This window comes from Apium graveolens, chromosome 2 (genome assembly GCF_009905375.1).
Source record: "Apium graveolens cultivar Ventura chromosome 2, ASM990537v1, whole genome shotgun sequence".
Taxonomy (NCBI): Eukaryota; Viridiplantae; Streptophyta; class Magnoliopsida; order Apiales; family Apiaceae; genus Apium; species Apium graveolens.
In genome coordinates, this window is record NC_133648.1 from 290,499,172 (window position 1) to 290,571,260 (window position 72,089).

The window sequence follows — 72,089 nt, forward strand, 5'->3', positions numbered from 1 at the left end:
ATCAACTTCATGAGGGCAGTGGTTGTGAAGATTGACAATTACTTGGAGAAAAGAATTATTGTGAACATCAATGATTGGGGAATTGACAGATGTCTACAGGTGTCTCTTCCAAATCTTAAAACTTTAAGAGCATCTGAGCCAGATGTAATGATTAAGAGAGTAAATCCAGTTATTCCAGAGGACACCCAACTACTGAAAGAGCTAAAAAATGCACAATTTACAGCCTTTTCTAAAGCCTATCTATATCCAAATAAAGGGGTGGCCTACATCTGTCCAAGAACCAAGGAGTGCAAACAATTCATTGTTCCAAGAAATTATGTAAGATCAAATATGAGGCTGATCATGACTCTTCAGTCTGATCTCAAGCACAAAAGAGCAAGAAGGCTGAGGATGTTTAGATGATAAGAATTCTTCAAAGATTTGTCATGAATCCTGAAACCATGTTGCCAAATCAAAAGTTCAACAACTCAAAAGATGACAAGGATGATGATGAGCAGAAGCATGGTGAGCAAAAACCTTCTAGCTCAAATTAAAGTCAATCTTCAAAGGAAACTGGCAGCAATGCCAAGAAGCAAGAAGAGAAGAAAGGTGATAACAAGAAAAAAGGAGAAGAAAGGAGAAACAAGAAAAGACAAGATGGCTCAGAACCACAACAACAAACCCTGAAAATCCAAATTAACCAAACTCAATCCTCTAAGCCAACAAACTCAAACACTAAACCACCTCAAACCTCAAAGCCTAAATACTTGTACAAATAAACTGCTAACCTCTTTCTGAAAATACCAATCACATCAAATCAAACATTTCTCAGGAAAATATCAAACCCACATTCTGTTAAGCCATCAACCAAAATTCACTACAAGTCTGTTGGGAGAAAACCTAAGAAAATACAAGTTACTGAGAGGGCCATTTGGAATTGCTATAATCAAAGTGATTTTCTACCTCTAAACTGGTGCATCTCAGATGAAGACTACTTTCAACAATTAGCTGAAGAAATGTCAGAGTTTGGGTTGTAACACTAAGGGAAGTAAAAATCTACTATCAGGATGGGTCCTTCACATTTATTGGTAGCAACTAAATGGACACCTTCTCTCCCACAAAAATCAAGAGAGTGATAAGTTTACTGAAGGATAAGGATACTGCAACTAAGTCATTGAGATCTGTTTTGGATGAATGGTTGGTAGAAAGGGAAGAGAGAAGAGCCAAAAACAAGTCTGAAAATGAGGAGAGGAAGAGAAATTATGATCAGGAGATAGAGATGTACATTCAAAAATCTAAAGATCTCAAGGCAAAGGGGATGGGCAGAGTTACCAAGGATGGAAAATTTCTGAATATCAAAGTTGGCACATTCTCAATATTTAGGATTGATTTACTGAGTAGTTATTCAATACATGACAAACTCAAACTTGTGGAAGCTTTAAGAGGGACAACAATCATAGAGGAACTGGAAATTCTTGTATACTTAAAGGACCTCATTATAGAAGAAATAGGAGATGAGACATTTGTCTGATGTATGTATCTATTAAACTCAAGGAATCACCTAATGCATGAATGTTATATTTTTGTCAATTTGTATGTAAAGTTTATTTGTTCATTGTAGCTTGGGGTTAGTCTTGTTAACATGCATGAATTTGTGATAAAAAATCTTCTCACAAATTAAGGGAGATTTTTGTACAAGACATGCTTGTGCTATAACAAGACTAAGTCAAATTGATAACCCTAAGTAAGTTGTATGATAATCTAAGTTTGTATTTTATGTTGTAACACTAAGTCTGTAAAAGTGTAATTAGATTAGACTAGAGTATTATTCTACAAACAGTCTCAAGTCTAAGAATAAAACTCTGGAAGAAGATTATGAAGATCATGCCTCAGAGAAAGTGTGAAGAAGCTTGTACTTGAATAAATCTGTTTTGGGAAAAACATTCTAAGTCAAGAAATCTACAAGTCGCAGATTAAGTGTTATAGAGAAATCATTCGAGAACTCCAGAATGACTTATCGAGAAGTCGAGGAAAGATTATAGTGAAGTCTCAGAGATATCGACAAGTCAAATTGAAGACATGAAGATTGGAGATATCGATAAGTCATTTCCTTACTAGAGAACTCTGAGATATCGATAAGGCAAAACATAACTAGAGAACTCAGAGATATCGATAAGTTAATTCTACATGCAAAGAAATGGAGATCTCGATAAGTCAAGTTCATTCGAGGACTCAGAGATCTCGATAAGTCAAGATTATACTCGAGAACTCAGAGATCTCAACATGTCAATTTCACATTCGAGAACTCAGAGATTTCGATAAGTCATAACAATTAGAAACTAATGAGAGATCTCGATAAGTCATTACACTTATCGAGATGTCGAGTTTTCTATATACCAAACTGGAGATCTCGAGGTAAAATTAAAAGTACAAAGTGCAGACCAGTTAAATATCCAAGATTATCAATCAACAAACAAATCAATCACTGATTTGAAAAGTCTACAAAAGCAGCTTGAAGAGTACAAGATCAAAGGGCCAAGATTAACTAGAAAAGTAAAGTCACAGACATGCACTATTTGCAAAGATACACTAAGCCAGAAATAGAAAGATTTAGTTATCCAAAAGTAGGGTTTAGTACATGTTATTGCATGCTATGCAAAAACTAGTGTTTACTGTTCTATAAAGTAAACACTGGATGTTGTGTTTTAGTTAAGAAGAAAAAAATAGATCTAAAAATCTTGTAACTCTCAAGAGAGAAGCTGAGTTCTTAACATAACAAGAACCCAAAAATTTGTAGCAAAATACATACTTGATTTTAATATAAAATTAAGTGAGTTTTGAAAGATAGTGTGTTCCTGTGCATGTATTATTATTATTATTATTTCTGTTGAAACATATTATCTCTACAAATTAGATTACTTTGTTCACCATCCAAAAACAGTTCATAAAGATTAAAATTGTCCAAAACACATTCACCCCCCCCCCCCTCTGATAAGACTTAGTCAAATAAGAGTCCTGGTCTTTAGTATTGTTTGTTAGTGGAGATAGTCCAGTAGTTTGTTTCCTTTATTTTAGTCGTAGTGGTTGTAGTGGTTCCTAAATTCTAGTTGTTTTCTCTCTATTTATGTACTGTACTTCAGAAGGAATAAACAAGTCATTCCCAGAGTTATTATTTGCTATTTGTTAACTCCTGTTGCACTTAACATCAGGTATCAGAGCGAGTGACGTGAGAGATTTGAAAAGTGAGGAAACACTTGAGAGATGGGTTTAGAAGCAAACTTTGTAGCAGCCTCCATTCCGAAGTTTGATGGCGACTACGATCACTGGAGCATGGTCATGCAGAATCTTCTTCGCTCCAAAGAGTACTGGGTTGCTGTGGAATCAGGCTACACAGAGCTGAAGAGTAGGGAAGGGATGACGGCAGCGCAAATAACGAGCCTGGAGGAGATGAAGCTAAAGGATTTGAAGGCTAAGAATCACTTGTTTCGGTCACTTAACAAGTCAATTCTGAAGACGATCACACAGAAGGAGACATCCAAACAACTATGGGATTCCATGAAGTTGAAGTGTCAAGGCAATGCTCGAGTAAAGAGGGCTCAACTTAATCGTATGCGCCGTGATTTTGAGGTCTTTGCAATGAAGCAGGGAGAATCGATCACTGATTAGTTCGGTCGAGTAATGACGTTTGTAAATGACATGAGGAATATGGGGAAGATGTGGGTGATGTTAAGATCGTCGAGAAGATTTTAAGGACACTTACTGATAAGTGGAATTATATTGTTTATTCCATTGAGGAAGCCAAGGATATAGATCAGCTATATGTGGATGCCTTGCAAAGTTCTCTGCTGGTTCATGAGAAAAAATTCAAAACAGGTGGAGAAGATGAACATGCCTTGAAGATAACTCATGAAGGGAACTATGGTGGAAGAGGACAGAGAAGAGCTGCTTTTCGAGGAGGTCGAGGACAAGGCAGAGGCAGGGGTCGTCAACCTTGGAGTAAAGAAACAGTAGAGTGTTACAAGTGTCATAAGCTTGGACACTTTCAATATGAGTGTTAAGCAAATTATGCTGGTTTAGAGGAATCCAAAGAGATGGTACTAATGGCGTATATGGACACGCGTGGAAGCGACCGGGATGTTGCATAGTATATTGACTCTGGATGTAGCAATCACATGTGTGGTGATTCTTCACTTTTTTGTGAGTTGGAAGAAGGGTTTAACAAGGTGGTTAGATTGGGGAATTATGCAAGTATGAATGTTGTTGGAAAAGGAAGTGTTCGATTGACTATCAATGGAGTGAATCATCTTGTACGGGATGTGTATTATGTGCCCGATTTGAAGAATAATCTTCTTAGTGTTGGAAAGCTGCAAGAAAAGGGTTTGGCTGTACTAATGCAGTCAAATGAGTGTCGGATTTATCAACACATAAAGGGTTTGGTATTTCAGACCAAAATGACGGCGAATCGAATGTTTGTGTTGGTCTTATAAACTCAATCAATCAAAGAAGAAAACAAGGAAGAGTGTATCCAAACAACCACTGAAGACGCGGCTCATCTCTGGCACCGAAGATTCGGTCATCTCAGTTACAAAGGGTTGAAGACTTTGCAAACAAAAGGCATGGTGATAGGTTTGCCCAATTTCTCTGAGGGTGAAATTGTGTGCACTGATTGTTTGAAAGGGAAGCAGCATCGAGATATAATCCCAAAAAGAAGTACATGGAGAGCGTCGACAAAGTTGGAACTGGTTCATGCTGATATTTGCGGCCCAATTTCTCCATCTTTAGAAGGCAACAAGAGGTATTTCATTTGTTTCATTGATGACTATAGTAGGAAGGCGTGGGTGTATTTTCTTGCTTATAAGTTAGATACTTTCACTATATTCAAGCTGTTTAAAGCTCTTGTTGAAAAAGAAAAGAACTTGCCTATTAAATGTCTAAGAACAGACTGTGGAGGTGAATTTACATCAGATGAGTTCAAGGAATATTGTGAAATGAATGGGATCAAGAGAAAGTTAACTACTGCATACACACCGCAGCAGAACGGAGTTGCTGAGTGGAAGAATAGAACTGTAATGAATATGGTGAGGAGCTTATTGATTGAAAAAAATGTTCCAAGAAAGTTCTGGGCATAAGCGGTAAACTGGGTAATCTATATTCTTAATAGATGTCCTACATCATCAATGAAAGAAATGACGCCAGAAGAAGCTTGGTGTGGGGTGAAGCCTTCGGTCGAGCGCTTGAGATTCTTTGGCTGTTTAGCACATGCTCATGTACCAGATGCCCGACGGACAAAGCTTGAAGCAAAGAGTCTTTGTTGTGCCTTTTTTGGTGCAAGTGAAGAGACAAAGGCACACCGACTATATGATCCCACCTCCAAGAAGATTATTATCAGTCAGGATATTGTCTTTGAAGAAGATGGGCAATGGAATTGGGAAAAGAGCTCTAAAGAAGATAACATGTTTGATTTGGACTGGGAAGATGAGAAAAGTGAAGAGATGGATAATTCCAGTAATGGCACAAGAGAGGAAAATGCAGATGGTGGTAATGAAGAAACTTCTCCGGTAATAGAACCCCGAAATAGAAGAGCACCAAGGTGGATGAATGATTATATTCCCGGTGAAGGTCTGTCTGATGAAGAGGAAGAGGAACAAACTCACTTAGTCTTGTTTGCTCATGTTGTTCATTCTGATCCCACTTCATTTGACGAAGTAGTAACAGAAGAGAAATGGAGGGCAACCATGGATGTAGAAATGAGATCAATTGAGAAGAATAGAACGTGGGATCTCATGGAATTGCCGAAAGGAGCGAAAAAAATAGGAGTCAAATGGGTGTACAAAACTAAACTGAATGAGCTTGGAGAAGTAGAAAAATATAAGGCTCGTCTGGTCGCCAAAGGGTATGCTCAGGAATACGGAATTGATTACAAAGAAGTATATTCTCCTGTAGCTCGTATGGACACGGTTTAAATTATTTTGGCACTTGCTGCACAAAGAGGTTGGTCAGTATTTCAGTTGGACGTGAAGTCGGCCTTTCTTCATGGAAAGTTAGCTGAGAGTGTGTATGTAGAGCATCCAAGGGGTTACGAAATAAAGAATGAGGAGCATAAGGTATATAAGCTTAACAAAGCTTTGTACGGACTCAAACAGGCGCCGCGGGCATGGTTCAGCCGAATTGAATCATACTCCAGAAAGGAAGGCTTTGAGAAGGAGGACAGTGAGCAAACTTTATTTACCAAAGTCGAACAAGGTAAATACTTGATAATTAGTTTGTATGTTGATGATTTGATATTTACCGAAAATGATGAAAAAATGATGGCTAAATTCAAAGAGTCTATGATGAAGGAATTTGATATGTCAGACTTGGGTAAGATGAGGTACTTTCTTGGAATTGAGGTAGTTCAGCTTAATGGTGGTATATTCATTAGTCAAACAAAGTATGTGATGGAAGTATTGAGAAGATTTGGGATGGAGTATAGCAATTCTGTTGAAAATCTAATGGTTCCAGGCTTTAAAATCTCTAAAGATGAAAATGGTGTTGAGATGGATGGCTCATTTTTCTAGCAGCTGATTGGAAGCTTAATGTACCTGACTATTACGAGGCCGAACATTATGTATGCGGTTAGCTTATTGAGCAGGTATATCTCAAGACCTACAGGAGTTCATTACTCAGCGGCAAAGAGAATTTTACGCTACTTGCAAGGTACATCAAAGTTTGGTATTTTCTATAAGGAAAAAGGAAATAGTGAATTATTTGGTTTTACTGATAGTGATTATGCTGGATCGGTGGAGGACAGAAGAAGTAAGTCAGGTTATGTTTTTATATTAAGTGGGGCTGCAGTAGCTTGGTCATCTCAGAAATAACCAATAGTAACTTTGAGCATGACGGAAGCCGAATTTGTAGCAGCTGCAGGAAGTAGTTGTCAGGCAATATGGATGCAAAGGGTGCTGAGAAAGTTAGGCTACAGGGGCAGTAAAACTACTATCATATTTTATGACAATAGCTCAATAATTAAGTTGTCGAAGAACCCAGTGATGCATGGCAGGAGCAAACACATTGATGTGCGCTACCATTTCTTAAGGGAGCTTGTTAATGATGGAATTGTGTAGCTTCAGTTTTGTGGTACAAGGCATCAGTTAGCAGACATCCTAACCAAACCGCTAAAATTGGAGTCATTTCGGGAGCTGAGAAAGAAGCTTGGAGTTTGTGATCTTTCGGAAATTAACTAGCTGCAAATGCAGTCTAGTTCAAGGGAGGGAATGATAAGACTTAGTCAAATAAGAGTCCTGGTCTTTAGTATTGTTTGTTAGTGGAGATAGTCCAGTAGTTTGTTTCTCTTATTTTAGTTGTAGTGGTTGTAGTGGTTCCTAAATTCTAGTTGTTTTATCTATATTTATGTACTGTACTTCAGAAGGAATAAACAAGTCATTCCTAGATTTATTATTTGCTATTTGTTAACTCCTGTTACACTTAACACCCTCTGTGTTGTATTCATTACCTACCAGTTGCCGATGTTTATGCTCCACACGGCCATTTTGAGCTGGTGTCCCAACACAAGACGCTTGATGGGTAATACCCTTGTCAACCAAAAAGGAATTCATAGCAGCATTGAAAAACTCATTGCCATGATCACTACGAATTTGATGTAACTTAGTGTGAAACTGATTGTCAACTACAAGCAAAAAGGCTCTAATTTGACTGAAGATAAATTGCTTATTAGGCATTATAAAAGTCCAAACTGATCGTGTATGATCATCCACCACAGTAAGGAAATAACGGCTACCTTGATGAGATTCGTGAGAATACGGTCCTCATAGATCAAATGAATCAATTGGAAAACATGCTCTACACGGTTGTGACTCAAAGAAAAAGGCAATTTGGTTTGTTTTGAAAGTGGACAAATAGGACAACTTTTATTGCTATTATCCAAAATATTGCTTTTGAGTTCATATATTTAATGCAATACATCATTGGAGGCATGACCTACCCGTAAATGCCAGAGAGCACTAAGCTTGTGTTTGGTTGTCACACTACTCACCAATTGTACATCGACCTTGTCAAAACCAGTTCTCAAAGAACAATCCAAATGATAAAGACCATCAACGAGTTTACTAGATATTAAAGGAATTATGAATTTGTTGTTATGAAACTCGGAATGTTCAGGCAAAAACATGACACTTCCTTGTGAATCAGACAATCATATGGAGACAGAGAACACATTATATCCAAAGGTAGGTACAAACAAAATATTATGCAACTCAATGTGATATAGTAAAAGTACATGTTTGATGAACCAGAATAGTGGTACCATTAGGAAAAGCTAAGTTGATAGGAGTTGATAGATTTTGCACATTTTGCAACAAATCAAATGAGCAACAGATATGATTTGTGGCTCCTGTATGAGGAATTTGAGATAACCAGACTAGCTCTTGAAGTAACCGTACCAGCCAAATGATCTTCTGGACTCTCTGTACCTTTTGGATTCCCCATAAAGAAACTCATCATTTGGCTTATCTGATTAATTTGATTATGCATCTGACTAATATGATCAGGAGATGATCCAGTTTATGTAGAATTGACTTGAGACTGTTGTTAGGAAAACTCCTGAACTGAGATGGAGGAAGATGTGAAGCTGAACCGAGCTCTTTCTTCTTTTTCCAATTTGGTGGATAATCAATGATTTTGAAGCAATTCTCTTTAGTAAGTCCATTGTAATTGCAATAGGAACACTTGATAATAGGTTTCACTGCACTATAAACAAAAGGCTTCTTGGAATTACTAGTACCACTAACAACATCTATATTTGCTATTAAGGAATTAGCAAGAGGATTGAGCAGTGCCTGATGTCCCTGACGTGTCCTTTCATCCTGTTTTACAAATGCATAAGCCTGTGAAACTGTAGGCAATGAATTCATCATGAGAATCTGACCTCGAATAGTTGAATTACTCTAATGAAGACCCATCAGGAACTGCAGTAACTTCCTCTTCTGATCTCGTTCAATCTGAACCTTATGAGCTCCACAAACACATGCCACAGTAGGTTGAAGAACATCATACTCATCCCACAAGCCTTTCAATTTGTGAAAATAAATCTCAACATATTTATTCCCTTGTTCACCACTATGAATGTCTTTAAGCAGCTGAAACACTCTATGTCCACTAACGCCAGAGAAATGTTCTCTCAATTCATTCCACACTTCTGGGGCAGTGGTGACATAATTCAATCCTTCTGATATGTCATTTGGTACGAAATTAAGAATCCAGGTAATGACTAAATCATTAACTATCTCCCATTGTGCACACAGTGGAGAGTTAATACCTGGTTTTGGATACGAACCATTAACCAAAACATATTTGTTTCGTGCATTGAGAGTGATCTGCATCGATCGACTCCAAGGTGCATAGTTACCTGGACCGACGAGTTTCTTAGCAAGTAAAAACAAGCCTGGATGATCCGTGTTATGGATGAACAACAGATGTGCATTACTGTCTACTGCTATATTACCGTACGATTGAAACTCAATCTGTTCGCGATCTTTATCAGCATCAGTATTATCATCTAAATGACTACTCGAAGCTGTGTCGTTAACACTTTTGTTTAAATTGTTGTTCGACATGACTGAATCAGCATGTTTTTGAGAAATAATTTGTCAATTTGTTATACAAAACAAGTCTAAAAGATTATAGTTTGAGAAATAATTTTACGATCGATCTAATCAAAACGATTATAGTTTCAAATACTAATCGATGAATTAGTTAACAATTCTGTAAGTAAAACTAGGGTTAGATGCGTTAAAAATTGACGGCTTAATTACTTCGTCAATGGAGATCGGAAATGTTGCAGCTAATCAGTGCAGAATAGAAAGCAAAACGAAGAACACGCAGTTGCGATAAGATCGTAAACAGTTGTGTCATAACTTTGATACCATAATATATTTAGTAACAAATGTTATGTAAATATGTATATAAAATGAAGAAGAAGGAGAATATATTTCAATCAAGTTTGAGTTCTAAAAATCACAATATTGGAGTATTTACAGATAAGTACAAATGTTAACACTTTCTAACAAACTAACAGAATGACTATAGCGGACAATTAATCACTAGTTCCAAACAGGAGTGTCCAACTCTTTGCTAATTTGAGACTTAATAGCATGACCCATAGCAACCTAGGTCGAGGTTTCAAGTTAACCAACACAGACATGTGGCTTGATATTTTGCTACATGTATCAGATTGATTTTAGTTATATTAAAAAAATTGGAAGATAAGAAAATAGTAAAAGTATTTTTGGTAATTTCTTAAGTAGCACTATGCAATAAATAAATGCATATTGATCCAATTTCGCAACTTGATTACCAAGGATGCTGATGCATTTTGTTCTTCTGTTGCTTGCTGCATTAATCTATGCATCCACTCAACCCCGACTCGTTAATTCGCACGAAGAAAAAGGTGAGTGGAGCTGCGACTCACGCTCTGATGTCCGAGTCAATGCCGAGTTGAGGCCTGGAATCGTCACTCTCGATGGCCATGCTCATGATTGGAAAAATATTCATGGCTTTGAATTTCCCCTCCTTATTGCTGTGGACCCAGATCCTGAAAGTGAATATAATGGTGGAAAAATGACTGTTAAGGTTAATCTTTTCGTATTCTGTTTTTAAAAGATTTTATTACTTTTAAGATTGTTATGATGTTAGTATTATATTGTGAAAATTAATGTGATTAGGGTATTTTTGGTTTAAATATTCTCGAAAATTTAGTCTTGATAAAATGATACTACGTGGTAATAATTGACTGATTGGTTTTGTAAAAGCTTGTTTCTTGGTTTAAGTTTAGAAGTTGTATATTGATAAAGTTTATGTTTTTTTTCTTGTTTGCAAGGCTTTGCATGATGGTCATGATGTATTCTTTTTGTTGCAAGTAGATGGCGAATATGCATATTCTAAAGGGTATGTTTTATTTCTTTTTCGTAATTGTTTGTTAGAAGTTGTTTGCATTATCTATGTTCGGATGCAATGCTAGTCCTTAATTATATATAAGATTACTTGAATTATAACTATTTTTATGTGTACATCCCCTTTTGGTCAAGCTGCATTTTCGTGGATGATGATAAAAGCAGTTTTATTTCACACAAGGACAGTAGATTCATACTAGTTCTTATTTATTTTTTTCAACTTACTGCAGGAAAAACACTGAATGCCCGTCCGTAGCTCTTATGTTTCAAATCGGTGAAAATGCATCTTACCATAGAGTGAGTTGTTCAATACAACAATATAATCTCTGACCTGAAGCTGTTGTAAAACCAAATAATTCATTATTTCCTTTTTCCTTGTAGAAAATACCAAACTTTAATGTACCTTGCAAGTAGCTTAAAATTCTCTTTGCCGCTGAGTAATAAACTCCTGTAGGTCTTGAGATATACCTGTTCAATAAGCTAACCGCATACATAATGTCCGGCCTCGTAATAGTCAGGTACATTAAGCTTCCAATCAGCTATTAGAAAAATGAGCCATCCATCTCAACACCATTTTCATCTTTAGAGATTTTTTTGTGAGTTGAGTTCAAATTTGATAAAGCCTTATGACTCGAATTTAATACATATATATCATCAAAGATATTAGAAATTGAGTTTAATAGTTTTGTGCTGAGTTTTCTACTGGGTTCAAAATAAGTATATTTTAAAATTTTGAGTGGTTTGAACTCGAGTTGTTCTCAACTCAGATTCGATAAGTTATAAAATCAAAAAGAAAAAGTTCGGACTACGTAACCAAAGATTTTCACTCTACTTGGTATGAATAACACCCTAAAACAAATATAAGGTGAAACCAACCAATTTAATTTATACATCTATTTAAGTAATTTATAATATTTCTTTTTATCATCAGATGTAATTAAAGTTATTTGCCGATAATTATTGGGGCCTAAATTTTATTGTTATTTTAAACCTTTTTAGTGTAAAAAAGGGATTTTAAAATTCTCAGTAGGGGCTATGCCCCAATCGGCTTTACATAGGTCCTCTTCACGTGTTTGTGCGTGCATGCACACTCATGTATGTGTTTTTTGTGTACATGGTTTCATATTGCAGTGTCGACATGTGCTCGTTTATGCAATGTATTCTATATCTCCAAACCTGATCAACTGATTGTAGTTCAGTGTGATTCAATATCTCCATCATACAGATATTGAGGTTTTGAAAAATCTATCCATTTAAAGAAACATATTTGACAAGAGTTACAGAGTCACTATCTTAATTTTTTGACTATCACGGAACGGTCCTTGTATATTTCCTCCACTCCTCTGCACATGTTTATGGCATACCTGGCATCTTAATTGTTTAAAGACTAACTTCAAGGTTTCTAAATCTCAATGATCTTTCCCATCTAATATGCTTACTTTAAATCAGGAAACAGTTCTAGTGGACAGAATGACTGGAGAGGGGCATGGTGGCATATTAGCTTCACTGTTCATTCAGGTAGCCTTTTATTTTATGTTTCTCAATGCCTCAGCTGGTACACTAATATATACTCCCACCGTCCCATAATACATGACTTCCTTTTGAAAAAATTACGCATATTAAGAAAAATGTTAGTTGGATAAGGTTTTTTATCGAATACACTTATTTAATGCATTGAAAAATGTGAATTGAGCTAAATTTTAAAAAGTCAAATCTTGGGAACAATAAATATAGAAATAGTTTTAAAAAATTACCCTTAAATTTGTATTGAAACAAGAGATGGACAAATAATTTGGGACAAATATTTTTTACAACATCTATATTGGGACCGGGACGGAGGGAGTAGAATAGAATTAATATGTTAAATCCTTTAAGATGCTAGGAAGAACAGATACTCTCTATTTTCCCCAACTCCTTGTCATGTCAAAGGTTGTCTTCTCCAGAGTAGTTTATTTATAGATACCTTTAATACTAATTCATAGAAATATATATTTTGTAATGTATCAATAAAAAGTAAGTCAGCTGTTTCTGATGGTGATGGATCAGTTATAATCATTTACTCCCTCTTTCTAATTAAATTCTCTACCTCACTTTTTGGCACGCTTTTTAATGTTTAAATATCATATAGTTGCATAATATTTTTTTTGAAATTTTTTTTTCCTGAATAAAAATTTAAACATTAAACTTTTATTCAGAAAAAAAAAATTTCAAAAAACTATTATGTAACTATACGATATTTGAATATTGAAATACGTGCAAAAAGCAAACGTAGATATCTCAATGGGACGGAGGGAGTATTAATTTGCTTCATTTCTTTTGTTACAATCATTGAGCTATGATAGTGTAATTGTAATTGTATCTGAAGTCATCGGAGAGATGTGATATGTTCTTGAATTATATAACCAGTGTTGATGCGTACATATAAAAAACTGCCACCCTAGCTTTTATATCGAATCTGTAGTTATTTAAGATATAAAGGCATTTCCTATCATAATAGATATGACTCGTCTATGGGTAATTAAATGTTAGGGGTTCGAGTCTCATTGGAGGCATGCGCGTGCAGTGGCGGATACAGGATTCTAGAGATGCTGTCACACTATCACCCATTTAGTATAAATACATTGTAGAAATTTGCACAATTCAACAATAATTCTTTGTGAAATTCGCACAAACACCTTCTAACCTTAATGTTCCTGTTACTAGATTAATGGATTTGATAACTAGAAATGAAGATGGAGATCGGAGAATCTCTTGACCTGGAGGTTGTATTCTCACAATTTAGAATTTAAAAATGAAAAAGTGGAGTTGGGACAATATGGAGAAGTCAAGAGGAGATACTGAGACCTGAGGGCTGAGAGGGCAGATCAACAAAGTCTTTGTTAGTACGTAGATAAAATTTCAAAAAACAATAAAAAGAACTAATGGTGTATCACTTGACACACCATGCTTGTGTTGAGAATCTCACTAACAAGTATAGCAACATAGAGGCAAGTGTATAAAGAATTTAACAAGTTTAGGCCAAGACCACAGTTAACAAAACAAAACATGCAGGTAAACAAAATCAGTAACTGAAATAACGTAGAGAGAAAGAAAGATGTACCCAAAACCATAGCTTTCAACAGTGACTGAAATAAAGGTTTACAGATACAAAACGCCAAGAAAATGATTACAGCTGAGTCACCAGGCCTTGCTCGAAGTCCTGGCTGCTCTTGAAGAGATTATTGCCCCCTACCTGCTGCGTTTGGGATGTGCGCAATATCTTCACCAGGATAAAACAGCTCGGAGTTTATGTTAACAGCAGCAACAAAACCTCCACTTCAACCAGCACCTCAGTCGCCGGAAAAATATCAGCACTTCAGTTCTTGTGGGGAGAAATGCAGAGAGGTTGAAGAGAAGAGATGAGAATGTAGTGTGTTGTATATTTATTCATTCAGTTTAGCCTCTATTTATAGGAGAGGAAAAATGAAACTGTCAACACACTTAATGTCTGAATTAAACTGCTTCATTAATAAAAAATAAAAACTGATCAGATTTTGAATTCATTAATGAAAAAATCAAAACTGATCAGCTTTTGAATTTAAATTATTTGTAACAGCTTTTCACATTAACACCCACATTATTATCAGAACTTAAGTTAAGTTCTTATTTAACTCCTCAGTACTTAAGTTCTGATTCGACTCATCAGTACTTAAGTTCTGATTCTGATATCAGAACTTGTTAAGTTCTGATTTTATTCATCAGTTCTTAAGTTCTGATTCTAATATCAGAACTTGTTACAGATCAGATTATTTGCAGGTTCAATATATTTAGACTACTTAGCCTATTTCAGAACCCAGCCCAATAATCCAATCACCGATAAATAAATTCGAATTAAAATAATTCTCAAATAAATAAAATCCTCGCCCAGGTCGCCTCGCGTACGCGAGACGCCGAGACATTCGCCCAAATCGCCCTTCGACCCGACCCGGTCCGATCCGGTGCGGTGCGTGGCGGGGCGGGCGCGCGTGTGTGTGTGTGTGTGCGTGAAGCACACAACAACACAATGGACCATCACACACCTTAGTAGTTGTATACTACTCATGTGGGTAATACCATATAAAGCACACAACCCCCTTTATTTATTTCAATGTGGGACAAACATTCTCAAATTTTCCAAGCTTTTCCAAGCTACTTTCAACTCTCATTTCATATGGATTTCATTTAAGAAAATTCTTAAAATCATACATGAAAATTTAAGTTCAAATATCATTGAACAATTTCCAATCATTAGATTTTAGGATTAACATCAAGAACATAATTAAATTAAGCTCTAAAATCCTAATTTTCTAACAATCCCCCACAAATCCATACAGAAATGTGATCAATTTCCCATCATGACTTGTTTTTCAGAGTCGGTACCCTTCCGGGTTTGAACCCTCCTAATTCCTCTACTTCAATGGCTATCAGACTCAGATGGAATGTTTCACCTTGAATCTTAATCCGTTTAGTATAACCATATTCCATAGACGACGACAAGTCAAAGGTTATGGTGCCAATCTATGGCTTTGAAACATTAATGGTCATGTCTCGATCCTGTTCGTCGAATGCTTCAAGGATTAACCCTATCCTCTAATTGCGACCACACAATTACATTCGCTTAGCTGGGCATCTTCAGAGATATACTGCCTCTATCTCGTCAAATGACTTGATCCCATTCAGAGTTTTAACACTCTTGCTTTTCTGGCAGTGTCAGTACCTTCTAGGTTTACAGGGGATAGACTCAGATACTATAGTATCATCTATGTAGCAAAGGTACTACCAACTCATCCTTACAGCTTGTTATTACCCATTGAATACACTTCGAGGGATCTCCTCTCATGTGTATTGGGTTCCCACTGTTGATGAATTATGATGGGTTGACAATCCCATCCCCAACCTTGACTTAAGGACCACTGCAGGTTCCAGTCCTTTAGTAAGAGGATGAGCTATATTATTCTGAGTTCCTATGAACTCTATAGCTATGATCCTATCAGTCACTAAACCCCTTATAGACTTGAGTCTAACTTGGATGTGTCTCTTAGTTTTAGCATTATGCTTTTTACTGCTAATCTTGTCGATAGTTGTTCGACTATCACAGTGAATAGCAATAGCAGGGAGCGGTCTGCTTACTACAGGTATTGCAGACATAAGTCCGTGTAACCATTCAGCCTCCGTCCCTGTGGCATCAAGTGCACACAACTCAGCCTCAAAAGTAGACCGAGTAACAATAGTCTGTCTGTTAGACTTCCAGGATATTGCTCCACCAGCCAAGGTGAACACGTATCCAGTCACTCCATTGGAACCAGACTTCTTAGCTATCCAACTTACATCACTGTACCCTTCAAGCACACCAGGAAATCTCCTGTAGTGTAAACTAAGGTACATTGTGCCTTTTAGATATCTAAGTATTCTATCAAGAGCATCCCAATAAGTTCTGTTTGGACAGCTTGTATATCTCGCCAATTTAGACACAGAATATGAAATATCTGGTCTAGTACAGTTAGCAAGATACTGCAAGCTCCCAATAATCTGAGAATACCTTAACTGAGACACAGGCACTCCTGAAGTATTCTTGACAAGGGCAACTTTCGAATCATAAGGTGTACTAGCGATTCTACACTATGAATAACCATATTTCTCAAGTATAGATTTCTCTATATAATGAGATTGAGTCAAGGTTATTCCTTCAGTGGACTGAATCAATTTGATTCCAAGAATCACACTTGCCTCACCCATATCCTTCATTTCAAAATGCCTTTTCAAGAATTCTTTAGTCTCGTTAATAATCTCAATATTGGTTCCAAACAATAAAATATCATCCACATATAGGCACAAGATAACACACTCATTACCTTTAACTTTAGTGTAGACACACTTATCACTTTCATTAATCTTATAACTGAAAGGCAATATAGTTTCATCAAACTTTTTATGCCAATCTCTGGGAGCTTGTTTCAAGCCATAGATGGACTTGATCAACTTACATACTTTCCTTTCATTGCCTGATGCAACAAATCCATCAGGCTGATCCATATAAATCTCTTCCTCAAGTTCACCATGAAGAAAAGCCGTCTTTACATCCATCTGATGAATGATAAGACCATGGACTGAAGCCAATGCTATAAGCATTCGGATTGTTACCATTCTTGCAACCGGAGAGTATGTATCAAAATAATCAATTCCTTCCTTTTGCTTAAAACCCTTAGCTACCAGTCTAGCTTTGTACTTATCTATTGAGCCGTCAGGGTTCAACTTCCTTTTAAAGACCCATTTGCACCCAATAGTAGAACACCCAGGAGGGAGATCAACCAACTCCCATGTTCCATTGGAAACAATAGAGTCAATTTCACTCTTGACAGCGCCCTTCCAGTGCCTTGACTCAGAAGAATCCATAGCTTGCCGGAAAGTTAAAGGTTTGTCCTCGATATTGTAAGTGATGAAATCACCTCCAAAATCCTTGACTATTTTTGCACGCTTACTTCTCCTTGGTTCCTCTAATTCCTTAGGAATAGAGCTACTACTAGGTTCCGCCCCCACATTTGTCATCTTTTCCACATGATCAGGAATAGAACTTGATGTGTGAGTAGGATCTTCCTCAGAAGTCGTTTCAGGTATTCCAGTCTTCATAGGGTAGACATCCTCAAAGAATGTCGCATCTCGAAATTCAACTATCGTGTTTGCCACTATACCATCTATGTCAGATTTTAACACTAAAAATCTCATAGCTGTAGTGGTTTCAAGATAGCCCAGAAAGATACAGTCAACAGTCTTTGGACCTAGTTTCTTTCTCTTGTGTTCAGGAACAAGCACCTTAGCAAGGCACCCCCACACACGAAGATACTTAAGACTAGTCATCCTGCCTTTCCATAACTCCAAGGGTGTTTTATCCATGTGTTTCAGAGGGACTCTATTCAAAATATGGCAAGCCGTATTTAGAGCCTCTCCCCACATGTATTTAGGCAACCCAGAGTTAATAAGCATACTATTAATCATATCTTTAAATGTTCTGTTCTTTCGCTCAGCAACCCCATTAGACTCAGGTGTGTATGGTGGAGTAACTTCATGAACTATACCATTGTTTGCACAAAATTCATTAAAAGCATTACTCGTATACTCACCACCTCTATCAGATCTCAATCTTTTAAGTAACTTACTAGTTTGTTTTTCTACTTCAGTTTTATATATAATGAATTTACTAAGTGCTTCATCCTTATGTCTAAGTAAATAAACATAACAATATCTACTACTATCATCTATAAAAGTAATGAAGTATCTAAACTGGTCCTTGGTCAACACACCACCAAATTCACAAATATCAGTGTGTACTAAATCTAACAAGTCTGAATCCCTAACAACGTTATGAAAAGGTTTCCTTATCTGTTTAGAAGACACACATACTTGACATTTAGAATTTTTTTCTATGGTATATTTTGGAATCAACTCTAAGTTCATCATGTTCTTAAGAGCACCAAAGTTTAAATGACCTAGTCTAGCATGCCATATATTTGAGGATTCAATACAATTAACAGTAGGAATAACATTATTATTCAAACTTCCCAAAATGGGATCCGCATTAATAACAAATAAACCATTTGACAAGTAACCCTTGCCAAAGAATGTACCAGTGTGAATAAGAACTACTTTATTACACTTGAACGAAATTTCAAAACCACTAGAAACTAAACAGCTTCCACTTATTATATTTCTACGCATGTCGGGAACATGATGCACTCTCGTCAGAGATAGAATACGTCCTGAAGGGAACTTCAGATCCACGTTTCCAACTCCATGTACTTGAGCAACACTAGCATTCCCCATCTTCACAGTCAGGCTATGACTCTATTGATAAGATACAAATAAACTAATATCAGCACAAATATGTACATTAGCTCCAGTATCTATCAACCATTCATTTGACAGATAGGTAGAAAATATCACAGGGTTGTAGGATACATACCGGTCAACATTGGTTTCAGAAGCCGTAGCCTCACCAACAACCATGTTCACTACAGGCCCACTTGCGGTTCCAAGCACAACATTTGCTTGTGCTACCTCGGTTTTCTTCGCTTTCTTCGTAGGGCAGTCCTTACTCCAGTGCCCAACCTGCCCACAAGACCAGCATGGTTTGTTTGCCTTGGGTTTCTTGGCCTTGTCCTTGTCACTCTTAGGTTTATTACTATTAGCTTTCTTAGCAAAAGCCTTCCTCTTTTGTCCTACAGTTGCTATGTTTACCTTCGAGGTACCGTGTTCAGTTGGCATCACATGTCCCTGTTTGGACTTGTGTTGTTCTTGTACCGAGATGTCCAGCATAAGGTTGGTCCAGGTGATCTCTCCTTTCTGTCTTTTCAGGGAGAGAGAGAACTCTTCCCAAGACTTCGGGAGTTTTTCAATCACACTCATCACCTTGAACTTCTCCGGGAGATTCATTCCAGACTCCTTCAAAGCATGCACTATCATCTCGAACTCATGCACCTGCTCAGTCATGGACTTATTGTCCACCAGCTTGAACTCGAGGAACCTTGCCACAGAATACTTTTCTAGACCTTGTGAGTCAGTATTATGTGTCTGGTCCAGCTTCTCCCATAAGAGTTTTGCAGAGTAGGCATCAGAAGAATAGACATCAAACAAAGTGTTTGTTAGTGCCGCAAGAATGGCCGCTCTAGCCACTCCATCCTTCTCAGCCCACTTCGCAAAAGCCTTAACTGTGTCAGCCTTCTCTTGATCCACTACTGGTTTCTCATATTCCACAACCGGCCACAGACCCTTTATAGTCAACCACAGCTTCATCCTTTTCTGCCAGCGAGAAAAGCCAATGCCACCGTTGAATTTCTCCGGTAAACCGGTTAGTTCAACAGCCTGTGGGAAACTATAGGCGGTCCAATCAATGGCCCCAACAGTTACACCCGAACTGCTACCACCACCAACGATAACCTCACTTTCGTTAACCATTATGCTAAATTCTAAATAACCAATAATCTCTTCAAGAATGTTGAGAATCTCACTAACAAGTATAGCAACATAGAGGCAAGTGTATAAAGAATTTAACAAGTTTAGGCCAAGACCACAGTTAACAAAACAAAACATGCAGGTAAACAAAATCAGTAACTGAAATAACGTAGAGAGAAAGAAAGATGTACCCAAAACCATAGCTTTCAACAGTGACTGAAATAAAGGTTTACAGATACAAAACGCCAAGAAAATGATTACAGCTGAGTCACCAGGCCTTGCTCGAAGTCCTGGCTGCTCTTGAAGAGATTATTGCCCCCTACCTGCTGCGTTTGGGATGTGCGCAATATCTCCACCAGGATAAAATAGCTCGGAGTTTATGTTAACAGCAGCAACAAAACCTCCACTTCAACCAGCACCTCAGTCGCCGGAAAAATATCAGCACTTCAGTTCTTGTGGGAGAGAAATGCAGAGAGGTTGAAGAGAAGAGATGAGAATGTAGTGTGTTGTATATTTATTCATTCAGTTTAGCCTCTATTTATAGGAGAGGAAAAATGAAACTGTCAACACACTTAATGTCTGAATTAAACTGCTTCATTAATAAAAAATAAAAACTGATCAGATTTTGAATTCATTAATGAAAAAATCAAAACTGATCAGCTTTTGAATTTAAATTATTTGTAACAGCTTTTCACATTAACACCCACATTATTATCAGAACTTAAGTTAAGTTCTGATTTAACTCCTCAGTACTTAAGTTCTGATTCGACTCATCAGTACTTAAGTTCTGATTCTGATATCAGAACTTGTTAAGTTCTGATTTTATTCATCAGTTCTTAAGTTCTGATTCTAATATCAGAACTTGTTACAGATCAGATTATTTGCAGGTTCAATATATTTAGACTACTTAGCCTATTTCAGAACCCAGCCCAATAATCCAATCACCGATAAATAAATTCGAATTAAAATAATTCTCAAATAAATAAAATCCTCGCCCAGGTCGCCTCGCGTACGCGAGACGCCGAGACATTCGCCCAAATCGCCCTTCGACCCGACCCGGTCCGGTCCGGTGCGGTGCGTGGCGGGGCGGGCGCGCGTGTGTGTGTGTGTGTACGTGAAGCACACAACAACACAATGGACCATCACACACCTTAGTAGTTGTATACTACTCATGTGGGTAATACCATATAAAGCACACAACCCCCTTTATTTATTTCAATGTGGGACAAACATTCTCAAATTTTCCAAGTTTTTCCAAGCTACTTTCAACTCTCATTTCATATGGATTTCATTTAAGAAAATTCTTAAAACCATACATGAAAATTTAAGTTCAAATATCATTGAACAATTTCCAATCATTAGATTTTAGGATTAACATCAAGAACATAATTAAATTAAGCTCTAAAATCCTAATTTTCTAACAGCTTGTACATACATCCGCCGTTGTGCGCGTGTGTGATAATCAGGGTAAGGGCCCTGCCAAACTGCTGCTTGCCTATCAATACAAAAACAGATATTCTCTTATAATGATATGTGCCAACTGCTTAGTGTCTTAAACTGTTTCTTTGACTTGCTTGTCTGTTTTCTCTCCTCCTCTTTCATACTCCTTGTATTTTTTTGGGGTCACACTTCCACTCCTTTCAGCTTATATGTGGTGTCTAGCAGGTTTTGTGGAGGAAGACAGCCCATATGCAGATGCAAACAAAAAGGGCACATATTATTTTGAGTTTTCAAGGCCTCTGAGAACAATGGATCACCTTCAACAGGTCGAAATTTACTCTTTATTTGTTGAAGTTACCCTGGCATCTTCATTTCATGAGAACCTATGCCTTGTGTTTGTCTTTTGTGCATTCTAGAATTGTACTCTTATATATACATGAAGGCCTAAGGTGAAATTTATTTGAGGCCTTCAATCTTAAAGATAAGATATACTTAGCATTAACAGATTAAGAAAACTTTACTTAAATTTTTATGGTAATTTTCTTTTTGTAATATATTTTTCTCTTTCTGGTGTCATTATGGATCGTAAATACATTTTGCCATCTAGTTCAAATTTTATTCCTGATGAAGCAATACCTGATGCTTTTGCATTATTCCATATGTTATGGATGTGTTTGATAAAAGACGAATCTTTTAAAACAGTTTGATGTATACTTGCATTATGTAAATTTTAATAGTATGATAAGTTTTTCCGTAATTTACTCAAGTAATTTGTTATATCTTATTTTTGTATCTGTATTTAATTGTTATGAGTTCAATCAAACATATTAACTTATACATTTTAATAAAAAAAATCAGTAAACAAATTTTAAATTTTAAAAACCTTAATATCTTTTTAACATAATATATTAGAATAAAACACAACTACTTATTTGTTAGAAGTACTTAACAATTGACCAATGACCTATTAATCTAGTGTATCCTCAAAGCGAACCATAAAAATTCCTGTTAATTGATTAGTCCAATTAGTGTCATGAAAATTGCTAATTGGACTAAATCAGTTGAGATACTGATCAAGAATTAATCGGGAGATGGGGATTAATCGGAACGACTAACCGACCATTGATCGGGTGTAATTATAATTTCATAAAAAATAATACAATTATCAAAATATTCAGATAAAATTTTCATTCGAAAAAATTAGAAATAACTAAATGACATTTAATATATTTTTATTGAGCTTCCTTACAACTTTATAATACAGCATGGTTATTAATATGATAGATAAATTCACATACATTATCCATTAAAATTGTTTAGGTCCATGTATTGATTACATAAACAAAGAAATGCAAGTGGGTTTTAGGTCCTGATAGGGTACAAGATACCCGGATAGGCGTCGACCTGGACTAAAGGGAGACATGTTCAACCGATCTGCTAAGGCCCCCCTCTCCCAGGCCAATCAAGCATAGGAGCCCAGGCCCGGGTCTATCCTACCTCCCGGATCCGGATCCGCCTGCCTACCCGGATCCGGATCGGGGCCAAAACCACAGTTAGGGTGGTCCCAGCAAGCACATGCACATCCCACATCCCACTACAAGAAATTTGCAATCACACAACACCTATGAAACAACGGTCGACCAAAAAACCGTTGCCCCAAATTAGGAGACGACGGGGAATTTTTTTTTTCAGCGAATAACTGTTGTTAGACAACATGTAGAACAACGGTTATAGCAGTTTTTCGAAAGACTTGTCTCTGTGGCATCCTCTTATCAAGGTAGACAACAGTTCTTAAATTGCACCGTTGTCATAGATCTTTAACATAACAGTCCAAAACCGTTGTTAATAAGCTAACTTATTGTAATCTCAGACAATGGTTTTGGACTAATCTGAAAAAACAGTTGTTACAAAATATACATATAAACAACGGTTTACGGAGTCTGTTGTATAAAGGAGTCAACAGAGAAGCATCATACAACGGTTTTACAATTTTGACAAAATAACTGTCGTCTGTTTACAAGAAATCATGGCACCACCTGATTGGTGGAAAATATTTCACTTGGATCGCTGAGTTGGCGAAATGAGAGTCGTTGATTGATTTTACTTGGATTGCTTAGTTGGAAGAATGAGAACCGTCGATTGTGAGAATTTATCACACAACGGTATTTTGCAGAAACCGTTGTGTAAAATCTAAAATTCAGATTGGTTGATAATTAGCGAAATAATCTTTTAAAATGACTTTTTAGACGATCAAACCTTACGGATGTTAACATATATTGATTTTAGCCATGTAAAAAAATAATAAAAAATTTCAAAATTTATCTTGCTTGACTTTATAAGGAAAATGAGGTAAAAGTACAACTTCCTAAAATAAGATTCGTTGCCGATTAACGAAATAAATTTTTCAAATAATTTTTTGGGCGATCCAACCGTACGGATCTTAACATATATTGATTTTAGCCACGTAAAAAAATAAAAATAAAATAAAATTTATCTTGCTTGAGTTTTTAAGGAAAATGAGATTAAAGTACAATTCTCTAAAACAAGATTCGTTGTTGATTAATGAAATAATTTTTGAAATAATTTTTTGGACGATCTAACCGTACGGATGTTAAAATATATTAATTTTAGCCATGTAAAAAAATTTAAAAAATTTTAAAATTTATCTTGCTTGACTTTATAAGAAAAATAAGGTAAAAGTACAACTCTGTGAAATAAGATTCATTGCTGATTAAGGACATATTTTTTCAAAATATTTTTTGGACGATCCAACCATACGGATGTTAAAATATATTTATTTTAGCCATGTAAAAAAATAATAAAAAATTTCAAAATTTATCTTCCTTGAGTTTTAAAGGAAAATGAGGTAAAAGTACAACTCCCTAAAACAAGATTCGTTGCCGATTAACGAAATAATTTTTTGAAATGATTTTTTCGACGATCAAATCGTACGGATGTTAACATAAATTGATTTTAGCCATGTAAAAAAATAATAAAAAAATTTAAATTTATCTTGTTTGTGTTTTTAAGGAAAATGACGTAAAAGTACTACTCCCTAAAACAAGATTCGATGCTGATTAACGAAATAAATTTTTTGGATGATCCAACCGTACGGATGTTAAAATATATTGATTTTAGCCATGTAAAAAATAATAAAAAATTTCAAAATTTATCTTCCTTGAGTTTTAAAGGAAATTGAGGTAAAAGTATAACTCCCTAAAACAAGATTCGTTGCCGATTAACGAAATAATTTTTTGAAATGATTTTTTCGACGATCAAACCGTACGGATGTTAACATATATTGATTTTAGCCATGTAAAAAAATAATAAAAATAAAATTTATCTTGTTTCTGTTTTTAAGGAAAATGAGGTAAAAGTACTACTCCCTAAATCAAGATTCGATGTCGATTAACGAAATAAATTTTTTGAATGATTTTTTGGACGATCCAACCGTACGGATGTTAAAATATATTGATTTTAGCCATGTAAAAAAATAATAAAAAATTTCAAAATTTATCTTCCTTGAGTTTTAAAGGAAAATGAGGTAAAAGTACAACTCCCTAAAATAAGATTCGTTGCCGATTAACGAAATGATTTTTTGAAATGATTTTTTCGACGATCAAACCGTACGGATGTTAACATATATTGATTTTAGCCATGTAAAAAAATAAAATAAAAAATTAAAATTTATCTTGTTTGTGTTTTTAAGGAAAATGAGGTAAAAGTACTACTCCCTAAAATAAGATTCGATGCCGATTAACGAAATAATTTTTTTGAATGATTTTTTGGACGATCCAACCGTACGGATGTTAAAATATATTGATTTTAGCCATGTAAAAAAATAATAAAAAATTTCAAAATTTATCTTTCTTAAGTTTTAAAGGAAAATGAGGTAAATATACAACTCCCTAAAACAAGATTCGTTGCCGATTAACGAAATAATTTTTTGAAATGATTTTTTCGACGATCAAACCGTACGGATGTTAACATGTATTGATTTTAGCCATGTAAAAAAATAATAAAAAAATTTAAAATTTATCTTGTTAGTATTTTTAAGGAAAATGAGGTAAAAGTACTACTCCCTAAAACAAGATTCGATGCCGATTAACGAAATAATTTTTTTGAATGATTTTTTGGACGATCCAACCGTACGGATGTTAAAATATATTGATTTTAGCCATGTAAAAAAATAATAAATAATTTCAAAATTTATCTTCCTTGAGTTTTAAAGGAAAATGAGGTAAAAGTACAACTTCTTAAAACAAGATTCGTTGCCGATTAACAAAATAAATTTTTCAAATGATTTTTTGGGCGATCCAACCTTATAGATCTTAACATATATTGATTTTAGCCACGTAGAAAAATAAATAAATAAAATTTATCTTGCTTGAGTTTTTAAGGAAAATGAGGTAAAAGTACAACTCCCTAAAACAAGATTCGTTGCTGATTATCGAAATAATTTTTGAAATGGTTTTTTGGACGATCCAAATGTTAAAATATATTTATTTTAGCCATGTAAAAAAATAATAAAAAATTTCAAAATTTATCTTCCTTGAGTTTTAAAGGAAAATTTATCCAACCGTACGGATGTTAAGATATATCAATTTTAGTCATATGAAAAAATTATTAAAAAATGAAAAATGATTTTTTCATTTTTCACACCATTTTTGGTTTTCCCCCTTTAATTTTCATTTCCCCCTTCCTTCTAATTTTCATTCCCCCCTTACCTCCCCCTTCCCCTTTCTTTAGATCTGACCCCTCTTCTTCTCCTCTTTCTACTCTTTCATGTCTCTCCCACGACTTTTCTCTCTGTCCTCTCTCTACATGGTTTTGCCGTGGATTAAGTGTGTATTATGATGGGTTTAGATTTTTGAGTTTTCAAACCCTAACCATCTCCCTCTACAATGTTGAAGATATAATTGGAATGACATTTTTGACGAGACCAAAGATGAGAGTATCGATAGTGCTTGGAAGGTGAGGCAATTTGCATTGATATTTACTAGTAGGCTTACCCCTCTTCCTCTTCTGCTCAGACATGGCCAATCTTTTTACTCCTCCACAAAATCCAATCTTCATCGCCGGTCATTCAAGATACTCTTCAGTTTCCTATCCAGGTTCATATTTTATGTTAATTATTGGATTTTTGATGTACCCTTTTGAATTCTTGATAAATCTTGCTGACCCCTATTTGTGATTTGTGTGATTCCAGAAAGTTAGTTGTGGTATTAGAGGAATTGGTATTGGCCATACAGTAAACATTGAATTTTGTTCTTCTTGTTCTTGCTGGTTAAATGGAAATTACTAATTTTAGCTGATTTTGCAGGTAATTTGGGCTTTAAAATGGGCATCTGAATGAATTGGTAAATATATATGCTTTATTTGGAGTTTTGTTCTGATTATTTATGGGTTTTGGTTTAACTAATTGGAGATTTTTAAAATTGATGGTCCTCTATTTTACACAAAAAACTCCTCTGTCTAAATTCCATAGTGTTCTTCAGCCATAATTTTGAGTGAATGACACTTATATATGTGTGTTAATTTTGTGGTTGTTAAACACAGGGAATGTGCTAAAGAACCGGTTAGGTTCCACTCAGGTGCAGCAGAGAATAAGCTGAAATCTCATATACAAGAAGTACTCAAATGCTGAGGGAGGAGCTGTTTCTCTTCTTCCACGGGCCACAGGTAGTAATAGATCAAATTAATTTATGACTTCCAGATGAAATTGGAGAGGGACACGTTTTCTGGATATTACAGATAATTCAATGGTACAACTTCATACTTTGAGTCCGACATATACTGTGATGATTATTTTCTGTGTGACCTTAATTTCCTTCTCCATTTCCAAGCTGAATAACTTGAAAATATGAAACATTTCAAATTGATCAGCTTCATACTTCTGCTAGTTTTTTTAAGAATACTAGCATATACTATTTGTGACTCTTACCTATTTTTCATACTTTCTTAATTCTTTTTCCACAAGTATTTTCGTTTGTAATCTAATATTTTCAGAGAAGCAAGCATGTTATTAACTTGATTGCAAATGATTCAGCAAAAACAATTTTCCTGTTATGAACGGCTTTTAGTATCTAGATTTCCTTGTCAGGCCACATAATTGAATTATATAGTAGATATATCTACACAGGTTTTGTAGATTGTATCTAGATAATGGACATATGTATGTTATTTTGCAAAAGTTGTTCTACCTATGCTACATATACTAGGAATGTTATGTTTTTTTTAAAACCGACTGGATTTAGAACCGCCTTGTGCAGATCTAGGGTTGTGGTCTTGAAGCAGTTATCTTTATTAGTTTTGTTCTTTTAATGCATTATACATAACTGCACTTCATTTTAATACTAAAGATGTATAATGTTTATGGTCCAGTGGCTTGAATCAGAAATGCTGCGGCTCACTCATCTTCATGATAGAGCAAGTGATTTAGGCAATAAGAAAAAATATCCTTTGCTGTTAATTTTATGTTTCGTTCTCTCTGGGTTTTTCTTCTTCTTTGAATATTGTAAACAATCATTATGGATAAGTTATATACACATGCTTATGGCAACACAGGTGATTTACCTTGTGATATAGTAGTATTTAATTCTTACTTCTGAAGATAATGATAGTGAAATTGACAGTAATAAACAAGGTTTGCTTCTCACCTATCTGTCTATAATATAAACACTATTATTCAATAATCTTTTTATAATTACAAAAAAGTCTTTTGTTTGTTCAGAAATGTGTATGAGGGATAAAGGCTCTGGCTTTAGCAGGAGAGGAAGGGAGCCAATATCTCCAGGAAGTAATGATGTAAATGATTCCTGGAGTGGTGACAGGAATATACTAGTAAGAATGGAGAAATTGATACTAATTTACTAGACTAATATATGTATGCTCTATTTATATTATAAAGAATTAGCATTTTATCAATGATCATCAATAATAGGTATTGTCAAAGGTGGGTTCTACTTTAGGGATAGTAGAACATGGCGTTGAGTGCCGTATTTACCTTCATATGTACCTTTTCGGCAGGTAATTGCTCTGTGAACTCGTGTTATACTTTTCTTGCATTGAGTACATGAGATTTTACATTCAATATATGTTTATGAAGCTAGCCTTCCTGAAGATGAGTGTCATTATGCGATTTATGACTATGATTTTGTGACCGTAGAGAATTGGCAGAAGAGCAGAATTTTCTTCATTGAATGGTAAGTACAAAATGCGAGGTCTTAAATTTGCTTTATTTGCATTCCATTTCGTTAAGTTCATTTATTTATGATCTGTATATGGTTGTAAAGGTGTCCAAGGTAAGGAGCAAAATGATTTACGCAAGCTATAAAGACAGATTTAAGAGGGAATTCGACGGCATCCAGCTTGACTTGCCAGCCACTGATCCAACAGAAATGGGACTTGATGTTTTCAATAGCCAAGCTGATTAAAATGTGTACATTAATGAGCATTAGTAGAAATAGATTTTAAGTTATAATTGTAATTCTTGTAGAGAACCATTGTATTGTAAATTTAATTTCAATTGTGAAATAATAATTGAATTATTATAATACCATTTTATTTGAAAACTGGTTTAATTTAAATAATGAGATTAATTTTATAAACAGTTGTGTGAAAGCCACATTAAAAATGATAAAAACCATTGTATGTCTCAGTGCACATAGTTTTTTTTAAAAACTGTTGTCTTTTGATATTATTTGTAATGGTTTAAATCTTTTACACCATTGCGTAAAGCTGTTGTGAGCATAGCTAAAACACAATACCCAAAAAATAAAAAACCGTTGCGTAAAGTATCTCATACATTTATTTCTTAATAAAAACCATTGTGTAACTAGATGAAATAAATACATAAACTGTTGTAGGAGTCAATTCTCATAACACTATTTTTAACTATTGTGCCTGTAAATTGTTACAACGGCTAAAAAACTGTTGTTTGTAGAATATTATAAAGGGTCATATGCGTTGTGTGAATAAAAAGAGACAATGGTTTTATATTCGGTTGTGTGATGTATTTGTTACAATGGTGCGTAACCATTGTATGAGTGCCAAACACACCGCCCCCGGATAGACAACGAAAAATTCATCTTTTAGACAACGGTGGAAAATCATTGTCTGATTCAATATTTCTTGTAGTGTCCCGCCAAGCAAAGGTACGTGGGCATGTGACTATGACAGCTATCAACAACCAGCACACCAGACAAGCATGGTGCGTGTCAGGGGCCGTTAGGACACTCTGGAGGTGGTCCTCCCCTGGACACGTGTAAGCAATCTGCCCAAGCCAGGCGTCCTCCGCTCCCAAGATCCAACGGCCCAGATTCAGAGGTAACTACCCCTAAACCCTACCTTGGGGCTATATATACCCCCCAGGGCTGAAGGGTTTAGGGGTTGGAAAATAATTTCTCTTGCACTCACACACTCACATACACTCAAAAACATACAGCAGCCATCACATAAAAACACACATACACAGCAGCCTCTAAATTACATAAACATATATCCCTTCATCTTCTCCAAAGCCTGTTCTCATTCTCACACCGGAGGCGCCGTGGGAGCCAAACCCCCCTTCCGGTGTTATTTTGCAGGCGCCCAACCAGCAGCTACACCCCATCCACGCATAGAAGGTCCAGGAATGCCGTCGGACGGAGCCGCCCGCTCACCGGAGTTATCATTTGGCGCTAGAAGGAGGGGGCTCCATCCTTGGGTCTCGGTGCCCCTGGATTCATCCTCATCAGCAAACTCTTGAGAGAGTCCACTTTCAAACCTGTAAGAACATAAACAACCAAACCCTTTCTTGAATATGAGTTTTCATTTTAGCCACGTTTGTATGAGCTTGTTGCTTTAGGCCAAGTTTGTGTGAGCCCGCTCTTGTTTGTTAAGTTTTAGTTGTTTAGGGTTTGATAATCTTGGTAATCTTGAAGCCTGGGGTTTGATAGTCTTGGTGATTTTAAAACCCAGAACTGTTTTAGCTTGCATATTTTCTTTTGTGTTCAAGAGCCTGCTGTTCTTGCTTAGTATTGTTGTTAGCAAAACCCAGAAAATTTGCTTGCTGTTATTCTGGAATTTTTTTTTGTAATCTTCAAAAAAGCAACCTCAGATCCACATTTGTAGCCTCAAATCTTGGTTAGTTGTTTGTACAATTGTGGTAATGGCAAGAGCAGGAAAAAGTACAGCTGGTAGGCCCTCCGCCAGTACCCACATTCAGGATCAAGACCCCTCTCAAGTTCAAGAACCTGGGGGAGACAGGGAGACATTCCAGGAGCAACCACTGACACAACATACTCCAATCAGGGATGCTAGAAATGTCATAGAGCTAAATCAGTACAAGTACACCAATGTTCCAGTTGCAGAGGAGCATATGGCTAACTTAACAAGCCATGAACTCGCTGAAGCAATCAGGCTCTACAGAGATGAACAAGCCCGGGCTCAGATGGAATTTGAGCAAGATGATGAGCAAGAAGAGTCCGGGGATTCCCAGCAATCCAGGAGATCTGTCTTCGACCGAATTGGGGCTAAGGCAAAAAAGAATCAAAAGGAGCCTAGCAAGAAGGAGACAGAAGCAACCAGAAAGAAAAAGCTAGAAGAAATCAGAGAAAAGATAAGAAAAGAGGAGGAGGAAAAGCTGGAGCAAAAAATTCAGAAAAGAATGCAGATGGAGGAGGAAAGACTCCTAACTAAAACAAAAGGAAAAAGAACCCGGAGGGACCCTAGCCCCGAACTCATTTCTGATGACGAAGAGGAGGGTCAGAAAGACCTCAAGGAAATGATCTACGAGCTCCAGAGAAAAATGGAGAAAGAATCCGGGGTGGAAGTTGGGAAAACCCTCACGCCCTTCAGCCACTCCCTAGAAGCCATCCCCCGACAGAAAAATCTCAAACACTACAACTTCGATTCTTTCGATGGCCTGGGGGATCCGGAAGAGCACCTCAACTATTTCGAACATATAGCTCAGATATACTATTACAATGACTTGACGAAATCCAGATTCTTCGCCTCGACCCTCAAAGGGGGGGCTCAAAGATGGTTCAGCAGAATCCCATCAAGAAGCATCCACTCCTGGAAAGAATTCAGAGAAGCCTTCCTTAGAAGATTCAGAGCCAATAAAACACATGAAATGCACATGTGCCACCTGGAGACAATCCGCCAGTACGATAACGAAGCACTCTCAGCCTATATGCGGAGGTTCCAGGAAGCCATCAACAAAGTTTCGAATCTCGATGAAAGGGAGGCTCTAAGCATATTTCGAAGAAACCTGGATCTAGAACACAACGAGAGATATATTGTGGAATTGATAAACAAGGAACCCCAAAGCCTGGCCGCTGCTTATTCTATGGCAGCCCGGTTTATAAAAGAAACGGATGTTCTCCAGGCAATGAGAATGACTCGGAATGGAGGGAACAGGAACAAATCTTCTGATGACCGACCGAAAGGGGGTTACCATCAGGAGAAAAAGTTCAAACAAAGCAACCAAACCCAACAAACAAACATTGTACAAAACACCCCAATATTCCAAAGATTGGGTCCTAAAACAGAATCCAAAAGTGATCCCGGTCCCCCTAGGCAGCAAAGGGAGCCTAGGCAAGAGCCAGAATGGACACAACTAAACAGGACCCGGGAAGAGATATTGAAGGAGATCAAGGGAAAACCATTCTACTATCCTCCAAAGCCAATGCAGACTCCCCCAGAGAGCAGGCCTTACAACAGACAGTGCGACTATCATGAAACCCATGGGCACAAGACTGAGAATTGTCTCTCTTTAAAATACTTCATTGAAGATCAAGTCAAGAAAGGCAACCTGAATCAATACATCTCAAGAGAGAAAAATCAGAGAGAGGAAAGGCAAAGAAAAGGTAAGAATGTGGTAAATGTGGTCCTGGGAGGCTCACACTCTCCCCCCAGGAGCCCGGGCTCAGAAGATGAGGTATTCTCAATCCAATCCTACCCGGAGATGATGATCTCATTCAGCAGCAAGGATTATGAAGGGGTCAACCCAAATCACAACGAAGCCTTGGTGGTAACACTTGATATCTTTGACAACGAAGTGAGAAGGATGCTGATTGATAATGGATCTTCAGTAAACATACTCTTCAAGCATACTGTGGACCGGATGAAGCTAGGGAGCGTGCGCTCAAATGAATGCCGAGAGGACCCTCTGTATGGGTTCGGGAACAACTTGGTCCCGATCCAAGGAACTTTGTACTTGCCGGTGACGTTTGGATCGGCCCCAAACCAAGTTACCCATGTGATTAAATTCTACGTGATCAATACTCCCTCATCTTACAATGGCATAATTGGGCGCTCAGCCTTAACCAGGATCCAAGCAATCACCTCCATATCACATTTAAAAATCAAGTTCCCAACCCCAACCGGGGTAGGACAAATCAAGGGAGACTATGAGGTAGCTGAAAGATGTTATAACCAGGCTCTGGTAATGGCTGAGACCCATCAAGATAACAAGAGAAAGGCAGTCGTGCTCCGGAAACAGCAAAGTATTAAGAAACATCGCCAACAACTAAGGGATGATGGGAGAAAAGAAGTTCAGGTCATAGAGACCCTCTCAAGTCCAAAAGCAACCAAACAAGGCTCAGAAGAGCAAAAAAGCAACCAAGTCACAGAAGGGATTGGATTGGGCCTAGGCATTGACCAAACCAACCCTACTGTGCAAGCAACCAAACCAGAAATTACTGAAGAAAGAAACAATAAAGAGATGACAGCCCAGGCTCAGATTTATATGAAAAAGAACACAGAGGCTCGGATCCAGAAGATGGTATCAGATACGGATCAATCCAAGATAGAGGCCGCTGTTGAAACAGAAACAATTCTGATCAGTAAAAGCGATCCTTCAAAAAAGATAAAGATAGGATCCGGGCTCGAGGCTAATTTCAGAAAAGACTTGGTGTCACTACTCCAAGGGTACTCTGATATATTCGCTTGGACCCCGAAAGAAATGCCCGGGTTGGATGAATCCATAGCGATGCATAGCTTGGACGTCAACCCAGAGAGGAAGCCAGTCAAGTAAAAGAGAAGAAATTTTGCCCCGGAAAGGCAGAAAACAATCGATGAAGAAATTGAGAAACTACTGAAAGCTGGAATAATATGCGAAGTCAAATACCCAGAATGGCTGGCAAATGTAGTGATGGTGAAAAAACCAAACGGAAAGTGGAGAATGTGTATCGATTACACAGACTTGAACAGTGCATGCCCAAAAGACCCCTACCCTTTGCCAAATATTGATCAATTGATCGATGAAACCTCTGGGCATGTGATGCTAAGTTTCATGGACGCCTACTCGGGATACAACCAGATCAAGATGAATCCCAGCGACATTCTAAAAACAGCCTTCATCACCCACAGGGCGGTCTATGCCTATATAATGTTGCCGTTCGGATTGACTAATGCGGGAACAACATATCAAAGGGCAATGAACAAAATCTTCAAGGACCAGATTGGAAGGAACCTGGAATCATATGTCGATGACATGATTGCAAAGTCCACAAGCATCCCCGGGCACATAGGAGGCCTGAGAGAATGCTTCGACAACTTGAGAAAATACTCACTCAGGCTCAATCCAGAAAAATGCACATTTGGAGTAGGGGCAGGAAAATTCCTTGGATTCATGATAAGCAACCGAGGAATTGAAGCCAACCCAGAGAAGATAAAGGCAATTCAAGAGATGAAGGCTCCCAAAACACAAAAAGATGTGCAGAAGCTAGCAGGATCACTAGCAGCACTCAGAAGATTCATCTCCAAGCTAGCTGAGAGATGCCTACCCTTCTTTGACCTGTTAAAAGGAGCAACCAACAAGAGAGAAGTTAATTGGAGCCCGGAATGCCAAAGCGTATTTGAAGAAATCAAAAGGTACCTTTCTCAACCCCCTGTGTTAACAAAAGCTCAACCCGGGGAACCCCTATCCCTTTACCTGTCAGCAGGGGCCCTGGCAGTTGGAGCAGCCTTGATCAGGGAAGAGAATGGTAAACAGCAACCAGTTTATTATATGAGCCAAGTGCTGAAAGATGCAGAGACCCGATACCCGAGCCTAGAAAAGTTTGCTTATGCCTTAGTCACAGCATCCAGGAAACTCAGACACTACTTCCAGGGAAGGGAGATACGAGTCGTAACAAATCAACCATTAAGGAAGATAATACACAAGCCAGATGTCTCAGGGAGGTTGGTAAATTGGTCAGTTGAGCTAAGTCAGTTCAATCTAAGTTTCATTCCTAGAACAGCAATCAAAGCCCATGCTCTAGCTGATTTCATCATAGAATGCAATTTCCCAGAAGAAGAGCCCGTGCCCATGAGCATTAACCCTGAGAGAAACACAGACCAAGAAATAGAAGCCTGGGCTCTCAAAGTTGACGGTTCTTCAACAAATGAAAGATCGGGAGCCGGGCTCATCCTAAAGAGCCCAAAAGGATTCACAATCCAAACAGCAATCTCCTTTGCATTCTCAGCAACAAACAACCAAGCAGAGTACGAGGCCTTAATCGCAGGACTGAAGCTAGCAAGAACACTAAGGATCCAGAATCTCAAAATCTACAGCGACTCCCAGATCTTCGTAAAGCAAACAAATGGCGAGTACATAGCCAAGAATCCAGTTCTAGCCAAGTACCAGGCTCTGGTCCAAAGCTACCTCGCCTTGATACCAAAAATACAAGTCATCCAAATCTGCAGAGAGGAAAATTCAGAAGCTGATACACTATCTAAGCTTGTTCAAAATTCATCAGACCTGGATTGTTCCGTCTACTTCGAAGAATTGCAGAAACCAAGCACAGATTCTGAGGAAGTCATGGAAATAGACAACAGTCCAAATTGGATGACCCCATTCATTAACTACTTAGAGAAGGGAGAGCTCCCGGAGGATAAAGGGAAGGCGCAAAGGCTAAAGGCAAAAGCTTCAAAATTCTTCATGGAAGAGGGAATACTCTATCGCCGGACCTTCTCCTCCCCCATCCTCAAGTGCATAGGCCCAGGAGAGGCACAGTACTGCCTCATGGAAGTTCACGAAGGAATCTGCGGGGACCACATATCCGCAAAAGCACTAGCTCATAAAATCATAAGGCAGGGGTACTACTGGCCTACTATCCATCAGGATTCAATAGACTTTGTGAAAAAATGCAAGGAATGCCAACTCTTCAGCAATATGACACGGATGAGCCCAGTCCTACCTTCTTCAGTCTTATCACCAATCCCATTTGCTGTATGGGGCATTGATATCATGGGACCCTTTCCCAGGGCCAGAGGAGACCTCAGGTACTTACTAGTCTCAATTGATTATATGACAAAATGGGTAGAAGCAAAGGCAATGAGAACAATAAACCATCAAGATTGCATCAAGTTCATGGATAACATTCTAATGAGGTTCGGGATCCCGAGAGTACTGGTCTCAGATAATGGTCCACAGTTTGTTGGTTCAGAATTCGAATCCTACCTTCAAGAAAGGGGCATCCGGCACAAGAAGTCATCAGTAGCCTACCCTCAAGGAAATGGCCAAGTTGAAGTAACAAACCGAATACTTCTCAGGGGGATAGAGAAGAGACTAAGGGAAAGCAAAACCAAATGGCCAGAAGAATTGCCTAATGTACTTTGGGCATACAGAACAAGCCCCAGAATAAGCACAGGAGAAACCCCCTTCAAGCTGGCTTATGGAACTGAAGCCATGCTACCAATTGAAGTAGGATCCCCCTCCCATCGAGCAATCAACTTTGATGAGATAGCAAATGAGGAGGGGCTCAGAATGAATATTGAGCTAATTGATGAAGTCCGAGACCAGGCAGTGGCAAGAATGGAAAAATATAAGCAGAAAATAAGAGAGCACTTCAGCAAGAAGTCCCGGGTCAAAAACTTTCAAGTTGGAGACATGGTACTTCGAGACACGGAAGCTTCAGACCCCACCAAAACTGGAAAGCTAATGCCAAAGTGGGAAGGCCCATACCAAGTCAAGGAAGTTCTAAGGCCAGGAACATACAAGCTCATGAACATGGATGAGTCTGAAGTACCGAATACATGGCATGGACTCAGGCTCAGAAAGTTTTACCAGTAGAAAAAGCAACAAAAAGCAACCAGAACTTGTAGCCTATGGCAAGCAACGAATCTAGGATCCTATATCTTGTATGAAAAAATTTGCAAATCAATGAAAAGATTTTTCCTTCCCTAGAAAGTTATCACTTTTAAATTACCAGTCATGGAAGCAAAAAACAACCCGGGCACGTTCTCATACCCGGGTCAGAAGCAAACAACAAAAGCTACCACTATTTGCTTAGAAAAATTCTAAGTAAATGGAGCAATCACCAATCCGGGTTAGACATAACCGGATTGAAAGCAAATTTAAAAGCAAAAAATAACCCGGATTAGCATTCAAATCCGGGTCACAAACAACCATTATGTACTTAAATTTTCCAAGTACATAAAGCAGAAAAGGAAAAAACAACCCGGATTAGCATTCAAATCCGGGATGCAAACAAACATTATGTACTTAAATTCTCAAAGTACATAAATCAAAAAAAGCAAACATCAATCCGGGTTCAACATACCCGGATTGAAAGCAAAATTAAAAGCAAGTACATAAAGTAAAAAATTAAGCATCAACCCGGACACTGTCCCATACCCGGACCAAACCCGATATGAACCCAGTCCGGATTAGGGGCAATAATAAGGATTCGGATTGCTCAAAAAGGAAAAACAACAGAAGAAAAGCAAACATTTTCTACGACGAAAGAAAATTTCAAAGAAGGATCCGGATTGACATCAATCCGGAACAAATCCAAATATTATATATAGTTCAAATCCAAGTACGAAATCGAGAAATCCTAGAAATGAACTTACATGGGCTGGGCCCGAGAAGCTGTGCAAAGCTGGTCCGGATCTAGAGGAAGCTGGGGCTCGGACCATCGTAGGGTTCCGGTTCACCTTGACCCTGCTCAACTACAGCCTTTGCGGCAAGGAACTCCTGGATAAAGCTCTCCCAGGAAGCAAAGGGGTCAGTTTTGATATGGCGCTCGGCAACTACCCAGGACCTGCGCACCTCGGGAACCCCGGCCTGAGCAACCTCGAAATCATAAACATCGCTGGCCTTGAACTCAGCAATGATGGCCTCCTTGTTCAGATTCTCTTTAGCAGCAAGCTCGGCCTTGAGCCTCTCAACTTCCTGGGCCAGCCCCTCGGCCCGGGTCTCCGAATTCTTCAGTTTCTCATTCAACCCGGCCTCCACAACCCGGAACCCCTCTCGGGCCTCCTCCAGCTCACCCCTTAGGGAATCAGAAAGCATCTTCTCAGCTTTAGTCCGGTTGTTAGCCTCCTTGAGCTCAGGGAAGGCAACATCGGAGCAGATAGATATCGCACTCCCGAGCTGAGAAATAAAAAAAAATAGATTGTAAGCAAAAAGTGGATTGGGGAGCATAATCCGAGACTACGGGATTAAAAATTCAGAAGTTACCTGCCCCCATTGACCTGTGACCCTTTTCAAGGCAGCAGTCATATTATAACCCTCAACCTCCTCCCAATCTTCCTCGGAGGGAATACTGGACATAAACCCGGCTAGGTCGATTAAAGTTTTGGTCCCTATCTTCACGACCTCCCCATGCGGTCCCTTCCCCTCCGAGTGGCATATCACCCGGTCAGCAATAACAGTTTTTCCGCGAGGAGGCTTTCCCGGGGCGGATTTCCTCTTCTTCGAAGGAGGCTCCTCATCAGAGATTTCCTGGACGTCTGGGTCCTTAGCCAGGGGAGCATTACCCGGATCAGCCACATTCCGGGGGGCAGAAGACTCGGCACCACCCTCTGCATCCGCAGATCCGGATCCGGTACCGGGGGCCCCCTTGGTTGTCTTGTATGCCAACCCCAACGAGTTAAAAGCTGCTGCATAAGCTGAAGAGGACATTATGGCCCGGGATGCAGGGTTGTAATTCGGCAAACCTGAAAAGTGGGGAAACAGAACTATAAGCACAGGATTGATAAAAATGCAAATACTCCCAAATCCGGGAGTAAAATACTGCAGCATGCCCGGATCATGGGAAGACGATTTATGCAAACAGGCGACAAGTAAAAAAGCAAAATATACGAGGATCCGGATCATAAGGGAAATCAGAGAGACCCGGATCAAATACCAAACAGAAAGAAAGAGGAACGTAATCCAGATTCCCGAGTATGGACGAGAACCCGGATCACTGACAGAACAGATTAAAGAAAAACTTACAGCCAAGTTGGAACAGGAGTTTATGGTTCATAAACGTATCCCGGGTTGGCTGGAACCCGAGACTACCACAAAATTTTCTAATTTGGTCTACAGCCTCCCCCTCTAAGATCTCTGGGTTGAACTTCGTCTTAACCTCCCCAGCTGTGAAATAAGGAAGATACTCCAAATCGTACCCCTTCAACATCAATATCTCCCCATTCCAATGTTTCAAAGAAGTCTGGTGCATAACCGGTTTGGACCTACCCGGACCAAATCCACACTCTGCTGCCCGGAATCTCAGCTCGTAAAAAGGTTTCTGGCTTGACCTAGAAAGATAAAATATCTGGTGGAACAACTTGAAGGTAGGCATGAGCCCGGCCTTGTTGCAGCAAGCTATGAACCAAGTCATAGACTTTATTCCATTTGGAGTTATCTGCATGGGGGATATCCTATAGACATACTTACATAGGTGCTTGAGAAAAATATGACAGCGTGGACTCCACCCGGACCTTAAATGCTCCAGCCAGACCGGGACAAAACCATCCGCAGGACGATGAAAGATCCTCTCATACGGCTCGGGCCACCTCCAAGCGATATCAGGAGTCAACTGAAAAGCAGCCCGAATTGCCTTGTCCATATCACCCGGTTCAGCTTCAGCATAAAAATCCAGGGCGCCCTGATCATAAAGGCCCGGGTGGCCATCCTCGTGCCTCTCGTATCGGACTCGGGTATAGTATATGCTATCTTCAAACCCGGGTGGCTTTCTAACAAAGTGATATTTAATATCGGACCAGCGGCCATCCGGGGTGAAAATAACAGAGTTTTCTGGAAGCCTCTTGAACCGGAAGCTTGTAATTGTTCCCACGGACCCGGACCCCTTTCTAACCATCTCGCCCCGGATCTGTTCTCTACCAGACGAATAAACTTACGAGTTACAAGCAAATAAGGAGACGGCGGCACAACAGCGGAGAGATCCAAAAACAAGAGCGGCAACCAGGATTATTCTACTATTCTACCCTAATCCGGATTGGCATCCATTACACCAGATCCGGATTGGGGGGCAACCAGGAGCACCAATTTTTCTGAAGCAACTATTCTACCTCAATCTGGATTGGCATCTACTACACCAGATGCGGATTGGGGGGCAGCCAGGAGCGTAAATTTTTCTGAAGCAAATTTTCTACCTAAATCCGGATTGGTATCCACTACACCAGATCCGGATTGGGTGGCAACCAGGAGCGGAAATTTTCCTTTACTAAGCCAAACATGCAACCCAACTCTACTCCCTCATCCAGAAATTCTGCATAAGGGAGTGGGGGGCAAATGATAGGGTACAAGATACCCGGATAGGCGTCGACCTGGACTAAAGGGAGACATGCTCAACCGATCTGCTAAGGCCCCCCTCTCCCAGGCCAATCAAGCATAGGAGCCCAGGCCCGGGTCTATCCTACCTCCCGGATCCGGATCCGCCTGCCTACCCGGATCCGGATCGGGGCCAAAACCACAGTTAGGGTGGTCCTAGCAAGCACATGCACATCCCACATCCCGCCAAGCAAAGGTACGTGGGCACGTGACTATGACAGCTATCAACAACCAGCACACCAGACAAGCACAGCGCGTGTCAGGGGCCGTTAGGACACTCTGGAGGTGGTCCTCCCCTGGACACGTGTAAGCAATCTGCCCAAGTCAGGCGTCCTCCGCTCCCAAGATCCAACGGCCCAGATTCAGAGGTAACTACCCCTAAACCCTACCTTGGGGCTATATATACCCCCCAGGGCTGAAGGGTTTAGGGGTTGGAAAATAATTTCTCTTGCACTCACACACTCACATACACTCAAAAACATACAGCAGCCATCACATAAAAACACACATACACAGCAGCCTCTAAATTACATAAACATATATCCCTTCATCTTCTCCAAAGCCTGTTCTCATTCTCACACCGGAGGCGCCGTGGGAGCCAAACCCCCCTTCCGGTGTTGTTTTGCAGGCGCCCAACCAGCAACTACACCCCATCCACGCATAGAAGGTCCAGGAACGCCGTCGGACGGAGCCGCCCGCTCACCGGAGTTATCAGGTCCATGTATTGATAGGTCCATGTATTGATTACATAAACAAAGAAGGCAAGTGGGTTTTAGGATCTTTGTCCCATCTTGCTCCTTCCGAGTTCTGTATTCCCTCTGCATGTAACGTGTGTATATATATTTATGTATGTATATATGTCTTCTCCACTTCCAAGCCATGTGTTTCCGGTAGAAATTTTCTGATTCTTTGTGTGTTTGACTCGTTTTACTCAAAAACCGTCTTCTTCGGTAATTTCACGATGACAGATCGGTAGAATGCCGATCAATGATTAATCAGCCAATTTATCCGGCGAATAGGCGATTTTTACAACCTTGAGTGCAACATTAAAATAGAAACTTTGGAAATATATAGTAAATTCAAATGAACATGCAATAAAAGTATTTTAAATTATTTTTATATCTATAAATTATACACTTACGTTAAGCAGAATTATGTTGTGGGGCCTTCAAAAATAAACATAAAAACAATTCTTTAATTGTTTAAAATCAATAATTTTAATAATCTTATATAGAGTACACAATTTTTGGTGCCTTTAGGCGACTGCCTTTCGCACCTATGGGTAGCACCACGCGGCCCTGGTAAGGTCTAAAATGTTTTTCAGTTTTTGGAAATACACACCGACCCTCTTGCATGTTTAAAGATTCTCCTCGGTTTTTAAAAGAGTTAATTACATTTTGAAACCCCTACCTTTCAATAAATAACAAAATTATATATTTACTTTCAAAAATACAGTTTGCAACTCCTAATTTTAGACATCAAATACAATATGCATCCCTTTAACCATTTTGTTAAAAATATTTATATCGTGGATGGTAAAATTGAAATTCAGCAAAATATTTAAATAATAATTTTAATTTTTTTAAATTAAACTAAAATTTAGAATTTCAAATTATAAAAACAATATTAATGTCAATTATTTTATTACTCAGTATAATTTTTAAAATTTTAGAATATAGATATATTTAGAAACTTTATGATTATATATATAAACATATATTTTGCTTAATAAATATATTTTAAGTATTTAGCATTATGATTAATTTAGAGTATTACTAATAGAAAATAGCTATAATTTTTTTTCATGTAAAAAATGTATTAAAATAAATATTTTAATTAATTTGAAATTTTAGTTATTAATATTAACATCTCAATTTCAATTTTATGGGATGCATGTTGTAGTTGATATTGAAAGTTAAGAGTTGCAAACTGTATTTTACAAAGTAGGTATACTATTTTGATTTTAAATGAAAGGTGGGGGTTGCAAAGTGTAATTAACTCGTTTTTTAAAATACACACCAACACTTGCTGTGTTTTTCAGTGGCTAATTGACAGAGCAAACATTCCATTTAATATTGGTTTGTTTAAAATAACTGGTTGATGACAATAATACCACCCAATGTTACTCGGTCTTACAGTGCTCTACTTGTCTCATGTCCAGACTTGTAACTATATCAGTTGTAATTTAGTTTAAACCTGTTTTTATTTATGCAGGATGCTCAGTTTACAATTGGCAAGTCAATCAATTTCTCTGTAGCTTTCTGGTACCCAGAGAATACGAAGCCGTGGCATGGATCTGGACACTATTGTATCAACTGTGACTGGATACCGCTGGATGTTGTATCGGGCAGTACTGGTGCTCCCAAGGAAGCACAAAGAAGTTCGTGGAACACAGCCACAGTCTTCTCGTTTCTCGTTTCTCTTGCTGCCTTTAGCACATCCATTTTGGTAGGATACTGAGCTGCTTCTTACGGCAAGACTATCCCCTTCACTCCCATGGAGACTCTCTAGGACATGATGGCATTTGCAAGATTCTCAGAACTAATTCTAGGGCCCACCTCTAAGGTCGGTTAATTTAACTATTTTCTGTACTTTGTTACATAACTTTCTTTCTCGACTTCAGTTGTGAATTCATTCACTAGTTATGTAGCCTATTTTTGTTAACATGATTCATATACATCTTTCATAAGTGTATGAGTAGAAAGTATGACGCAGAAGTTAACTAAGAAAGTTCTTCTAATTGACTTCTTACTGGTCCCATAAATTCTGGCTTGTACTAATACATTGAAAACAAAGTCAGTTTATATACATGTATATAATAGTTATAGCAAATTTGTCATTACGTACTGAACATATTATTGCAATTGATTATCTAAATATTGTTCTTACCATCTCTCCCGAGACCCCTTTGATGGGTATTTAAAAGTTTTTAACATTTTTCTTGCACAAGTGACACTGTGTCACGATAATCACGAGCACAGTGGCATAACCCGAGGCAGCAGTCCCCCCATAGACTTCATAGTTGATGCATAATTATAGTGTATATAAATTCTGACAGGAATTTGAGTAGCTGTTGTTTGCACAGTAGTTCCGATACTAGGTAAGATGATAGATAGTAATGAATATGTTTTGATGAATATGACCATCTAACAAAACAAGTCTATAAAAGCTAGCAAACTATACTAAACACTACTAAATTACTGAATTGCTTAAAAGCAATTCTAATTCAAATTATATGAATTTCTCATTGCAATCCACAGTGACACCCAACATCTTTCCTGTACCTGTATCCGGGGAGACAAAAAATTTAACGATATCACAGTAAGCCTTCAATAAACCTGTTCCAAAGTGCTGGTTCTTTACTGAAGATTCAAGCTTCACATCAAACTCCACTTCTCCATTTGTCTTTATTTCATTGGCAATAAGTTTCGTCGAAGAATCATCAAGAAACTCTGATGACCCAGAAAATTTTCCGAATATGTGAGTTGTAAAGGTTTTTGGACCCAACTCAAACGGCTGAAGAACTGTCATATAGGCGGGCACTTGTTGGTTTTTGAGCAAAAGCCAGATATTGATAGACTGGAACAGGAAAACCATGTCGTCATTATCGTTGTAGTTGGCTGCAACAAATTCAAAGTCCCAGTTACCAGAAACCTGGTTAAAGTAATTGAGGGTCAATCAAAAATTGTATAAATTATTTTGTAAACATCTTTAGACGAAGTGGATACTTATAGTTGTTACCTGGTCGGATGATAGGTTGAACCCAGTGACGGAGAAAGAGTTGATTTTAATTTGAGGTAACGAAAAGCCACCGTCTGTTGTGTACATGATGAATGCAGGAAAAAACACCCATACGACAAATTAGGGAGAGCGCCTTAAGATAATCAGAGCAGGTTCCTGGAATAAGCTCTGCTTCGTATCTGTCTTGTGGGAGATGTTGGAACGTGTTGTACTTGTATTTTGACGCTAAAGACATGGTTAATTACTTGAAAAACACTTTAGTGATTAGCTGAGAAGGATAAATAAAATATTTACAGAAGTATTTATGAAGTTAGAATGAGACAGAACAGATGCGTTTGAATCAAACTAGAATATCAATATCTGAAACAATGTATTGTTTAGAAGTCCTAGTCCTACTGTATCTTGAATCAAATATGCAGCATCCGTGCCCGTGATTTATCTGAGGACCCAAAGAAGAACTCCACATTTTGGCAATTGAATAGAAAGGAGTAAGGATGAAGCGTCCTGGGTTTCAACTTTCCCTTTGTAAGTTTCAGTAACCCAAGCTTCAAACTTAACGTACAGCAAATTTCAGCATACCAGCGGTGACCTAAGTCACTGATTACAGACTCATCAACATACCCCCCCCCCCCCCGGACAAGCCCAAAAAATCTCCTACCAAGATTTGGACTCTGTATCAAATGGCACAAAGCCTGTGACTGTGGATTGATGCTAGACAAGTTGAAGTATTGGTGACCATCCATGATTTTCATATTCATCAGCGGAAATCTGGTTGGGACGAGATGAGAGGTTCAAGTCGGAGACTGTTAATGAATGGATTTCCAGAATTGGATCCTTCCATTTTATTTGACAGAACATGATTAATGTTTTTGTAAGAAAGTTAAATTATATTTGCTAATAGAATGAGTGGGAGTGTTATCCAACAACAATGAAGAACATACCCTTGCATCGGCTGTCGGAGACGAATCAGTAGGGTGGACTCTCAAGTTCGTCTCCATTGACACTCTAACTAATCACATTCCCTTAACAACTGTTTCTATCAAAACACTTCGAAAAATTATTAATAGACCTACCTGCATATGGCCAGTATTAATACTTGTAATAAAATTAGCTAGATAGAGCTTATAATTAGCAAACGTGTTTGAATCAGATACACACAGATCTCAACTATAATTACCAAGCTAGTACAAATTTTAAGAGAGAAAAAAAGATAAATTAAACAAAAAGAAAGAAGATATATATGAACTAGGCATAAAAATTTAGATAAACATCATATGAATTTAAACATTTGGGGGCACATTTAGTTTATTAATAATAAGAAGAAAATATATCAGATTGTACGCAATGCAAAATATATGAGATAGAGCTAGTCCAGAAACTAAGCAGAATATATGAACAAGGAGGTTGGATAGCTCAGGTGGAAAGTTCAACCCTACAGAATGTACTGGTAATTTAAAATTCGGAAACCCTAATAATAAGTAGGAGGGGCCTCCACTTGGCAAAGATGTATTCAAAGACTGATTTATCCGAGGTTCCAAAATATAACTTGCCGTCTTTTCAATCAACTACCAACCCACAAGTGATCAACCCAACGTCCTCTCAAACATTTTCTCACACAAGCTTTAAACTGAATGTCAAATTTCACCGTACCAGCTGTCATATCCGGCGCTCATTATTGAATCGTCAATTGAGCCTGGCAGAGTTATTTGGAGTTACATTAAATGGCATTAGATTACACAGTCCAACTTGTACCAACACATTGTAATATATCGAAACGGAGACGCTACAAAATTCAAGAAATCCATAATCATCCCCAGTTTTTGAGATCCATCTTGACATTCCAGTCGGCAGAAATCTGATTGGGACCGGATGAAAGGTTCAAGTTGGAGACTGTAATTATTGAATCGATTTCTAGGCTTGGAATCTCTATATGCATGTAGTCACTGTACAAAAATAGTGCAAACACAGCAAGCAACGCAACACCAAAGACGCACAAAAATAGACAACACTTCTCCAGAAAAAAAAGCTTAACTTGGGGTTTCTACTGGGAAAATCATTACATTGGATTGTGTTTGGAAGAGTAGGGGCGCTAGAAGAAGGATCAAAGTGGTGGACCTGCATGTTTAAAGTTAAAGACTTATTAATGTAATCAGGTTTCTGAATGTCACATATACATGCCCCAGAATTTGCCAAACTGTATATGTAGGACTGTTTTTTTTTTAAAGTATGTAGGACTTTTGTTTATTTTCAAATTCCGCATTAATAAAAATTCTTTGTTAGATATATTTGATAATGTCATGACGAATATGATTTATGTTTAGTTTTTAGATTTTACTTAAACATGACAAATCAGTACATAACTGAAATCAACACTTATATTGAAGTCAGAACTTAAGTTATCAGTACTTTTTATCGTGCTGATGACCCTCAACTAGCCAGTTCTTTATTTCCACACTTTAAACTTGCAAAACGTGCTTTTAATGACTTGGTAAATGCTGACCTTAAGAAAAAGGTAGTTAGACCCTTACAGATACCTCAGTCTGTAAAACAGATCTTGGTAAATGCTAATCCTCTAACCTACAGATCTGTTTACACTGATGTACAACCCACCACCACAACCCAGACAACTCACATCCCATCAGAACATACCACACATACACCTCACTCTACTCAACCCTCTGTCAGAACACATCTCAAACCTTCACAGATACCTCAACCTCTATCATTAGCACATACTGTGAAGCCTTCATCTTCCAAGCTGATAAGTGGCATTTTATACCACTTAGAACATCTTAAAATGGCTTAAATTGGTGTCTTGAAATCAAGTATTTTGTGTATTTGATGCGTTTTTCTAGTGTTTATGCATTTCAGGGTATTAGTTGCATTTCGGAGGAGGAATCATCAAGAATAAGCCTTGGCATGTGTTCACCATTGCGAGAGGAAAAGAACGGGCAGATTACGGCGAAGAAACGGAGCAAACCTGGAAATTTTCCAGTAGGGTCCTGCGCGCCCGCGCAGCAATGCTGAGCGGCCGCGCAGGGTCGGGGAAAATAATATATTGTTTTAGACTTCTACTTCTGTTTGGCTTCCAACTTCTATGTAATCTGAGTTTTATGGGACTATTATATAAGTAGATTTGAGACGTTTTTCACAGAGTATTAAGAGGGGATTATATTTTAGATTGTGTTTTGCAAGAAGCGAAGGAGATAAGGAAGAAGACCGATTTAGCACACAGCAACGAAGAGGAAGCATATATTCTTGTGATTCTTGTTTCGTTGTAACGTTGGATGCTAGTTTTCTTGCTTTGACTTATTTACTCTTGTGACGTACTCTGTTTTAATATAATTAGTTTAGTTGTTATTTTCTTGTGTTCGTTTATCATGATTTCATATGAACCCATGATGGCGATAAGTTCTATTATGGGCTAATCGTGATCATGGGGTTGCAACGGATTTATTATGGAATTCTTTAGTTAATTGTTTAATACTTTAGTGTGTGATGATTGCATGATATCTAGTATTGGTTGTGCGTATTCGTCTTATGTGCGTCGCGAACATATAAGATAGGGTGTTAATCTCTTGTGAAGCGACAGTGGATCTTGAGATTTAGAACTTGCCATGCTAGCATAGGTTCATGTACGTTGTGCATGATTAGTGGGTAACTCTAACAGTTTTATTTGCCCTATGTAATCAAAAGGAATAACTTGTGCTTAAATCGTTGTGTTGTCAATTTCTGTAGACATATAGGAACTCAACATAATTGATGACTATTCAATTTCTATCTTAATTGTGGATGTTTGGTAGAATGGTATTAGTACAACGAAAGTTGGCTTTTATCAGTTTTGTGTTATTCGATTAATATCATCACTGTCACATGCTAAAGGTAATAACTATGGCTATAGAAGGAAGTAATAAAGAAGTTGTGATCTCATGAGTGTTTTATTATTGATAAATTGCAGTGTTAGTTAAGTGGTTAATTAAGTAGTTAATTATAGTTAATATTTAATCAACAATTTTAAGTGTTATTATCTTAACATTGAGAAGTAATCATACATTGGTGAGTGAGTTAAATTAGACAATAACTTAGTCTGAGTCTCTGAGGGAACGAACTAGAAAGTATTCTATATTACTTGCGAACGCGTATACTTGCGTGAATATTAGTGTGTGATTTCGCCCTAACAAGTTTTTGGCGCCGCTGCCGGGGACTCGGCGTATTTGTTTAGTTTATGTACTTACCATCATTGGTCATTAGGACTCAGTGATTAGGACGTAGTAGTTAATTACTCTTTTCGGTTGTGTTTCAGGTACTTTAGTGCGTTTATGCAAACTCGTTCTCGTGCTCGCAAGAGGACCTTAGATACAGCTGAGGAGAAAGACGAAGTTCTTGATACACCGGAGAAGTTAGATTTTGAGGATTCGGATTCAGGAACTGAGCAGAAAGAACCAGTAAACATGGGAGATCATATTGTTCAAGCTGATCCAGCTCTTATGGATTTTTCTCGGCCTAAAATTGATGACATTCAGTCAAGCATCCTTCATCCGGCTATTCAAGCTAACACCTTTGAAATCAAGCCGGGCACTATTCAGATGGTGCAGAATTCTGTTTCTTTTGGAGGAGCGGCAACTGAAGACCCCAACATGCACATAAGGAATTTTGTCGAGATCTGCAGCACTTTTAAGTATAATGGCGTGACTGATGAGGCTATCAAGTTGAGGCTTTTCCCATTCTCACTGAGGGATAAGGCTAAAGACTGGTTACATTCTGAACCAGCTGGGTCAATCACTACGTGGCAAGATCTTGCGCAAAAGTTTCTGGTGAAGTTTTATCCAATGGCAAAGACTGCTGCTATGAGGAGTGCTCTTACTCAGTTTGCGCAGCAACCTACAAAATCTATGTGCGAGGCTTGGGAACGCTACAAGGAAATGTTGAGAAAATGTCCACATCATGGAATGCCGGATTGGATGGTAATCACTGGTTTTTATAATGGTTTGGGGGCTCAATCTCGGCCCATGCTCGATGCAGCAGCTGGAGGCGCCTTATGGGCTAAAAGCTATACTGAGGCGTACAATCTTATTGAGACGATGGCTGTAAATGAGCATCAAAACCCAACTCAGAGGATGACATCAGGCAAGGTAGCAGGTATTCTGGAAGTTGATGCAGCCACCGCTATTGCAGCCCAGCTCCAAGCGCTATCAATGAAGGTTGATTCTTTGGCTACGTATGGAGTTAATCAAATAGCTATGGTTCGTGAGCTTTGTGCAGGTTCTCATGCTACGGATCAGTGTTCTCTTGTCAACGAATCTGTTCAGTATGTGAATAATTATCAGCGACAACAGCAGCCTGTGCCAGCGACCTATCATCCTAACAACAGAAATCATCCAAATTTCAGCTGGGGAAATAATCAGAATGCTATTCAGCCACCATATCAGCAAGGAGTGAGTAAACAGTTTAACCCACCTGGATTCCAGCAACCACAGCAGTATGCTACAAGACAATCATATCCTCAACAGGGAAGTGCAGCTGCACCTACTAGTGCTGATTTTGAGGAACTTAAGCTGTTGTGCAAGAGTCAGGCGGTTTCTATCAAGACCTTGGAAAATCAAATCGGTCAATTAGCCAATGCAGTGCTCAATCGTCAACCTGGCACTCTTCCCAGTGACACGGAAGTACCAGGCAGGAAGGAAGCTAAAGAGCAAGTCAAGGCTATTACCTTAAGGTCTGGAAAAGTAGCTGATGCTGAAAAGGCAAAAGAAGTCGAAGCTGAAATTCGAGATGAAGAATCTAAGCAAAGGGAGAAAACGGCGGAACCAAGGAAGACTACTGTTGAACACACTCTGCCTGAGGCTAATACAGGGGAGAAACAGCTCTATCCTCCACCACCTTTTCCTAAGAGATTGCAGCAACAAAAGCTGGATAGACAGTTCGGGAAGTTTCTGGAGGTGTTCAAGAAACTTCACATCAATATACCTTTCGCTGAGGCTCTGGAACAAATGCCTAGTTATGTGAAGTTTATGAAGACTATTCTTTCAAGGAAGGTGAAACTGGATGACCTTGAAACCGTTGCTCTCACGGAAGAATGCAGCGCGGTTCTGCAACAAAAGTTACCACCAAAACTGAAAGATCCAGGAAGCTTCACCATTCCTTGCACCATTGGCAATCTAACTTTTGACAAGTGCCTTTGTGATTTGGGAGCAAGCATTAATCTGATGCCGTTGTCGATCTTTAAAAAGCTGGACCTACCTGATCCAAAACCCACATACATGTCGCTACAATTGGCGGACCGTTCCATTACTTACCCAAGGGGCATAGTTGAGGATGTGCTCGTCAAGGTAGATAAGCTCTTCTTTCCTGCTGATTTTGTTATTCTGGATTTTGAGGAAGATAAAAAGATTCCCATAATCTTGGGGAGGCCTTTCTTGGCAACTGGTCGTACCTTGATAGATGTGCAAAAAGGAGAACTTACTATGCGGGTTCAAGATCAGGATGTGACCTTCAACGTATTCAAGGCAATGAAATTCCCTACAGAAGATGAGGAGTGCTTAAAAGTGGATGTGATTGATTCTGCGGTTACTTCGGAACTCGATCACATGCTAATGTCTGATGCATTGGAAAAGGCCTTAGTGGGGGAATTTGACAGTGATGATGAAGATAGCAACGAGCAATTACAATTTCTGAACGCTTCTCCCTGGAAGCGAAAGCTAGATATACCATTTGAATCTCTTGGTACTTCTGACCTCAAGAACGCTGAAGGGAAGCTCAAACCATCAATAGAGGAAGTGCCTACCTTAGAGCTCAAACCATTACCTGAACACTTGAGGTATGCCTTTTTAGGTGATTCATCTACGTTACCTGTTATTATTTCAGCTGACCTTTCAGGTAGTGAGGAAGACAAGCTCTTAAGGATTTTGAGAGAATTCAAATTGGCTATAGGATGGACTATAGAAGACATCAAGGGGATAAGTCCCTCATATTGTATGCATAAAATTCTGTTAGAGGAAGGTAGTAAGCCAACTGTGGAACAGCAGCGAAGACTGAACCCAATCATGAAGGAGGTGGTGAAGAAAGAAATTCTGAAATGGCTAGATGCAGGCATCATTTATCCTATTTCTGACAGCTCATGGGTGAGCCCTGTACAATGTGTTCCTAAGAAGGGAGGTATCACTGTGGTCGCAAATGAAAAGAATGAGCTCATCCCTACTCGAACAGTTACAGGATGGAGAGTATGCATGGATTATAGAAAATTGAACAAAGCCACAAGAAAGGATCACTTCCCTCTCCCATTCATTGATCAAATGCTTGACAGATTGGCGGGACATGAGTATTTTTGTCTTCTGGATGGGTATTCCGGGTATAATCAGATTTGTATTGCACCAGAGGATCAGGAAAAGACTACCTTCACTTGTCCATTTGGCACATTTGCTTTTCGTAGAGTTTCATTTGGGTTATGTGGCGCCCCGACCACCTTTCAGAGATGTATGATGGCTATATTCTCTGACATGATTGGAAATAACATCGAAGTGTTCATGGATGACTTCTCCGTCTTTGGACACTCATATGATGAATGCTTGAATAATCTTCGCGCCGTACTCAAAAGATGCGTGGAAACTAATTTGGTGCTTAATTGGGAGAAATGTCATTTTATGGTGCGTGAAGGCATTATCCTTGGGCATAAGGTCTCTAGCAAAGGTCTGGAGGTGGACAAGGCCAAGGTGGGAGTCATTGAAAATCTTCCCCCACCTAATTCAGTGAAAGGAATCCGTAGTTTTCTCGGTCATGCGGGTTTTTATCGGCGATTCATCAAGGACTTTTCAAAGATATCTAAGCCGTTGTGCAATTTACTTGAGAAAGATGTACCTTTCAAATTTGATGATGAATGTTTGGCAGCATTCTAGACTCTCAAGGAGAGTTTGATCACGGCACCAGTTATTACAGCACCAGATTGGACAGAACCGTTTGAGATGATGTGTGATGCGAGTGACTATACGGTAGGTGCAGTTCTGGGACAGCGCAAGAAAAATCTCTTCCATGTGGTCTACTATGCGAGTAAGACTTTAAATGGGGCCCAATTGAACTACACCACTACTGAGAAGGAGCTTTTGGCTATAGTCTTTGGCTTTGAGAAATTTCGATCTTATCTGCTTGGTACGAAAGTGACAGTATTCACTGATCATGCAGCTATTCGCTATCTGGTTTCTAAGAAGGATTCGAAGCCGAGACTCATTCATTGGGTGCTTTTACTTCAGGAATTTGAGTTAGAGATCAAAGATAGAAAAGGTACCGAGAATCAAGTAGCTGACCATCTCTCTAGGTTGGAGAATCCCGATTCTACTTCACAAGATAGGACGTTAATCAATGAATCTTTTCCGGATGAGCAGTTGTTTGCAATTCAGGAGGAAGAACCATGGTTTGCAGATATTGTAAACTATCTTGTCAGCAATATAATGCCTCCCAATTTGACATCCGCGCAAAAGAAGAAGTTTCTGCATGAGGTGAAGTGGTATATGTGGGATGAACCATATTTGTTTAGACAGGGAGCTGACCAGATCATCAGGAGATGTATCCCGTTCTGTGAGACGGAGGGGATATTACGAGACTGCCATTCCACGGTTTATGGTGGACACTATGGAGGTGAGAAAACGGCAGCTCGTATTCTGCAAGCAGGTTTTTTCTGGCCCACCTTGTTCAAGGATGCTCATCAGTTTGTTTTAAGATGTGATCATTGCCAAAGAGTGGGAAATTTGTCAAGGAAGGATGAGATGCCATTAAATGTGATGCTTGAAGTCGAGGTCTTTGATGTATGGGGAATCGATTTCATGGGGCCTTTTATCTCGTCTTGCAATAATCAGTACATTTTGCTGGCAGTCGATTATGTCTCAAAATGGGTCGAAGTTAAAGCTTTACCAACAAATGATGCAAAGGAAGTGCTAAATTTTCTTCATAAGCAAATTTTCACAAGGTTTGGAACACCTCGGGTAATCATAAGTGATGAAGGATCGCATTTTTGCAACCGTAAGTTCACTTCTATGATGCAGCGTTATAATGTGAATCATCGAGTAGCTACTGCCTATCATCCGCAAACAAATGGTCAAGCGGAAGTGTCTAACAGAGAGATAAAGCGCATTCTAGAGAAGGTTGTTTGTCCATCAAGGAAGGATTGGTCTTTAAAGCTCGATGAAGCTATTTGGGCTTACAGAACAGCATACAAAACTCCACTTGGGATGTCACCTACCGGCGGAGCTTGAGCATAAGGCCTACTGGGCATTGAAGAAATTGAACCTGGATTTAGATGCAGCTGGTAAGAAAAGAATGCTTCAGCTTAATGAACTTGATGAATTTCGACTTCAAGCGTACGAGAATAACAAAATGTATAAGGAAAAGGTGAAAAGGTGGCACGATAGGAAGCTACATCCTAAGTTGTTTGTGCCAGGGCAACAAGTTCTGTTATTCAACTCTCGGCTCCGACTTTTTCCTGGGAAGTTGAAATCAAGGTGGTCTGGACCTTTTATTGTCAAAACTGTGTTTCCACATGGAGCGGTGGAAATTTTTGAGAATGATTCGGACCAAGCATTCAAGGTTAACGGTCAGCGGTTGAAGCACTACTATGGGGACATGGCAAACCGAGAGGTGGTTAGTACCATTTTGTTGACTACGTGAGAAAGGAACGGAACGTCAAGCTAATGATGAAAAAGAAGCGCTGCGTGGGAGGCAACCCATGAATTGTTGTTACAGGAACCCTTAGAAGTTAATAGACCTATCCAAAAACACAAAAAAAATCAGAAAACAGGGGCTGAAAAAAAAAAATTCCAGAGACCCTCTGCGCGCCCGCGCAGAAATGCTGAGCGGCTGCGCAGGGGTCGAGTTCCAGAAATTTTTTTATAGTTCAGCAAAAAAAAAAAAAAACAAAAACACAAAAACCCATTACAGCCCATAAACCCACGAATTCTTTTCCCATTACCCCATGATTTTATCCCTCAACCCCACTCCTAATCTAATTTAACCTACTCCACACCCTATATATACACACCTATCCTACATATCTCCCACAACTTCCTACACTTAAACCCTCTCATAAACATCAAAAATCAGTTCTTACACACTTTTATTCACAAATCAATGGCACCCAAGAGAGCACGCACTATTGACAGCAGCAGCACAGTTCCTACTGCTGATTCATCAAGGGGTACTGCTGCGAGGCCTCGGTTAACTGACAGAGCCGCGGAGGAGGAGTACACTAGGCTGTTGGGGAAGCCGATTCTGAAGGAGAGGGGGTTTTTACCATCAGGGAGGGATGGTGAGTTGTTGCCCATGATTGCAGAGAAGGGGTGGATAGCATTTTGTGAGTCACCCGAAGCAGTACCGATGAGTGTTGTTCGCGAGTTCTACGCGAACGCGAAGGCTGAAAAGAATGGGTTTTCTGTAGTTCGGGGGCTGACGGTTGATTATCATCCTGCGGCGATTCGCCGAGTGATTGGACAGCGAGAGAGGAAGCCCGAGGAGGAGAACTGGAATGAAAAGACTGCTGAGGATTTTGACTTGGATTTGATTTGTGCGACTCTCTGTCGACCGGGCACAGTTTGGAACCGCAGTCCAGCCAATAATGAGTATCGTCACTTTCCGGCGATCGCCATGAACAGGTATGCCCGTGCATGGAACGCATTTATATGTGCTAATATTTTGCCTTCTTCACATGCACACGAGGTCACAGTTGAGAGAGCACAGTTGTTGTGGGGAATTCTGAATGAGGAATACTATGTGGACCTTGGTGAGTTTATCTACCAAGGAATTCTGAAGTTTTTAAGGGGAGCAAAGCATATGAACATCCCTTATGCATCCACGGTTACAAAGCTATGCCGTGCAGTAGGAGTGAACTGGCCGGCTCATGAGCAGTTGCAGTTGCCAGCAGCTCCTATAGATTCTGGCACTCTAAATGGGATACAGGAGTGGACCGGTGGTGAGCCTGAGGAGCATGGGCCGGGTTATCGTCTTCCAGGAGGGCGTCCAGCACGAGGTGCTACTATGGCCAGGCCAGGGCGTGGTGAGGCTAGTTCTTCGAGAGCTCAGGAGGGTGCTGGGATGGGTGATGCCCAGTATAGGAGGCTTTCACGGCAGATGGATGCCATGTATGAGACACAGAGCAGGTTTGCTCAGGAGCTCACCCTTGCGTTAGGGACTGCTTTTCGAGGCCTTGGAGCTGATATCCAGTGGCCAGTTTTTGGTGAGGACTCTGCATACCCGCCGCCTGATACTCCACCCACTGAGGGTGATGATGATGATGACTCCGAGTAGGTATACCCTGTGTTCCTTTCTACTACCTTCACTGGGGACAGTGAAGATTTTAAGTTTGGGGGTGGTAGTTAAGGAATATTTTGTGTGTGTCATATAGTTGCATATTCATGATAGTTAGTTCATATAGTTGCATAATTTTTGCCATATAGTTTTTTTTATATAGCTTTATTTGTTGTCATATCATATAGCTCATGCATATACCATGATCCCTTTTGCAATGATTTATCGACTGAATTGTGATATTGATGCGAGTGTAGTGATAGCATTAAAGTGATATTAAGTTGTGTAGGTTGATATGCATGCTAGAAGCACTTGTATTGTCACTAAGTCTTAGAGAATGCTGAAGGACTAGATTGTTGTTATGATCTGATTATTTTCGAGGATAATCTATTTATTATGCTTAGAATTTGATAATAGGTTCTTAGTGGTAAAGGCATGAAAAAGAAAAAAAATGGAGTAAAAATGGAATTTCTTGCTAGTTGTGGCTAGGCGTCAAATGGCTAGTAGCCGGCTCGCATGTTATACGAGTAGTCTAGGGTTGAGCAAGATGGAGCGAAACGAACTTGCTCAGAGTTAAAAAAAAAAAAATTGCGTAATTGATCAAGAGTGGGCTCTTTGGTATTCGAGTTATTAAGTTCTTAGGGGACTTTGTGCCTAGTGACCTAAGGCTTTTAGAGTCTGGGATCCGCTAACTTAATGCTCGTTACATGGATACCATTGTATAAGTCTTTTGTGGACCTCACTCACTGCACGGTCAAATAAGCATTTGCGTTGTAAATAAAAAGCATGATTCCGTAGTAAGCTCTAAAGTTCTTGTAGTGTTGTATATCACTTTGTGCCTAGAATTTTTATTCTTTGTATAATCGTAGGATTGCCTTGAGGAAAGTCTAGTCATAGTAATTGGTCTAGTTCCGAAGCATATCTGTTAAGCATTTGCACACACCACGTTTCTGGCGGTATGTCCGTTTGCATGAGTTTCTTGATCTTTAGTGTCTAACTGCATTCGTTGAGACGTGACAATTTGGTTGGTTAATTGTAGTAAGGGGGATCGTTGCATTTTCATATAGATTACATTCATGCATATTTTTATTTGTTTTTGAGTCTGTGACGCTTGAGGACAAGCATCGATTTAAGTTTGGAGGTGTGATAAGTGGCATTTTACACCACTTAGAACGTCTTAAAATGGCTTAAATTGGTGTCTTGAAATCAAGTATTTTGTGTATTTGATGCGTTTTTCTAGTGTTTATGCATTTCAGGGTATTAGTTGCATTTCGGAGGAGGAATCATCAAGAATAAGCCTTGGTATGTGTTCACCATTGCGAGAGGAAAAGAACGGGCAGATTACGGCAAAGAAACGGAGCAAACCTGGAAATTTTCCAGTAGGGTCCTGCGCGCCCACGCAGCAATGCTGAGCGGCCGCGCAGCAGCCTTGCGCGCCCGCGCAGAAATGCAGAGCGGCCGCGCAGGGTCGGGGAAAATAATATATTGTTTTAGACTTCTACTTCTGTTTGGCTTCCAACTTCTATGTAATCTGAGTTTTATGGGACTATTATATAAGTAGATTTGAGACGTTTTTCACAGAGTATTAAGAGGGGATTATGTTTTAGATTGTGTTTTGCAAGAAGCGAAGGAGATAAGGAAGAAGACCGATTTAGCACACAGCAACGAAGAGGAAGCATATATTCTTGTGATTCTTGTTTCGTTGTAACGTTGGATGCTAGTTTTCTTGCTTTGACTTATTTACTCTTGTGACGTACTCTGTTTTAATATAATTAGTTTAGTTGTTATTTTCTTGTGTTCGTTTATCATGATTTCATATGAACCCATGATGGCGATAAGTTCTATTATGGGCTAATCGTGATCATGGGGTTGCAACGGATTTATTATGGAATTCTTTAGTTAATTGTTTAATACTTTAGTGTGTGATGATTGCATGATATCTAGTATTGGTTGTTCGTATTCGTCTTATGTGCGTCGCGAACATATAAGATAGGGTGTTAATCTCTTGTGAAGCGACAGTGGATCTTGAGATTTAGAACTTGCCATGCTAGCATAGGTTCATGTACGTTGTGCATGATTAGTGGGTAACTCTAATAGTTTTATTTGCCCTATGTAATCAAAAGGAATAACTTGTGCTTAAATCGTTGTGTTGTCAATTTCTGTAGACATATAGGAACTCAACATAATTGATGACTATTCAATTTCTATCTTAATTGTGGATGTTTGGTAGAATGGTATTAGTACAATGAAAGTTGGCTTTTATCAGTTTTGTGTTATTCGATTAATATCATCACTGTCACATGCTAAAGGTAATAACTATGGCTATAGAAGGAAGTAATAATGAAGTTGTGATCTCATGAGTGTTTTATTATTGATAAATTGCAGTGTTAGTTAAGTGGTTAATTAAGTAGTTAATTATAGTTAATATTTAATCAACAATTTTAAGTGTTATTATCTTAACATTGAGAAGTAATCATACATTGGTGAGTGAGTTAAATTAGACAATAACTTAGTCTGAGTCTCTGAGGGAACGAACTAGAAAGTATTCTATATTACTTGCGAACGCGTATACTTGCGTGAATATTAGTGCGTGATTTCGCCCTAACACAAGCCCAAGAGGACACAGACTGTACTTCAGACACCACAGAAGAGAAGGAGGATTGTTCTGAGAGATGAGTCAGATAGTGAGGAACAGGTTCTTGTCTCAGAACCTGTCATGAAAGAAGCTGAGAAAGTCTCTTCTCAGAAGGATACTGGTATTGGGGGATCTAAGCTTCTCAAAAGGCTTAGAAGAATGTCTTATGTTAAAACTCCCATGGAATCTCCATCTTCAAAGAGATACAAGAAACAGAGAGCTCACATGCCAGTTTCAGAGGATGAGGATGAAGCAGCTACGGAAGGAGATCAGGAATCTCTGATCTCAAAAGAGCCAGAAATTGCTGAAGACCCAGGCACAAGTGCTGAAATTGATATTCACAATCTAGTTGTGCCTGAGGTTCTCTATTTAGAAGCTCCAACAGCAATAAATCCATCAACAACACCACTTAATGATGCTAATGAAACTCCAGAATTGTCTGCAACACCTTCTCTACATCTGGATGTTGATGATCAGAATATAGGTGAGCATCAAACTATGTATGTTGATCATAACTTGGAAGCAGATCAGCACTTAGAGGATGATGTTGAAGTCTCAATTGCTTATCATACTGTTCTTTTAACAGAAGATGCTGATTCTGTCAGTTCTGATGCTGCAAATGCTGATGCTACTGGTGATGCTGCTATAAATGCAGATGCTGATGAAACTGGTCCTTCAGGACATGCACCTCAACAGACTGTTTCTAAATCTGAACTAGTCAAAAAGTTTGTTAGAGGAGAAGCACCAGTACCTTGGAGTGAAACTCCTAGAGGACATGAGTGGACTAAGGAATGGAACTCAGTTATCTTTGTTCCATCTGAAAAGATTCTTGCTGATGAAATGTTAATTAATGATGATTTCAAGACACAGCTTCGAGTCACTGCATTGAGTACTAGATATCTGCAAGGTCTACATTCAACAACTCATGCAGAGTTACATAAAATATAGGAAGAATTGCTCAAGCAAGAAACGGTTAAGAATATTGACAAGAAAACTTTCTTCCAACCTACCTTTGACAGAGTTGCTTACATTGAGGAGACCCAAGAGAAGCAACAGTCTCAGATTGATGATATTTTGAAGAATCAAGCTTCTCAGCAATCTCAACTCGATGAAATCCAATCCTCAGTGGAATTGCTTGTCTCTCTTCTCTTACCTGCTGATGCCAAAAAGGGGGAGAAGGTAATTAAGTCCAAATGCAAAACTGTTAAGACATTGAAGGGGAAGGATGATGAAAAAGATGACCAGGGAAACTCTGGAATGGGTGGAGGTTATGGTCAAGGTAGTGGTTTCTCATCAAGGAGAGCTGAAGCTACAGGTCATAGAACAAGTTCTAATACTGGAAAAAGAATTACTTCTGATACTGGTAAAAGGATAAGTTCTGATGAACTTTTGGATCTTGATGAAGAAATATCAAGACAATTATTTCTTAAGGAAAATCCAGGAATGGACTTTGAGAGTCTGATGGAAGAAGAAGCTAGACTTAAGTCAGAAAAAGTCAATTCTAAATCTGAAGCTTCTGTTGGTAAAAAGAAACTTACAAAGGCCAAAGGCATTGTGATAAAAGAAAGGATAAATCCTGAAGCAATCAAGGCTAAATCACAATTGCAGATAGATTCAAGGTCCAAGGGCAAAGAAAAAGTTGGTGAACCTATAAAGGTTTATGTGCCTCCTGTGGATGAAGAAATTACTGTTAAAGATACTGATCTTACTCTGACTTCAAGGAAGATTTCTAAGACAACCTCTGACATGGCTCAAGTTGTTCAGAGTCAAGATATAGTTAGTTCTGATATTACAAAGAAGCATGTAACCTCTGACATAGCTCAAGTTGACTTGATATCAGAAGATAAGGAAAAGGAAACCTCTGACAATGCTCATGTTAAACCTTCAAAGTTACTCCTACCAGGATTCACCAAAGCCAAACAGACTCAACCTTTGAAGACTGCTGCAAGTGGTTTTGAAGCAAGAGTGGTTACTGGAAAGGAAGCAAGAGATAAATCTGGATTGGGTAGCGCTAATGAAAGAAGAGTACATAACACAACCAATGATCCAACTTCCTTAAGTGAACCAGGTATTGGAGAAACTCCTGAAAGATTGAATCAATTAGAATCTGTAAAGATGGTTTACCATACCTACTTGAAAGAACACATCTTGTTATACTTCATGACAGATGGTAGGGTTTATCATATAAGGGAAAATGCTATTCCACTGAAGTATTTTGAAGAATTGGAACATGTATTATTCTAACTTCAAGTGAGTGACAGAATAACAGAAAGTGTTGCAAACTATTTGAAGAATCAAATTCAGAGACATAAAAGGCTTTATTCTGTAAAGTCTGACAGTACATATCTTCCAAAGTACAGAGATCACAAGGGTGATATTGTTGAGATGAAGCCTAACTCTGCTAAGATTATAACTACCTTTCTGGGTTATAAGGCTGTAGAATTCAATCTTGAGTCTGACAAGGCATATTTGATCAGACTGGATCAGGACATAAGGAAAGCTATAATTAATGATCTCAGGGTTGCTATCTTTCAAACTGGTGAAGATTCTGCAGAACTTAAAGATGCTAAAAGGAGGATGATTGATGAACTCAGATATGCTAAGAGATGTTTGTTAAAGAACTATCTCAGAACAACTCCTGACATCAGAGAGATCAGAAAGTGAAGCCAAGTCAAGATCTACAACTGCTCAAATTCTGATATGAATACAGACTGAAGTTATTATCAGTAGTTAAAATTGGTAAAGCTTTAAGGACTGTAAGTTGTAGTTATCTAGTCTAATTCTCATGCATTTGTACATAATGTTTTTGACATCATCAAATATCTGTTAAACTTGTATATTATGCTAATTTATAAGTTGGGGGAGATTGTTAGATATATTTGATAATGTCATGACTAATATGATTTATGTTTAGTTTTCAGATCTTACTTAAACAGGACAAATCAGTACTTAACTGAAATCAGCACTTATACTGAAGTCAGAACTTAAGTTATCAGTACTTAAGGTTCAGGAGATATTTATCAGAAGATAATATCAGGACTTAAAGGAAACATTCAGATAAAGAAGGCGGCTGATTGAAAGGAAAAGAAGATCAAGACAAACGTAAGAAGAGATATGCATGAAGAAGGAATTCTATGAAGAATAGAATACTTGGAAGAAAAGATATCTGATTGATATATTTTAGGAAGCAGAATTATATTCCATATCAATTAACAATTATCTTGTAACTGTGTAGTATATAAACACAGACATAGGGTTTACACTATAAGTGTTATCATTATCGAGAATATTATTCATTGTAACCCTAGCAACTCTCGTGATATTTGTTCATCAATGAGAGAGGACAGTTCCATACTGTAACAGAGTTTATTGCTTTGAATAAAGTTTGTTTTCTGTTACTTATGCTATTAGAATTCGATTTGATTGTGTTATACACTGTATTCACCCCCCTCTACAGTGTGTGTGACCTAACAAGTGGTATCAAAGCCTATCTGTTAACACACAAATAGTTTAAGATCCAAAAATAATCATGTCTGAAGCAGAAACTCCAACCAAGCCCACCAAAACTGAAGAACCACCAAAGACACAAATCCATAGTCGATATGAGACTATTGGAGTTCCCATATGGAAGGTGAGGATGACTATGTTTCTGGAAGCTACAGATCCAGAATATCTTGACAGAATCAAAGAAGGACCTCAAAATCCAACAAAGCTCGCTGTTGCAGTTGCAGGTGAAGCATCAAAGTCTGTACCAAAGGAGAAGAGTGATTACACTGCTGAAGATATCGCTTCAATTGCTAAGGATGCGAAGGTACGACCTTTACTGCATAGTGCCATTGATAATGTAATGTCAAATAGGGTAATTAATTGCAAGACTGCAAAGGAGATATGGGATGCCTTGGAAACAAGATGTCAGGGAACTGATTCGATCAAGAAGAACAGGAAGAAAATACTCACACAAGAGTATGAACACTTTGACTCAAAGCCAAATGAGTCATTGACTGATTTATATGATAGATTTGTCAAGCTCTTGAATGATTTGTCACTGGTTGATAAGAAGTATAATCTTGAAGATTCAAACCTTAAATTCCTGTTAGCTCTTCCTGAAAGCTGGGATTTGAAGGCAAAAACTATAAGAGACAACTATAATCTTGATGAAACGACTCTTGATGAAATTTATGGGATGCTCAAGACTCATGAACTTGAGATGGAACAAAGAAGCAAGAGGAAAGGAGGAAAGTCAAGGACAGTTGCTCTTAAGGCTGAAGAAGAATCTCCCAAAGCAGCTACCTCAAGGAAAGGCAAGGGTAAAGCTCTCTTCACAAAGTCTAATACTGAGTCATCAAGTTCTGATAGTGATGATGACTCAGAAACTGAAAGCTTGCCTGAGACGGATGCTGATGAAGAGATGATGAAGCTGTGTGCTCTTATGGTGAAAGGAATCACGAAGATTGCATACAGGAAGTTCAGGAAGGGAAAGAAGTTTTCCAGGAGAGGTGCAAGTTCTGATAAGAAGAATTTCACAAAGTATGAAGGCAAAGGAGGAAAGTCTGACAGAGGAGATTATACAAATGTCAAATGTTACAATTGTTGTGAGAAAGGCCACATATCTCCTGATTGTAAGAAAGTGAAGAGTGACAAAGGCAAAGCTCTTGTCACAAAGAAGAAAAGCTGGACAGACACCTCATATTCTGAAAGTGAGGAGAACTATGCCTTGATGGCAAATGCTGATATGGCAAGTGCTGAAAGCAGTTCTGAAGCTGCTGAGTTAAAGGTACCTCAAACTACTTCTGCCTTTCATACTGATGATATAAATGAGTTGAGAAGATATCTTAAAACCATGTTCATTAGCTATAGAGACCAAACTTTAACATGTGAAAGATTAACTTTTGAAAATCTTGCTTGTAAAAAGAGGAATGATTATTTAGAAAAAGAGTTGGTCATGTTCCATCAAACTTAGAAAGATAGAGATGATGCTTTCTATGTTAGGGATGAAGTACTTAAAATGAATGAATCTCTAAAAGCTGAGTTAGAAAAGGAAATAGAGATTATCAGGACTTGGACTAACTCTGGCAGAACAACTCAGAGTTTGTTAAGTAGTGAAAACTGGAAAGAGGGCTTAGGTTATGGAGATGATAAGAATGATAAAGGAACTGTAGATATTAAGCCTATAGTTGTTAAACAAAAGCCAAAGTTAAAACCTGTTAAGTTTGTAGCCGTAAAGTCTGATACTGAAAAATCAGAAGTTAAAAAGGAATTAATTCTGACAAACTAAAACAGGAAAAGACAACTGAAGTAAACGTAGGCTTAATGACAAAAAAGCAGCTTAAGCATAAGCTGAAAGATGTTAAGAATGCAAACATGGTAAAATCACCTAGGAAAATTAGGAATGGAAAGGAAGGTGTGAATAAAAGCAATGATTATAAGCCTGTTTCTGATGCTCCTAAAAAAACGTGTCATAACTGTGGAAGTTCTAACCATCTGGCTTCTTTTTGCAGGAAGAATAAGAACATAAACTCCTTACCTTCAAAGTCAGGAGTTAAGAGTCAGTCTGTTAGATATAAGCCACAAAATCCTTGTTTTCATTGTGGTAGTTTATGGCATTCCATTTATACTTGTAAGGAATACATAGTCTGTACTATGATTATTATCAAATAAAACCTTCTTTAAAGAAAGTTAGCATTGTTCCTTCTAGTGTAAGTTCTGATTCAAAGTCTGATAGTGTAAATTCTGATAAGAAAAATGTTAACATAAACTCTGATGCTAAATCCGCTGCAAATGTCAACAAACTTAATAAGGCCAAAGGATCCAAGCAAGTCTGGGTCCTTAAAACTAATCATTAGTGGTCTTTGTGATTGCAGGGCAACAGGGAAAACATCCTAGTTCTGGACAGTGGATATTCAGGACATATGACTGGAAACAAAGCCCTGCTATCATACTTTGTGGAGAAGGCTGGCCCAAGTGTTTCTTATGGAGATGTCAACATTGGAAAAACATTGGGATAAGGCAATATCAATCTTAGGAATGTCATCATTAAAGAAGTAGCTCTAGTCTCAGGACTTAAACACAATCTGTTGAGTGTTAGTCAAATCTGTGACAGAGGTTATCATGTGGATTTCTTTGAAGAACACTGTGAAATTATAAGTAAATTTACAGGCAAAGTTGTTCTGAAAGGATACAGGTGTGGTAACATTTATGAAGCCAAGCTTTCAACTAGTACTGATGGTTCTGCAATCTGTCTGATGAGTACAGCATCAATTGAAGAAAGCTAGAACTGGCACAAGAAACTCTCTCATTTAATTTTCAACAATTTAAATGAATTAGTCAAGAAAGATCTTGTGAGAGGACTGCCAAAGTCAGTATTTGCTCCTGATGGCCTATGTGATTCTTGTCAGAAGTCTAAACAAAGGAAATCTTCATTCAAGAGCAAGACTGAATCATCAATTCTTGAGCCTTATCACCTTCTACATGTTGATCTATTTGGTCCAGTAAATGTCATGTCTATTACAAAGAAGAAATATGCTATGGTCATAGTGGATGAGTTCACCAGATACATATGGGTGTATTTCTTGCACACAAAAAGTGAAACTGCATCTATCTTGATTGATCATGTCAGGCAACTGGATAAATTGGTCAAAGATTCTGTGAAGATTATAAGAAGTGATAATGACACTGAGTTCAAGAATTTGATAATGGAAGAGTTCTGCAAAAACCATGGAATCAAGCAGGAATTTTCTGCTCCTGGAACTCCACAACAAAATGGAGTTGTTGAAAAAAAGAATAGAACTCTTATTGAAGCTGCACGAACTATGCTTGATGAAGCAAAGCTTCCAACCTATTTCTGGGCTGAATCTGTGCAGACTGCTTGTTTTACTCAAAATGCAACACTCATTAACAAGCATGGAAAGACACCATATGAGATGGTGAAGAAAAAGAAGCCAAATCTGAAATATTTTCATGTATTTGGATGCAAGTGTTTTATTCATAAGACTCATCCTGAACAGCTATCAAAATTTGACTTAAAAGCTGATGAAGTAATCTTTGTTGGATATCCACTTTCCATAAAAGCCTTCAAAGTCTTTAACTTGAGAACAAGGGTGGTCATGGAATCTATCAATGTCTCCTTTGATGATAAGAAAATTACTGGACTTGAAGATTTCAATGATCATGATCAGCTGAGATTTGAAAATGAAGACTTAAATTCTGATACTGAAAATCCTAACAGTCTAAATCCTGATACAGCAAACTCTGATGGATTAAGCTCTGATGTTATTGAAACTGTGGTGACTACACCAAAGGAAGATGCACCTGTGCAGGGGGAGCATACTGAAGATGCAACCACATCTCAAGAGGCATCAAATCATACAACCGGCTCTTCAAGTTCTGATTCGTCAAGTTCTGATTCGTCAAGTTCTGATAAGCCAAGTTCTGATAGTTCTAAAAACTTAAATACTGAAGGATCCAACTCAGAGAGCATAGTTTCAGGGGGAGTATCAGAAGATGTTGATGAAGATGGCATGGATCATGGGGGAGCATCCAGTTCTAGAGAAAACCTTCCATCTGCAAGGAAGTGGACTAAATCACATACACCTGACTTAATAATTGGAAATCCTGATGCAGGTGTCAGAACTAGAACAGCTACTTCAAGTGAATGTCTTTACAATTCTTTTCTTTCTCAGACTGAACCAAAGAAAGTGGAAGAAGCTCTTCAAGATGCTGATTGGGTGCAAGCAATGCAGGAAGAGTTAAATGAATTTGAAAGAAACAAAGTCTGGACCCTAGTGCCAAGACCAAAAAAATAGATCTGTTGTTGGTACAAAGTGGGTATTCAGAAACAAAACTGATAGTGATGTCATAATTACAAGGAATAAAGCAAGGTTGGTTACAAAAGGATATTCTCAACAGAAGGGAATTGATTATGATGAAACATTTGCACCAGTTGCTAGATTCGAAGCCATAAGGATATTTTTGGCTTATGCTGCTCACAAAAAGTTTACTGTCTTTCAAATGGATGTGAAAAGTGCTCTTCTCAATGGAGAATTGGAGGAGGAAGTATATGTTGACCAACCTCCAGGCTTTGTCGATCCCAAATATCCAAATTATGTCTACAGGCTTGATAAAGCACTTTATGGCCTTAAGCAAGCTCCTAGAGTATGGTATGAGAGTTTAGCTCAGTTTCTTCTGGAAAGTGGATTTAACAGAGGAACTATAGACAAAACACTGTTCTACCTCAACCATGGAAAAGACTTACTTCTGGTTCAGATTTATGTTGATGATATCATCTTTGGTTCTACAAATGACAGACTTTGCAAAAAGTTTGCCAAACTGATGCAGTCAAGATATCAAATGAGTATGATGGGAGAATTTAGCTATTTTCTGGGCCTTCAAGTCAAGCAGAATGAAGAAGGCACTTTTATTTGTCAAACCAAGTACACCAGAAACTTGCTGAAGAAATTTGGATTGCAAGATTGTTCAAGTGCATCCACTCCCATGGCCACTGTAACAAAACTGGATAAGGATACTGGTAAATCAATAGATATTACTGATTACAGAGGTATGATTGGCTCTCTACTCTATCTAACTGCTAGTAGACCTGATATCATGTATGTTACCTGTCTTTGTGCAAGATTTCAAGCAGATCCAAGAGAACCTCACTTAACAGTTGTGAAAAGAATATTCAAATATCTTAAGGGAATAACTGATCTGGGATTGTGGTATCCCAGAGACTCAGATTTTAAACTAATAGATTACTCATATGCAGATTTTGCAGGTTGCAAAATTGACAGGAAGAGCACAAGTGGAAGCTGCCAATTTCTTGGAGGCAGAATGGTTTCTTGGTTTAGCAAGAAACAAAAGTCAATTTCCACATCAACTGCAGAAGCAGAATACATTGCTGCAGGAAGCTGTTATGCACAGATTCTTTGGATGAAGAATCAGTTATTGGATTATGGGTTAACATATTTTAAAATCCCTATTTACTGTGATAATCAAAGTGCTATTGCTATGACAGGTAATCCAGTTCAACACTCAATGACAAAGCATATCAGTATAAGGTACCACTTCATAAGGGAACATATGGATGAAGGTACAGTGGAATTATACTTTGTTCCAACAGATCAACAACTAGCAGATATCTTCACAAAACCACTGTGTGAAGCTACTTTTACAAGATTGGTAAATAAACTTGGAATGGTTTTAGGTTCTTTCTCTAAATCTGCTTAGTTTTGTTCTGATACATCAGACTTTATGATCAGTATTTACAGATATTACTCTCTTTGTGTATTCTGTGCCTAATTGAAAATTGATTAAGTACCGATTATTGTCTGATGTGAATTTCTAAACTTTGATAGTGAAATGACTGTTTCTGTGACTATTCAATCCTATGAAGATAACTGTGCTAGATGCTGTCCTAGTAGTCTTTAACATACTGGAGATCCCATGTTATAAGTAATTATTTATGTGGAAATCTATTGACACAAACAAATTCTGATATTGAGCTTAGTTACGTTTACTTTGTCTATCTTATTACTAAGTCAAAAACTGGAATAATGTTTCTCATCTGTTAAGTTCTGATGTTAGTAAATCTGCCGAATGTACTAAGTGCTGATAAACCTCACTTATCAAAAGAAAAAGGAAAAGAAAAGGGAATAAAAATCAGGTACTCCTTTGAGATCTAGAGTAAAAATGTGGAAGGGACGACCCAAGTACATTGCTGGTATTAAGTAATATGCATCAGAAAAAGCAAAAATAAATATTTTTCTTGGTGACTTTTCACACTCTATGATTACTGGAGAAATACTCTGATAATAGCATAAATTCTGATAAGCAGTCGTGACTCACTTACACTGAGAAGCCACTGTAAAATGGAATTTCAAAAGATGCATAAAATAAGCACAAAAAAGTTGAGGTGGACTCATGCATGAACTCATTCAATAGTAGGCTTCAGAATAAAGACAGATTTTAAGTAAAGTTCTTAGTTATGCCTTATTTCTAAGATATCCTGACATGAGTCAGACTTTACTCTTTGTCTGATATTTCGCTTAATGCACACACTTACACTCCATATGAATGATGAAAGTTACTGTGGCGATCAATATTGTTTTAGATGAACAGTTTATGTGTCAGATTGCATACATTCTGAGGACAGGTTCTGATGGAAGTTCTGATGATTAAGTTCTGAAGAACCGAAATCAGAACTTGTGTGAAGAATTACAGAAATAGGCATTCACTTTTCGAATTAAGAAATCATGTTCTGATGACTGTTAAGTTCTGATATAAGTCTAAATGCTGATATTAAATTCTGATTCTTTACTTGACTTATTTGTGGTTAAAATCTGAAACAGTCTTATTTTAAATCAGAATATGTTTGGGTGGAATATTAACAGTCAATACAATTAGGGTTAGTAGTACACGTCCATGAACAGTAATATTTACTTGTTTCTTGTGCGCATTAAACCCTGTTTTACACTTCCAATGGCTGTTTTTATTCTCCTCGGTCTAGGGAGACGAGGTAGAATTATTTCTACCTGTCAGCATTAAATTTACCTTGCGTCTCCTGGCATTCCATTGCCTATATAAACCAACACTTCACTCCAGCCAGCACATCTCTAAATTCCTCACAAACTCACTCTCGTTTTATTCTTAACACTAAAAATGGCTGCATTTGGCTGGTTTTACAATTATGGCAATAAGACTGTACATGTCTTTATAAATGGAATTCCAACTTCATACCCTATCGCCAACATCCCTCACAATCTCTGGATTCAATTTCCAGAGGTTATTAAACGTGATCTGTTGACAGTTCGAAGAGAACTTCATCTCCGTCGTCTTCGACAGCAGGAGCGAATCATACGACTCGCTATTCTCTTTGTTGAGAGTAGGAAGAAAAAATAGTTTCTGCTCCCTGTTTCTCTTCACCATCAACTTTTTCAGGCTTCTTAGCTTAGGACAATAGTTGATGCTGATAGGATTTGTAGCTTTGGACACTCTTGTAATCTTGTGTTGTAATTTCAATTTCATGAATGTATTCTCTTAATATGTTAATGGAATTTTTATATTTTTGCAAGATGTTGTCTCTGAGTTGTTTGAAATTCTGATACATTTTTAAATCCTGATTTATCCATATTCTGATGACCATTTTATTACTGATACAAATCAAGTTCTGATTCTGATGTGGCAGTACCTGATTCCTTGATTTATTTTTATTGGTCATTCTCACACTTGATGTATTTTTTTTTCAGAATATTGGTTTTGCAGTGAAAATGATTTAATAAGTGGGAACAGTTTAAATTTTGAATTAAAACCGAATTACCTCAATTAATGGGATTACTTGGTAAGTGGCACGGTTTTTCCTTGAAAAACTGAATGTGATAAGTAATGATTACTATTTTCCCTTGCCCATTAATTATTCTTTACTGCTGCATGTCTGACAGGTGTCCAACGGTTACTTTTTTAACCATGTATAAGTAAAAGAGAGAGAAGATTATAAAATCTTTTATTTACTTTCACACTTTATCTTTCTTTACTTCTACTCTCTCTCATCTCCTTACGTTGTTTTTTCATACAGACATTTTATCAAACACCTTATAGGCAACCTTAATTCTCAATTTTTCTCATGGCACCTAAGGATTTGATCATAGATGGAGCCAAGTTCGTTCCCAACAACTATGCTGCAATCTTTACCATGATGAAGCTCCATCTGATTTGCACTTTGTGCAAGATCTTCTGACATACAGTGAAATTTGGTATGCATTGACCCAGCCTCAAGTCATTTCCAGCCAACAAGTTCTGACGTTTTGGCGGACTGGGCAGTTTGACAATGGTGGTGCTACTGGTACTCCAAGTATTATTTTCGAAGTCAATGATGTTGAGCATGTGGTAACTCCTGGAGCAGTTCGTAAAGCTCTACACTTACCAGAAGGCTGTATTTTCTCAACACCGGAGGAACCAGTTCTACAGCAGCTCATGGCCAATTTGGGGTATGAGAAGAGTTTGGCCAAGATTGGACAGTTGAAAAGAGCACATATCAGAAAGGAATGGAGCTTTTTCTTCGACTGCATTACTAAAGCATTTGGCAATAAGTGTTCCAACTTTGATGCCATTCCAATCACGAGTCAGCACATCGGGTATGCTATTATTCACCAAACTCATTTTGATTTTGCAAGTGCTGTGCTAGGATTTATAGGGGATAGGATAACAGAGGATAGGAATATGGTATACATTGCTAGATTATGTCAGCTTATATATACTTTTTGTTGTGCTGATTACCCTCAACTAGCCAGTTCTTTATTTCCACCCTTTAAACTAGCAAAACGTGCTTTTAATGACTTGGTAAATGCTGACCTTAAGAAAATGGTAGTTAGACCCTTACAGATACCTCAGTCTGTAAAACAGATCTTGGTAAATGCTAATCCTCTAACCTACAGATCTGTTTACACTGATGTACAACCCACCACCACAACCCAGAAAACTCACCACCCATCAGAACATACCACACATACACCTCACTCTACTCAACCCTCTGTTAGAACACATCTCAAACCTTCACAGATACCTCAACCTCTATCATCAGCACATACTGTGAAGCCTTCATCTTCCAAGCCCAAAAGGACAAAGGCTGTACCTCAGACACCACAGAAGAGAAGGAGGATTGTTCTGAGAGATGAGTCAGATAGTAAGGAACAGGTTCCTGTCTCAGAACCTGTCATGAAAGAAGCTGAGAAAGTCTCTTCTCAGAAAGATACTGGTATTGGGGGATCTAAGCTTCTCAAAAGGCTTAGAACAATGTCTTATGTTAAAACTCCCATGGAATCTCCATCTTCAAAGAGATCCAAGAAACAGAGAGCTCACAGGCCAGTTTCAGAGGATGAGGATGAAGCAGCTACGGAAGGAGATCAGGAATCTCTGATCTCAAAAGAGCCAGAAATTGCTACAGCTACTGTTTCTACACCTCCATTATCACCACCTCAGGAAGTTGCTACAGATAAAGCAACTACACCACCTGTGTCTCCTATTCATGAACCAGTATCTACTGAAGACCCAGGCACAAGTGCTAAAATTGATATTCACAATCTAGTTGTGCCTGAGGTTCTCTATTTAGAAGCTCCAACAGCAATAAATCCATCAACAACACCACTTAATGATGCTAATGAAACTCCAGAATTGTCAGTAACACCTTCTCTACATCTGGATGTTGATGATCAGAATATAGGTGAGCATCAAACTATGGATGTTGATCAGAACTTGGAAGCATATCAGCACTTATAGGATGATGTTGAAGTCTCAATTGCTTATCATACTGTTCTTTTAACAGAAGATGCTGATTCTGTCAGTTCTGATACTGCAAATGCTGATGCTACTGGTGATGCTGCTATAAATGCAGATGCTGATGAAGCTGGTCCTTTAGGACATGCACCTCAACAGACTGTTTCTAAATCTGAACTAGTCAAGAAGTTTGTTAGAGGAGAAGCACCGGTACCTTGGAGTGAAACTCCTAAAGGACATGAGTGGACTAAGGAATGGAACTCAGTTACCTTTGTTCCATCTGAAAAGATTCTTGCTGATGAAATGTTAATTAATGATGATTTCAAGACACAGCTTCGAGTCACTGCATTGAGTACTAGACATCTGCAAGGTCTACATTCAACAACTCATGCAGAGTTACATAAAATACAGGAAGAATTGCTCAAGCAAGAAACGGTTAAAAATATTGACAAGAAAACTTTCTTCCAACCTACCTTTGACAGAGTTGCTTACATTGAGGAGACCCAAGAGAAGCAACAGTCTCAGATTGATGATATTTTGAAGAATCAAGCTTCTCAGCAATCTCAACTCGATGAAATCCAATCCTCAGTGGAATTGCTTGTCTCTCTTCTCTTACCTGCTGATGCCAAAAAGGGGGAGAAGGTAATTAAGTCCAAATGCAAAACTGTTAAGACATTGAAGGGGAAGGATGATGAAAAAGATGACCAGGGAAACTCTGGAATGGGTGGAGGTCATGGTCAAGGTAGTGGTTTCTCATCAAGGAGAGCTGAAGCTACAAGTCATAGAACAAGTTCTAATACTGGAAAAAGAATTACTTCTGATACTGGTAAAAGGATAAGTTCTGATGAACTTTTGGATCTTGATGAAGAAATATCAAGACAATTATTTCTTAAGGAAAATCCAGGAATGGACTTTGAGAGTCTGATGGAAGAAGAAGCTAGACTTAAGTCAGAAAAAGTCAATTCTAAATCTGAAGCTTCTGTTGGTAAAAAAAACTTACAAAGGCCAAAGGCATTGTGATAAAAGAAAGGACAAATCATGAAGCAATCAAGGCTAAATCAAAATTGCAGATAGATCCAATATCCAAGGGCAAAGAAAAAGTTGGTCAACCTATAAAGGTTTATGTGCCTCCTGTGGATGAAGAAATTACTGTTAAAGATACTGATCTTACTATGACTTCAAGGAAGATTTCTAAGACAACCTCTGACATGGCTCAAGTTGTTCAGAGTCAAGATATAGTTAGTTCTGATATTACAAAGAAGCATGTAACCTCTGACATAGCTCAAGTTGACTTGATATC

General features: G+C 38.3%; 5 protein-coding genes, 1 long non-coding RNA gene and 1 other non-coding gene across 7 annotated transcripts; 4 read left to right on the forward strand and 3 right to left on the reverse strand.

Annotated features, from left to right (window-relative positions):
* Positions 1 to 3,240: 3,240 nt before the first annotated feature.
* LOC141701944 (uncharacterized) lies at positions 3,241 to 4,037 on the forward strand. Its single transcript, XM_074505584.1, has 2 exons — positions 3,241 to 3,606; positions 3,681 to 4,037. The coding sequence occupies exons 1-2, from the start codon at positions 3,241 to 3,243 to the stop codon at positions 4,035 to 4,037; spliced, it is 723 nt and encodes a 240-aa protein (XP_074361685.1).
* A 4,884-nt stretch (positions 4,038 to 8,921) lies between these two features.
* On the reverse strand, positions 8,922 to 9,590 carry LOC141701957 (uncharacterized). Its single transcript, XM_074505624.1, has one exon. The coding sequence runs from the start codon at positions 9,588 to 9,590 to the stop codon at positions 8,922 to 8,924; it is 669 nt and encodes a 222-aa protein (XP_074361725.1).
* A 745-nt stretch (positions 9,591 to 10,335) lies between these two features.
* Positions 10,336 to 42,606, forward strand: LOC141701958 (uncharacterized). The gene is made up of 7 exons (XM_074505640.1): positions 10,336 to 10,605; positions 10,853 to 10,920; positions 11,156 to 11,222; positions 11,440 to 11,443; positions 12,375 to 12,443; positions 21,555 to 21,655; positions 42,079 to 42,606. Exons 1-7 carry the CDS (start codon positions 10,336 to 10,338, stop codon positions 42,322 to 42,324), a joined length of 825 nt encoding a protein of 274 aa, XP_074361741.1. The 3' UTR covers positions 42,325 to 42,606.
* LOC141706342 (uncharacterized) lies at positions 26,288 to 27,261 on the forward strand. The gene is made up of 3 exons (XR_012568774.1): positions 26,288 to 26,443; positions 26,653 to 26,689; positions 26,889 to 27,261. It is a non-coding gene; the product is annotated as an uncharacterized LOC141706342 (long non-coding RNA).
* Positions 27,922 to 28,797, forward strand: LOC141706343 (actin-depolymerizing factor 1-like). The gene is made up of 4 exons (XM_074509128.1): positions 27,922 to 28,172; positions 28,273 to 28,358; positions 28,442 to 28,534; positions 28,625 to 28,797. Exons 1-4 carry the CDS (start codon positions 28,065 to 28,067, stop codon positions 28,635 to 28,637), a joined length of 300 nt encoding a protein of 99 aa, XP_074365229.1. The 5' UTR covers positions 27,922 to 28,064; the 3' UTR covers positions 28,638 to 28,797.
* A 299-nt stretch (positions 42,607 to 42,905) lies between the features above and the next one.
* Positions 42,906 to 44,217, reverse strand: LOC141706344 (uncharacterized). Its single transcript, XM_074509129.1, has 2 exons — positions 43,606 to 44,217; positions 42,906 to 43,518 (listed from the first exon to the last, which is right to left on the reverse strand). The coding sequence occupies exons 1-2, from the start codon at positions 43,690 to 43,692 to the stop codon at positions 43,096 to 43,098; spliced, it is 510 nt and encodes a 169-aa protein (XP_074365230.1). The 5' UTR covers positions 43,693 to 44,217; the 3' UTR covers positions 42,906 to 43,095.
* A 4,232-nt stretch (positions 44,218 to 48,449) lies between these two features.
* On the reverse strand, positions 48,450 to 48,556 carry LOC141709869 (small nucleolar RNA R71). Its single transcript, XR_012570424.1, has one exon. It is a non-coding gene; the product is annotated as a small nucleolar RNA R71 (small nucleolar RNA).
* Between the last annotated feature and the right edge of the window lie 23,533 nt (positions 48,557 to 72,089).

Coding starts and splice junctions, on each gene's coding strand:
- LOC141701944 (XM_074505584.1), top strand. CDS start 3,241: ATGGGTTTAGAAGCAAACTTTGTAGCAGCCTCCATTCCGAAGTTTGAT. Junction 3,607..3,680: donor GTATGCGCCGTGATTTTGAG/GTCTTTGCAATG, acceptor AAATGACATGAG/GAATATGGGGAAGATGTGGG.
- LOC141701957 (XM_074505624.1), bottom strand. CDS start 9,590: ATGTCGAACAACAATTTAAACAAAAGTGTTAACGACACAGCTTCGAGT.
- LOC141701958 (XM_074505640.1), top strand. CDS start 10,336: ATGCTGATGCATTTTGTTCTTCTGTTGCTTGCTGCATTAATCTATGCA. Junction 10,606..10,852: donor GTGGAAAAATGACTGTTAAG/GTTAATCTTTTC, acceptor CTTGTTTGCAAG/GCTTTGCATGATGGTCATGA. Junction 10,921..11,155: donor GAATATGCATATTCTAAAGG/GTATGTTTTATT, acceptor AACTTACTGCAG/GAAAAACACTGAATGCCCGT.
- LOC141706343 (XM_074509128.1), top strand. CDS start 28,065: ATGTGTATGAGGGATAAAGGCTCTGGCTTTAGCAGGAGAGGAAGGGAG. Junction 28,173..28,272: donor GTGGTGACAGGAATATACTA/GTAAGAATGGAG, acceptor CATCAATAATAG/GTATTGTCAAAGGTGGGTTC. Junction 28,359..28,441: donor CATATGTACCTTTTCGGCAG/GTAATTGCTCTG, acceptor TTATGAAGCTAG/CCTTCCTGAAGATGAGTGTC.
- LOC141706344 (XM_074509129.1), bottom strand. CDS start 43,692: ATGTACACAACAGACGGTGGCTTTTCGTTACCTCAAATTAAAATCAAC. Junction 43,519..43,605: donor TCAACCTATCATCCGACCAG/GTAACAACTATA, acceptor TACTTTAACCAG/GTTTCTGGTAACTGGGACTT.